The 72,089-nt window shown below is 31.4% G+C and overlaps 4 protein-coding genes across 4 annotated transcripts; all 4 read left to right on the top strand.

Moving 5' to 3' along the window:
- The first annotated feature begins 973 nt into the window (after positions 1-973).
- Positions 974-10,491, top strand: LOC106753887 (transcription elongation factor SPT6 homolog). The gene is made up of 17 exons (XM_014635751.2): positions 974-1,143; positions 1,239-1,337; positions 2,283-2,409; positions 2,821-2,893; positions 3,010-3,163; positions 3,557-3,692; positions 3,769-4,015; positions 4,103-4,312; positions 4,402-4,515; positions 4,613-4,999; positions 5,074-5,178; positions 5,253-6,032; positions 6,571-6,712; positions 6,823-7,997; positions 8,626-8,835; positions 8,911-9,409; positions 9,655-10,491. The coding sequence occupies exons 1-17, from the start codon at positions 1,113-1,115 to the stop codon at positions 10,110-10,112; spliced, it is 4,947 nt and encodes a 1,648-aa protein (XP_014491237.1). The 5' UTR covers positions 974-1,112; the 3' UTR covers positions 10,113-10,491.
- Positions 10,492-11,478: 987 nt separating this feature from the next.
- LOC106753888 (nascent polypeptide-associated complex subunit alpha-like protein 1) lies at positions 11,479-13,747 on the top strand. The gene is made up of 4 exons (XM_014635752.2): positions 11,479-11,677; positions 12,262-12,340; positions 12,863-12,993; positions 13,094-13,747. The coding sequence occupies exons 1-4, from the start codon at positions 11,618-11,620 to the stop codon at positions 13,424-13,426; spliced, it is 603 nt and encodes a 200-aa protein (XP_014491238.1). The 5' UTR covers positions 11,479-11,617; the 3' UTR covers positions 13,427-13,747.
- A 2,816-nt stretch (positions 13,748-16,563) lies between these two features.
- On the top strand, positions 16,564-19,617 carry LOC106753676 (nascent polypeptide-associated complex subunit alpha-like protein 1). Its single transcript, XM_014635522.2, has 4 exons — positions 16,564-16,724; positions 17,339-17,420; positions 18,837-18,967; positions 19,068-19,617. Exons 1-4 carry the CDS (start codon positions 16,665-16,667, stop codon positions 19,398-19,400), a joined length of 606 nt encoding a protein of 201 aa, XP_014491008.1. The 5' UTR covers positions 16,564-16,664; the 3' UTR covers positions 19,401-19,617.
- Positions 19,618-43,405: 23,788 nt separating this feature from the next.
- On the top strand, positions 43,406-44,632 carry LOC106753685 (calmodulin-binding protein 25-like). Its single transcript, XM_014635540.2, has one exon. The coding sequence runs from the start codon at positions 43,544-43,546 to the stop codon at positions 44,261-44,263; it is 720 nt and encodes a 239-aa protein (XP_014491026.1). The 5' UTR covers positions 43,406-43,543; the 3' UTR covers positions 44,264-44,632.
- Positions 44,633-72,089: the final 27,457 nt, after the last annotated feature.

Raw genomic sequence — 72,089 nt, forward strand, 5'->3', positions numbered from 1 at the left:
TTTTTATTTTTTGTTACTCAGATTTTTCATGTTCATTTTTATATAATTGAGAAAAATCTTTATATTCTTTCCACGTCTCTCTTTAACCTTCCAAACTCATGATAATTACAAGTGACAAAACAAGTAGACTTGTTTTTGACAAAAAAAAAAATCATTCTTTTGAGTTTTTTAATTAGATCTATTATATGTTAAGGTTATTAGGCTGTATGTGAGATTTAAGGATTCAAAATAATTATTTGTTCAATTAACAATGTTAGAATATAATAAGATTATTTATTTAAATTTTCTACATACAAATATTGCACCATGTATAAATAGAGGTCTTTAGAAACCTGAAACTCTTTTTGACAATGACTTTGTGAAAACCCAGTCGAGTTGAACTAACTTACTACAATAAAATGGATTGAAAAATTCTAATGCACTTACTAAAGTACAAAGTGATCCACGGATGGATTAACCCGTAAATTCTTTTTATATTATTTTATTTTAGTTTTTAATTTTATTTATTTTAGTTCTTTTAATTTTACATGTTAAATTATTATATTATAATTAATAATTAAAACTTAATTTATAGGTGTTAATAATTTAAATTATGATCTTATTATATATCAGTATTTTTTTTTCATAATATAAAACACAAAATAAATTTTTAAATTATTTTTTATTTCTATTTCTATTATAAAAATGGATTAACAAGCCATTACATTCCATCTTTTTAATACACCAATTATAACCCATTTAACCTACGAGTTTAGGTAAGAGGTTGAAAATTTTAACACAAAATTTTGCTATGGCTACTCGCGGGATCATACCCATTTTGCAATCCTAATGATAATAAACACTATAATATTATATTTGCTATCTAATGAATTAAAATGTTATATTTTCAAATTTATATTTTGCAAGATTTAATTTTTATTCTACCAACAAACACACCTGTAATATAAAGAAATATTATAAATATAAAGAACATCCTCCTCTTTCATTCTTCACTTCCAAACTCAACTCTCTCCATTCTCTTCTTTTGATTCGTATTTGATAGCAGTTGCTTTCCTTCGGTTTCGTTTTCTCTATCGTTTTTGTTTATTCGTTGCGTTCTTAGCTCTTCAATCATGGCCAAAGGCGTAATCTCAGACGAAGAAGGTGAACCCTAGAAACTCCCTAATTCCTCTTTGCATTTTCATTTCCCTTCGAAGTTTCTCACATTTTCGGTTCCTTTGGTTGTTCAATACACGCAGATGACGTCGAGCTCGACGAAGAAGAGAGGGAACCCATTGACGGGGAAGAATTGGAAGAGGGGCGGGATGTGGATAACGAAGATGAAGACGAAGAAGAGGGTATATACTTTGATTGGGTCGATATTTCTGAACTATGCGTTGTGTATGTTATTGTTTTGTTTTTCTTTTTTTTTAGTTTTTTTTTTTGTATGCAAATTTCTTCAGTGGTGGTGGCGCTTTTGGGTTTGTTAGAACGTTCCGTTTTCAAATTAGGGTTTGCTTTTTGTTGTGCTGGTCGATGGTAGTAAGAACTGGTTACATGTGGTAAATGGAGAAAGCCACTTTTTGTTAGGTACTAAGGTTGATATTGTACGTTTGGAGACAGCTGTAAAGTTTCAGCCTTATGATCTTTTCATGATAGAAGCCAAAGTAAACAAAACGAGTTTTGGATTTCTGTGAGGATTGGATTGGTCATCTGGCTGGAACACGAAACCTGAGATGTATAAATTCTCGTGCATGTTAAAAATTCGGTTTGGGAATTCGTGGGAAACGAGGGAAATAGTTTTGTTAGTTTTTTTTCGTATTTCGATGTTTGAAATCACGTAATTCTGGTTAGCCTTGTCAATCATAAATCTTTATCTTCTACTTGTGTTGTATTCTTTAGGCGTGTTCTTCCCTCACATTTTTCAAAGTTTTGTCTTGGCTTGGGAGAATGTTTGTATGAGCTAAGGTGTGGTAGACAGACTTCCGAGTGCTGTTCAGTGGTTCCCATTAGGAAGAGTGATACTTATTTTAGTGTTTGTTTGCTTGATTGTTCAAACGATATCAGAATTTTATGGTTTAGTCCCTTTTGTGGTGTCATTTAATGGTCAGTTGAGAGTTTAGCTTTGTTCTTGTTTTTGTTTTTGATGTTCTTCATTTTGTTTTTGCTTGATATATGAATGTGATCTATCCGATGCTCTCTTATTTTATGGAGCGAATCATGTGTATAGGTTTATTCTTTGATGGGCATTATGGGATGCCATCTTATTTTTCTAATACACTTTCTTTACCTCCTCTCTTCAGAAGGGCAAGATGAGTATGAAAATGATGGATTTATTGTGGATGACATTGAGGATGAAGAGGAGCAAGATGAAGAAGAGAGAGCAGACAGTGATGACGAGCGACAGAAGAAGAAAAAGAGGAAGAAAAAGTCAGTGTTCCGTCCTCATTTTTTTTAACCCTTGCTTGTGGTCGAAGTTGACGTATTTGTATGCTTAGAGAAGCAAACAGAATGTCTGATAATAGATGAGTGTTTTTATTAAATTGGATATATATAATCACTCTTGCACGAACAGCTGATTGATTTTCCCCTTACAAAACTTTTTCCGAGTTTTTTAAACTACACAAGTCTTGCATTTTTTAAAAGTTCCATGCACATGGGCTGGTTTCTGCCCTTTTCCCCTGCTACCGCATATTTCATTGTGTATCCCTTTGGTGGGAGATAAGCATAGGATTGAAAAAAATTGATTGTCTGTATTTATTGTTTAAAATTTAAAACATCAATGATGCTAGTAATTTTATTTCATTATAGATATGTAACGAATTAATGTCACTATTTTAGGGAAGAGTATGTGCTTGATGAAGATGATTATGAGTTGCTGGAGGACAACAATATAAATATTCATCGTCGGAAGGTTTTGAATTTTTTGTACATACGTATTTCGATCTTTTAATTAATGTTTGAATTTAGTGGATTATTACTCTATTTTATGTACAAATTGAATTAACAATTTTTTTTATAATTCCTAAGGAGAGCAAAAAGTTTAAGCGACTGAAAAAAGGCCGGAGGGACACTGAAGAGGAGCCTTCTGGGCTGTCTGATGAGGAGGAGTTTGTTGGAAGTGGTAAAGTTGGGCGAACTGCTGAGGAGAAGCTTAAACGCAGTTTATTTGGTGATGATGAAGGTATGCTCTGGTGATAGTACTTTATTGTTGTTGGAATATTACTTTTCACACAGATCATGAAGATTTTAACTTTGAAGAACAATTTTGATAGGAAGAGTTTACTTCGAATGTTTAAAATGTTTTTTGAAACTAAAATTACTCGAATAGTATCAGAGTTATTTGAAAATTTCCTCAGATGTTAGTGGTGACAAAATAGTAAATTGTACATTTTACGAAAAATATTTGTCCTGATGTTTTCTGGTTTCTCAATATATGTTTTTGGCATTGTAGTTGGTATGATACATTCTAACACCTCTTATGGAATTACATTTTGTATGCCAAAGGTAATTCGTGCTCATTCATACATGTTCCAATAACCAAGCACTTGCTTACTATGCCTTCCATGAATTACAGGAGCTCCACTTGAAGACATTGCCGAAGAGGAGGAACAAGGAGAGGAAGAAGAGGATGCTGACATAGGAGAAGATGATGAAATGGCTGACTTCATTGTGGATGAAGAAGAAGTTGATGAGAACGGAGCTCCTATGAGGTATTTTAATTTTATAGCTTTTTAAAATTAATAATCAATTATCTGATCTAAGGATCTGTTACGGCTCTCTATACAGGCAGAGGAAGCTGAAGAAGAAGAAAACTAGGCAGGCTCCAGGAGTTTCTTCCTCAGCTCTACAAGAAGCTCAAGAATTATTTGGTGATCCAGATGAGTTGATTCTGAATCGCCAGAAAAATCTTGAAATGAGTGAATACAGAGAGACTAGACTTGAAGATGAATTTGAGCCTATTGTTCTGTCTGAGAAATATATGACAGAGCAGGATGACCAAATTAGGGAGCTTGATATTCCAGAGAGAATGCAGGTCATCTTGGACCTCTGGACATAGATCAAAATTTCCTGATTAATGAAAAGTACTTATTATGAACCCTTTTTTTATTTTATTTTTTAGATATCAGATGAAAGTACTGGTGCCCCACCATCGGATAGAAGTAGTATAGAAGAAGAGAGTCAATGGATAGTTAATCAACTTGGTAATGGAGCTGTCCCTTGGATTTACAAGAAGGTGCCAAACTCCCAAAATAATGAAAAGGATGACCTACCGATAAACAAGGATGATATTAACAGATTTTTGGAATTGCATCACGTACAAAAGTTAGATGTCAGTAATATATCATCCATCAGTTTTTTGCATCTATTGTTAGTTTTATGATATCCTCATTTTCGTAAGGTGAACATTTCTGTCTTTAGATCCCTTTTATTGCTATGTATCGGAAGGAGGAATGCTTAAGCTTATTAAAAGACCTGGAGCAACCTGAAGCTGTTGACGAGAATGACAAGACACCTACTCTGAAATGGCACAAGGTCTGTAAACTTTGATTTTGGTAGTCTTTTGTTGCTATTATGCGTCCTTGATAATTTTGTTCAAATTTTTCTAATGGATTTATTGTGCGTTGTGTAGGTTCTTTGGGCTCTTCAGGACTTGGACAAGAAGTGGTTGCTTCTTCAGAAGAGGAAGAGTGCCCTCAAGTTATATTATAATAAACGGTTTGAAGAAGAGTCACGTCGTGTGTATGATGAAACAAGACTAAACTTGAATAGTCAATTGTTTGAATCAGTCATGAGTTCACTGAAGGAAGCAGAGTCCGAGAGGGAGGTTGATGATGTTGACTCCAAGTTCAACTTGCATTTCCCACCAGGTGAAGCTGGTGTTGATGAAGGGCAATACAAGAGGCCAAAAAGGAAATCAATGTATAGCACTTTCAGTAAGGCAGGTTTATGGGAGGTTGCGAGCAGGTTTGGGTGTAGTCCCGAGCAACTTGGATTTTGTCTAACTGATGTTAAACCGGTCAGTATGCTTTGATTTGGAACTGCAATTTGTTTTGACCCTGTACTTAAGATTTTGTTCTCCATGCCTTGTAGCAAGAGTTGGAAGATCCAAAGGAAACACCTGAGGAGATGGCTTCTAACTTCACGTGTGCTATGTATGATACTCCTGAAGAAGTACTTAAATGTGCCAGGCACATGGTATGTATCTGTAACTTTGTTCTTAAGCATTATAAGGGAACTTTTGTTTGATCTTTTTGGTTATTTTGTTCCAGGCAGCTGTTGAGATAAGTTGTGAGCCTAGCATTAGGAAACATGTTCGTACCCACTTTCTTGATCATGCGGTTGTGTCAACTTGTCCTACTGCTGATGGAAATACAACAATAGATTCTTTCCATCAATTTGCTGGGGTGAAGTGGCTACGGGAGAAGCCATTGTCTAAGTTTGAAGATGTGCAATGGCTCCTTATTCAGAAGGCAGAAGAGGAGAAACTCATTCAAGTTACTATTAAGTTGCCTGAGGAGTATCTTAATAAGTTGATAGACCAATTCAATGAGTATTATATTAGTGACAGTGTTAGCAGATCTGCTCAACTGTGGAACGAACAGAGGAAGTTGATACTGCATGATGCCATTTTTCGATTCCTTTTACCATCAATGGAAAAAGAGGCAAGAGGTGTATTGGCAAGTAAAGCAAAGAATTGGTTACTTATGGAGTATGGGAAGGCGTTGTGGAATAAGGTTTCTGTTGGACCTTATCAACAGAAGGAAAATGATCTTGGCTCAGATGAGGAGGCTGCTCCAAGGGTTATGGCATGCTGTTGGGGCCCTGGAAAGCCACAAACAACTTTTGTGATGTTAGATTCATCGGGAGAAGTGTTAGATGTGCTTTACACTGGGTCCCTTACTTTTAGGTCACAGAATGTTAGTGACCAACAACGGAAGAAGAATGACCAGGAGCGAGTGTTGAAGTTTATGACAGATCACCAACCGCATGTTGTTGTTTTAGGAGCTGTTAACTTGTCTTGCACCCGTTTGAAGGAAGATATATATGAGGTTAGCATCTTGGTTTCTATGTCTATGCGTCTGTTGATGAAATTGTTTGTAGGATTAATACCTTTCCCTGCATTGTTTAAATTCTTGTACCATTTCATATTAATTGCCTAACCCTTCATGGGAATGGGAAGTTCTCAATCCTATTTTAATTGCCATACTACTCCCTCTTACAAATTATGCACTGTGATTTCAATTATTAATAATATGAATTATTCTTTTTCTTATTAAATACACTGTTAGAATATCATCCTCTTCATCCTGTGGCCCTATAAAACATCTACCTTGTCGAATGGACATTTATTTTGTAAGAGTTAATCATAAAACACTTTGTTCAATTAAACTGGACATCAACTCCTGTGTAGGTTGATTTTATATGATAGTTTCATTTTATATGTTAGTGTCATTAGTTCATATTGTTCTAAGTTAATCAATATGATTGATCATATAGGTTGTTTGATTCATGTATTCTTCTCCCCCAGTGGAAAAAAGCTCTTGTCATATGGTGGGTGTTACCATTGGTTTGCTCTACTTTTATCAGGTTATTTTTAAGATGGTTGAGGAAAACCCTAGAGATGTCGGGCATGAAATGGATGGGCTCAGCATTGTCTATGGAGATGAATCTCTTCCCCGTCTTTATGAAAATTCTCGAATTTCCTCTGAACAACTTCCTTCGCAGCAAGGTAAATATTGTTTTGATTGTTTGCTTTGTTTTTTATTTTAGGAATCCCATATTTCATACTATTTTTCTTGCATTGATAGGCATAATATTATGTTTTTCTTACTTTGATAGGTATAGTTAGGCGGGCTGTTGCACTTGGTCGTTATCTCCAGAACCCATTGGCAATGGTTGCAACATTATGCGGACCTAGGAAGGAAATCTTGTCATGGAAATTGAGCCCATTAGAGAGTTTTCTCAACCAAGATGATAAATTTGCTATGGTTGAGCAGGTTATGGTAGATGTGACCAATCAGGTTGGCTTAGACATTAATTTAGCAATAAGTCATGAGTGGTTATTTGCACCATTACAATTTATTTCCGGGCTTGGTCCAAGGAAGGCTGCATCCTTACAGAGATCTTTGGTAAGGGCTGGTGCCATTTTTACACGGAAGGACTTTGTCACAGAACACAAACTTGGTAAAAAGGTCTTTGTCAATGCGGTTGGTTTCTTGCGTGTCCGGCGAAGTGGCTTGGCAGCTAGCAGCAGCCAATTTATTGATTTACTAGATGATACAAGAATTCATCCTGAATCTTATATTCTTGCACAAGAGTTGGCCAAAGATGTATATGAAGAAGATGGTACAGGTGATGCAAATGATGATGATGATGCACTGGAGATGGCCATAGAGCATGTGAGAGACCGACCTAGTTATTTGAAAAACCTTGATGTTGAGGAATATGCTTCTGGAAAAAATCGTCAGAACAAAATACAAACTTTCTATGACATAAAAAGAGAATTAATTCAAGGGTTTCAGGATTGGCGCAATCAATATGAAGAACCAAGTCAGGATGAAGAATTCTATATGATTTCAGGTGAGACCGAAGAGACCCTTGCTGAAGGAAAAATTGTCCAAGTCACGGTTAGAAGAGTACAGGCTCAGAAAGCAATATGTGGGCTTGAATCTGGAATGACTGGAATTCTCATGAAGGAAGACTACACAGATGACTGGAGAGATGTAATTGAATTATCTGATAGGCTACATGAAGGTGACATGCTCACTTGTAAAATCAAGTCAATTCAAAAGAATAGATATCAAGTCTTCCTTGTTTGTAAGGACAGTGAAATGAGAAGTAATCGGTTACAGAATAACCGTGATATTGACCCCTATTACCATGAAGATCGGAACTGCTTTCAGAGTGATCAAGACAAAGCTCGGAAAGAAAAGGAACTTGCTAAGAAGCATTTCAAGCCAAGGATGATTGTTCATCCACGCTTTCAGAACATAACTGCAGATGAAGCAATGGAGGTTTGTTGCTGAGTTTATTTGTTAAATTTTGTATTTTATTGACCTTATTAGAATCATATTAGGATCTTTCGTAGTTGTGAAATTGTTTTAGCTGTGTATGCACGTCCTGACTTGTCTTGGTAGTGGAAGTTTTCAGTCATTGGTGACAATTTTTATTCCTGAATGGCTCCTACGTTCAATTGGTTGAGTTGGTGTTGGTTTGTATCGTAAAATTGGTTTGGGATGATAACTTTGGACTAATTTATGTAATTGAGGTCGATTCTTACATATGCTGCCCAGGACTCTTGGCATTCTATGCCCAATTGCAATATCAAGTGGTGTCTTTGATAACTTCACAGTAATATTTCCATACTTTATTTTATAAGCTCACTGGCTGCTTCTTGTTTTGAAGAATGAATGAATTTTGCTTGTTTGACTGTTGGTTTTTAGAGATCGTAGATTGAAATAAATCCATTAGTTTCTAGTTAAAATTTGTGTGGGTTCATAGTGTGACGAACTTGGAATTTGGTAGGTTTTTATCTGTAATGAAACTCATTTTATTGCAAGTAGTCTTTAAAAGATATATTTTTTTTATAAAAAAATAATTTTTTAATGTTTCTAGCTTAGCTATGCCTTTGTCCTTATGCAGTTCTTGTCTGACAAAGATCCTGGAGAAAGTATCATCCGTCCTAGTTCGCGAGGACCTTCATATCTTACTTTAACTCTTAAAATTAATGATGGGGTATATGCCCATAAGGATATAGTCGAAGGTGGGAAGGAACACAAGGACATTACAAGCTTATTGCGAATTGGGAAGACACTAAAAATTGGAGACGACACTTTTGAGGACTTAGATGAGGTAAAGTTCCCAACATTTTCTGGATGCTTTGCTTATGATTATATGGCTAACTTTTTCCCGCTGGTTGTTGTTTAGGTAATGGACCGATATGTAGATCCATTGGTGGCTTACTTAAAGACAATGCTAAACTATCGCAAATTTCGAAAGGGTACAAAATCAGAAGTTGATGAACTTTTGAGGATCGAGAAAGCTGAGTATCCTACGCGCATTGTCTATAGTTTTGGCATCTCCCACGAGCATCCTGGCACATTTATATTAACTTATATAAGAAGTACAAATCCACACCACGAGTACATTGGGCTTTACCCAAAAGGATTCAGGTTCAGGAAAAAGATGTTTGAAGACATTGATCGGCTTGTGGCATACTTTCAAAGGCATATTGATGACCCCCAGCACGATTCAGCCCCCTCCATTAGATCGGTTGCTGCTATGGTACCAATGCGTAGCCCTGCAACTGGTGGCTCGTCTGGGCCATCTGTGGGCAGTGGCTGGGGTGGTGGTTCAAACAGTGAGGGTGGTAGGAGAGGTCACTCTTATGATAGGGATCGATCTTCTACTCCTGGTTCCAGGACAGGTATATTGATTTAACTTTTCAATTTAGCCGTAGTATTTTTATTTTTTTTCATATATTCTAGTTGGATGTTAAACTAATTAGACTATTTATGTCCAGTAATCAGTCTGTATGATCTTGCAGCTTTGCTGGGTTAATTGCATATAGTTTCTCGTGTTATCCAACTAGTTTTCACTTGTCATTTTTCCAATAAGACCTAGTAATTTTTAAATATAGATTTATGTCCTTACTTTTTTTTTGTTCTATAGGACGTGGTGAGTATAGAAACAATGGGAATCAGGACGAACATCCAAGTGGGGTGCCTCGTCCATATGGTGGTGGGCGAGGACGTGGTCGTGGTCGAGGTTCTTATAACAACAGAGGACACAATTCCAACAATGAAAGGCAGGACTCTAGTTATGGGGGCAGCAGGTGGGGTTCTAATAACACAAAGGATTCAGATGATGGTTTAAACAGTTTTCCAGGGGCCAAAGTTCAAAATTCTCCTGGAAGGGAAGCTTTTCCTGGTGGTTGGGGTGGTGTAAGTGGTGGTTGGGGAGGTGGAAGCGGTGGCTCTAATAACAATGACAATAGTGTCTGGGGACAAGAGATTGGTGGTGGTGGTGGTCCAAGTGACGGTGATCAAGGAAGCTCTGGCTGGGGAACTGCCCCCAAGAAAGCAGCAGCTGGGAACGGATGGGGGTCTGGAAATTCTGGTGGTTGGTGAACTCACCTCGGAAACCTTAGTTTAGCTTTACTTGCAGCTGTAGGTTGATCCTGAAGTCATTTTGTAATCAATCCTCTTTTTCCCCCTGTGAAATGGATGGATGATGACATTTTGGGTAGGTTTCTTTTTGCAATGTAATTTATTCGAATTGTTTCCCTGCTTGTGTGGGTGGTTGGGATTTGTCATGCAAAGCAGCGCACTTGTTCATAAAGATTATATCAGTTGCAACACCAGGAGAAGTTAATCCTTTGGATTTCAGGGGAGTAATATTCATTCCTGATGAGTTATGAAGGATGCAGTTGAATGCTGTGCTGCACCTCTTATTCGAATACGAAATAGTGAAATGAAGTCTTCAAAGACCCTGTCATTTGTTTCTAAATATATTCTCGCAGAAGCACCGACTGAATTTAAGCTCTTCCCCCACATGGTGCTTGTCCCTGGTTATTATACTCACTCTAAAGGATCATTCACGACTGAGGGAGAAAACGAGATGCTAATAAAAATGACTATTTGTGAGAAACAATGGGAAAACGAGGTAATGCGACAATCACTTATATAAAAACGGAACTCAAGATATATGACTGAAGCAAGCTATGAAAATAGCTCCATGGTCTCTCGCCGCATTACAATATTTGCACAAATAAACATTTTCCTTAAATGCTTGACACAAATATTAGATACGAAGTGTAGCCTATTTCTTTTATATCTCAGAAAATAACATCAAATATAAGTTCGGGTTTAGAATGAGAAAGATAATAATGAAGAGAAGTTATGGTAAAAAGTGTCAATGGTGAGCGCTTCTTTCTTGTGCTTCCTTTCATTTCATGATAGTACTCCAAGTGATATTTTTTTAAGTAATACGAGATTATTATTTATGATCTCTTATCTGTGCTCTATCTCTGGGTGAACTAGAGAGTCTTCCATTTTGCAGATATTACATTTTTTTTTTTGAAGAATTGATATTTTCCAACATATTTTTTCTCATATACAGACTTTTAAGTTGAACTTCTATATTATTGACTAAAAGTTGAAGAACTTTTTGGATTATATTAAGTTAATTAAATGAGTGTTAATAACATACCTTTTTATTATTGATCAATTACTTTTTTAAATTTTAATATTATGTAATAACATATAAAGTCTGAAATTATATTTTTAATAGTTTTAACGGAAAACAAAACATATTTAAAATAATTAGTATATTCTGTTAACACATTTCATGTCAATTTAAAATTACTCTGAACGGCGCCTGTCCTGTGCTGTCTGAAGAAGCTTTTTGATTTGACGTGGCATGTTTTAAGAGACGTAAGAGTCTAACCTTCCGTACGAACTGCACCTAAATAAAGGGATGGATGGAACGGGTAAAATTGGGTCAACCCGAGTTAGAAATATAAAAACCATGGTTCTAGGGTTTTAGGATGTTGGTTAAGTCTATCTCATATGCATAGAAGAATAAGTCTGTGACACTAGAGCTTAGAACACCTAAAAACCTGAAAAAAATCGCAATGACAGCTCAGACTCAAGAAGATCTTCTTGTGGCTCACCTCCAACAGGAAAAGATCCATGTAATAATCTACACCTTCAATATTACATCTTTTCTTTTACTCTTTAATTTAATTTTTAAGTGATAAAAAATTAGGTTCAAAATATTTGGAATAAAGGAGTGTTACTGTCAAGGACTTGTATCTGATGAGAACATTGAGGTTTTAGACGACATTGTAACTTCTAAACCCGCGCTTCTTGTGTTTGATCCCATGAATTACTTGCATTTTAGTTCTTCAATAGAGTTTCTATTAGTTTTACGGAAGTTCAGATTGGGAAAGTGAACATGCAAGCATTCAATTTGGTTTAAGATTAATGGTTTCTATGCAATTAATTGAAAGGTTTCTGGGGTTTTAAATGATACAGCTTTTTGTCTGAAAACAAGTTTATCGATCTGGTGAAATGAATGGACACTTTGGCTTGATTTGGAAATTTGACTTTCATTAACTTGTGCTGATTTATTGTTAAACCATAGTTTTTCTAGCTACTACCTACCGAGTCTTCGTTAAACTGTAGTCACTAAAGAACTTTTTTACTCGACATATTTAATGGCCTAATATTTGCTTTGTTTTCTAATATCCCGAACTTCCGAATAATACATTTGTAGGATGATGAGCCTTTAGTCGAAGACGAAGATGAGGATGAGGAAGATGATGACGAAGTCGAGGATGAGGACAATGCTGAAGGTAAGTTGGCAAATAAAATTAAATGGAGTGGTGTGGATTACATACCCGCTTTCATTCTTGAATTTAGCAAATGTTCACTTGATTTCGTCTTCGTTTGGAATTAGCACACAGTACATAGAATGTAAAAGGTCGATAAGATAATTTGTGTTGCTTTTTACTCTCGAAAGTGATCCATCTTATTTTTTTTAAAGTAATAAATTGACTACTGAGAATTGTGGTCAATATTTTTTCAGTTTCCTTTTTTTTTTCAGGGTCTTGTTTAACAAGGATTTAATCAATCATGGTTTACAAAGTTGTTCAATATTGTTATGAGTGTTTTAACAAGTCATTTCAGTGTTTAAATCTTGTGTAATTTACAGGCCAGTTTAATCTGTTGTTGAATAAAAATGAAAAAGCTAGTAGATCGGGATGAGCCTTTTTTTTGTACAACTAAGTTAATGCTGCACGTAATTTTTTATTACATGAATCGAAGTTGCATTGATGGATGTATCTCAGTCTCGTAGCAATATGGATTTATTACAGGTCTAGAGGGTGATGCATCTGGTAGATCCAAACAGACCAGAAGTGAAAAGAAGAGTCGCAAGGCGATGCTCAAACTTGGAATGAAACCTGTCACAGGTGTCAGTCGTGTGACTGTCAAGAAGAGCAAGAATGTTAGCAGTTTGACATATCTATTTACTGACACTAACTTTTCATTGTCTCGTCTACTTTTGAATTGGTCAAAACTGACTTGTTTTTCTTTTGTTTTTTTAGATCCTTTTTGTTATCTCAAAACCGGATGTTTTCAAAAGTCCAACTTCTGACACATACATTATATTCGGCGAAGCAAAGATTGAAGACTTAAGTTCACAGCTACAGACTCAGGCAGCAGAACAATTCAAGGCTCCTAATGTGAGCAATGTAGGACTGAAGCCAGAAACCTCTGCTACTGCTCAAGATGATGAAGCTGTGGACGAGTCTGGTGTAGATTCCAAAGATATTGAGTTAGTGATGACTCAAGCCGGTGTGGTAAGATCAAGAGCTGTTAAGGCCCTCAAAGCTGCCAATGGCGATATTGTTGCTGCCATTATGGAGCTAACTAATTGATGGTCAGATTTGGGAGAATTATAGAATTTGCAATGTGGAGGATTTTTCTTTTGTCAGTCAAAGTTTTGCTCTGTTTGGAAAGTGGTTTCTAATAACCTTTGCTTTGTTCTATTTTTCTTTGTAATTATCGGCACAGGAGGAAAAGACTATAGACTCATCTCTACTATTGTATGTTTCTTGTCAAGAATGGCAGTCATGATCACTAGCTATCTATTTTCTATATTGGTATGGCTTCTAAACAAGTGTGTGGTGCTCTTTGTGCACTATAAGCAGGGGCAAATAAGATTCTTATTTGAGCAAATACCGACATTTTCTAAAGATCTTATTTGTACATTCCTTCAATTTTATTATGTAAAATATATTGAAATTATAATTTTGTAGATCTCAACTCTTCTATCACAAGCGTTAACATTTTATATTTCCCAATGAACTTTTCATTAACAGAAGAAAATGTATTAAAGTGAGTCTGATAAAAAAGTATATTAGTATTTCATGAATCTTGATACATGTATTATTATGTTATTTTGCTCGCCTTTCTTGCCCTCAAAGTAGGGGTGACAATCAACCCTAAGGTGGACGGATTTGGATTAAATAAGGTAAAAAATCAGTTTGAGATGATGGGTGTGGGTATGGGTTGAAAAAAATTATATGTTCACTGCAAAATTACGTTTATGCAAGTATTTAGATTTCGAAAAGCTAGTGTCAACAACTACATTGTCTTCATAGTACTGCAATTTGTTTATACTTAAATTAATTTAAGTTGATTCACAATTTTCAAACTCGTTAGATATACCAAAATTTGATATTATTTGTTATCATCAAAACTTAGGGCGATTTATTGGCAATTATGTAGACATGATGTATCTAAGAAACTATACCTTAATAACCTTTTGATAAGAGGCTGATTATCCTTACTATCACCAAATTGCTCAATTCTTGGTGAGGAAAAATTGCTTTGTTCATTGAGTTTATAGTAGTAGTTGTTGTCTTTGTTACATAATAATCTTTTGAGCTGTCCTTCTTAAGAGACAATTTGAGTCTTTGGAATCTTGGGATCAAGTCCAAATTCATGTTTGACAATAATTCACCCAAACTTAAAAAAACTGGGTTCTAACTAAGGTGTTTACCCACTCGTACCCTTCCCTCTTAGATAACCATAACTCAACATGTTCTCCAACAAGGTCCTCCCTTATCTCTATAATCACTTCCATCTCCACTCCTATGCCACAAGATCAGGAAGCTTTTGGTGATATTGATACTCGATTACTAGCACTATTATTACTATCTGACTTCTCTCTAAAACTCATGTTTGATCCACTATAAGACATACCTTTGAACTTGGAAGTAATCAGCTTACAGGTAATCAACCTGAAAGGATGATCTCTGCCCCTTCCAATAATGCATCGTTTTATGGGCAAGACATCAATGATACCTTTGCACTTTCCTCACCACGTCATTTTTGGCACCTAATATTTACAGCATCTTTGTTGTCATGCTTCTTGAGGTTGGAGGGCTATTATACCTATATGGATATCATACTCGACAATACCTAAAAATACTCTATAGGATGACTATCGACTATCAATACTATAATTGACAATCCAAAAGCTAAAGACCGACTACTAATGTATGATTCATGGAAGCTCTTTACAAGCCTTTAACATATCACATATAAAGCCTAAAGAATGTACTGTACATGACAGAATACCCCTCGACCATACTAGTATGAGTCTGTCCTTAGATAGTGCAATGCAGATTACATGGTCAAATATATCTTAAGTAAATGCACCTAAACATTCCGGTCTAGATATTATGTGACTACTATTAAGTGGCCTGACCAATACTCATCATAAACAATATTTTAATCAAACAATCTTGCTCTATAAAGGTAAATGGGCCACTGGGTCCAAGCCTAGGCTCATCTAGGTAAGAGTCCATACTCATCATAAACAATATTATAAATAACACTTATTATGAGGCATATGATTTACATTTTATTAATTATGCATCTAACATTTGTTGAAACAAGAAACTGACTTAAATATTAAGAGTATCTTCTGTAGACACAACCTCATTCTTATTAGCAAAGAGTACTTTATTTGAGAAGTGTTTAAAATCTTTGCAGGATATGTTATCACTTTGTAAGTTCATATAAATACAACATAAAAAACATTAGTGAAATTAGAAATTCACATCTAAACACACACATACATACATACATATATATATATATATATATATATATATATATATATATATATATATATATATATATATATATATATATATATATATATATAAACTTTATTGAAACTACAATATTCCAAAATTTTTTAGAATAACATTTTTAACACATAAAAAATTAATAATATATAACTATTTATAAATAGTTTTTTACATATTAGAGTAAAATTATACACTAATATTAGAATGTATGATATTCATTATTCATTAATAGTAATAATAAAATAATAATATATTCACATTAGAGTTACAATTTCTTTTTAAAAGAAATAGATTGCAAAAGATATCAATATATTTAGTTTTTGAAATATATTTTCGATATAGAAAAGGTGTATGATTTTTTAATTTATCAAATTATATATATATATATATATATATATATATATATATATATATATATATATGAAATTTTTATATATATATATATATATATATATATATATATATATATATATTTATTAGTGAAAACGGTAAAAGTATTTATTGACAACTATTATTTACAATTTTTTTTTCACTAGAAAATACTTTTTAAAATATTTTAGAAAGTACTTGAATTGAAAATTTAAGATTCTAAAAAGTATTTTCTGTAAGTAATTAAAAAATATAACATTTCAGAAGACATTTTTTAAAATGTATTAAAAATTAAAAGCAATGGGACAAATGGTTTTAGCAATGTTTCAAAATTTTGACGTTGTAAAGTTTGAAGGTTTTAAAAAATTATTCTTTTAAAATATTTTATATAAAGTTAAACTATATTAATAAAATTGAGAAATATTAATGATTATTTATTTATTTATTCAACCTACCACCCAAAAGGAACTCTAATTTTATCTAGTTTTATGCAAATAATAGAATTGGAAGTAATGGGTTTTTTAATTTTAATAGGGTTACCCTAATTGGAGGTATATAAAGTGCAGGTGTTAGGGTTTTAGGTTATTGTTGGTGTTTGGTTGGATCACAGTTGCAGAAATTCTCTTTCTGACGGCAAATCACCATGACGGCTCAAACTCAAGAGGAGCTTCTAGCCCAACACCTCGAACAGCAAAAGATCCATGTAATCTGTGTTATTATTTTTTTATTTTTCTTTTTGTGTTTTTATATTTTAATTTTGAATTGGATTAGGAGTAGTCAGTTGAGTTCAATTGTGTGCAATGTTTTCATCATTAATTGTTTTAGGGTTCTGTGACTTGTGGACTCTAAATAACTAGTGGTAGTGGGTTACTGTTAATGTTTTGCCTTTGATTTGTGGAAATTGGGAGAGTAGAAAGCTTTTGTATTTTAATGCAGTTTGTGTTCTGTGTTTGTTCATATTTGATCTGATTAAAAGTTTGATACAAGAAGAGAGTGGAAATGAAATTACTAGGTTTTCGAGCTTCAGGGCCGAACTTTTTCTGCACAATTAATTGCAATGTTTTTTTTTTGGGAGTACTAGTATATATGGGAAATAGTTTCCAACTAAACTCAGGAGAAAAATTCATCTTTCATGAAAAATAAACACCTAACCAGGATAGAAGAACTATTAAAACTAATATGGAAACAGTAACTGAATATTTGACTCTTTTTCTTGATGATTGTAATAGTTAAATATTTTCTTTTGTTACTAAGAAATTACTTACCTTTTGCCTCCTTTTTACAGTATTTTTTACTTTTAAATAATATCTTTTGTAGCATGATGAGCCTGTAGTTGAGGATGATGATGACGAGGAAGATGAAGACGACGATGACGAAGAGGATGATGATCATGGTGAAGGTAAGTTGATCAATGAGATTAAATGAAGACTGCTTATGACTTTCACACCATCATTCTTGCATCTGGAAAGGTTTAGTAGAATTTCTCCTACAATTTGGTTTGAATTGTTTTTGAGTGAAAAAGAGTGTAAATGGTCAATTAGTTTATTGGGCTTTTTTTCTTGATATACTAGGTACCTATTATTTTTAATTAAGTAACGAGCTCTTGCAAATTTTGGTTCATGTGTCAGCTCCATTGATATTATTTGGAGTCTCTGCATACAAAGGTGTTATCATCATGGTTTGCAAAAAAGTTAAATATTGTTTTTTTAGAGTTTCACAGTAAAGGTTTAGTTTCTTATATAGATTATAAAGTTATACCATCATTTTCTAGATTCAGACATCACCAGTAGCATTAGCATGATCCTTTGCTTTAGTTAACTATTCTAATTGAATATTTGGGCACTTTAATTGCAATTAGATTTTTTCTTTTTAATTATACTTGTTAAACTTATATATTGTATAAAAAATTTTGAATTCATATCACAATAATTGGGTTTTTCTGGGTTTTTTTTTTTCTTGATATACCAGGGACCTGTTATTTTTAATTAAGTACCAAGCTCTTGCAAATTTTGGTTCATGTGTCAACTCCATTGATATTATTTGGAGTCTCTGCATAAAAGGTGTTATCATCATGGTTTGCAAAAAAGTTAAATATTGTTTTTTTTAGACTTTCACCCTAAAGGTTTAGTTTCTTATATGGATTATAAAGTTATACCATCATTTTCTAGATTCAGACATCACCAGTAGCATTAGCATGATCCTTTAGTTAACTATTCTAATTGAATATTTGGGCACTTTAATTACAATTAGATTTTTTTTAATTATACTTGTTAAACTTATATATTGTATAACAAATTTTGAATTCATATTACAATAATTTGATAGAATGTAGTGACATTTTAGTGTATCTACAATGACTCATGCTCATTCTTAAAGCATCAATTCTCTCTCATTGGATTTAAGATTTGTATTTTATATTCATTTTAGACATTTACAGTCTTTCTTGTGTCTTGTCTTTTTGAAATTGGTTGTATCTGTATTTTGAGGTAGTCTTTCTTGTGCCCTTTTTTATTTAAAAATTGGTTGTATCTGTGTTTTGAGGTGCATTACATGTCTCATCTTGTGTCTATGCTTACCATCAGGATTGTTTTGTACTTGGACATGACGTGAAATGTGTAGTATAAGCATCATACTAATGTCACACATAGGATGGATGGATTTTTTTGGCATGTTCAGTCTGGTATTAGAACCCAAATGAACGTGCATGGAGATCATAACAAGTCTATGTTCAGTCTGACTTATGTTTTCTATTTATAAGAACTGAAGTTACTTGGACAGATCCAATTCACGACTCATGAATTTGTTTTGTTTGCAGGACTAGAAGGTGATGCATCTGGTAGGTCCAAGCAAACCAGAAGTGAAAAGAAGAGTCGCAAGGCAATGCTCAAACTTGGAATGAAACCTGTCGCTGGTGTCAGCCGAGTGACAGTAAAGAAGAGCAAAAATGTTAGCATTTGACACATTTTTTTACTTTTCACTCCTTTGTTCTTCCAATTTTCAGATCTATCTTGTTTAGATAATTGAATTTTACTTTTTGTTTTGTTAGATCTTGTTTGTTATTTCAAAGCCAGACGTTTTCAAGAGTCCAACTTCTGATACATACATTATATTTGGGGAAGCTAAGATTGAAGACTTGAGCTCACAGCTACAGACTCAGGCAGCAGAGCAATTCAAGGCTCCTAATGTAAGCAATGTAGGATTGAAGCCTGAATCCTCTGCTATAGCTCAAGATGATGAGGAAGTGGATGAGGCTGGTGTAGATCCCAAGGATATAGAGCTGGTGATGACTCAAGCTGGTGTGTCAAGACCTAAAGCTGTTAAAGCACTCAAGGCAGCCGGTGGTGACATTGTTGCTGCCATTATGGAGCTAACTAATTAATGGTCTGGTTTGTTTTGAATTTGGAATGTGTAGCTATTTTTCTTTGTTCATCGAAATTTTTGCTCTCCTTGAATTTGAAATACTGGTTTGTCAATTATCTTTGTAATTGTCGGCATGTAAGGAAAAGACTCTAGACTCATTTGCAACTAGTGCATGTTCACTGCCAAGAATGACACTCATAATTATCAGTTATATAGATACTTCCCGTTACACAGCATTTGCGTTGCTGTTATTAAGATAATTAATCACTTTAATCACAAAGCCTTCCTCATCTGTGTCATATAAGGATAATTGTAGGCATTTATCTAGGACTAGTAAATTTTAGAGTTGAGTAGTTTAAACAAAGCAAAAGGGAAAATTGATACCTTGTTCGTATCTTCTACACTAGCAGTTATTCACTGGGAGCTCATAACGAGGGATTAAGATACTAATGTTGTACTACTGGGACGTTTTTCTCCTTAACTTTTTGTAAATTTTTTATAGTTGTCTTTTATTTGCTGAGTGTCTATCACATCATCCTTATATGTTTAATTTTCCCAATAGATGTCTTGTGATTCTTATTTCCTGGATGATCACATCTATGTATGGAAATTGAAAAGTGTGGAACACCAAAACTTACTTCTATCATAGAAATATCATTGATATTGTTGGCTTTCATAACCATTGGAGTAGTTTCTCGTAATTTTCCACTTATAAAATTATTATGTCCCTTATGTCCCTAATGTTTTACTTTTGTCTATATATAATAGTAAAAGATTTGACTGGAGAGGCGAGGGAAATTAAGTTGACTTGAATTCAAGTAGAGTTGAAAAAAAAAGAACAATTTATTGTAGTTTTGAAGTCAGCTGGAGCTTGAAATGATAACTAAATTTAGAAAGAAGTGTCATACATATTGACTAAAATATTCAGCAGAAACTGAAAGTTGGTTTATGTGAAATCTTGAACACATTTTAACCACACAATGGGCCTCTGTCTATGAATGACTATTTTGAAAAATTTTTACAACTCAGTTTCCCAGAAGGTTAGAAAACAATAAAATGAGGAAAATGAGTTTTTTCTTGTTGCAACCAAAGAGTATCTTTCATTACAGAAATACTAATTTAAAATGTTAAATCTTCATTCTATTTCGTCTAAATTTTTCAAGATGTTTGAAAACGTTACTCCAGAATGAATTTTTTGTATTCCGATAGCCTAACCCAAAATATATATTATACAAGAGAATTCATATTTAAGTTTATCCAAACACACCGCAATCAACGTTCCTCAAAGAAGTCAGTCTCAAGTCAATAGCCCATCTCAAATAGATTGAATTCAATAGCCCATCCCAATAAAGTTCATATTTTAGATTTTTGCATTTGTTTTGGAGACTTTTTTATGGAAGCTGTATAAGAGAGGTTTTACAAATTAGTTTATTCATAAACTAATTTTTATTTGTAGGTAAATATATTTATTTTTCTTTATTATAAGTGGTGGTTATTGAGAAGCTTGACTAATTTTTGGTAGTTCTTTTATTCCATAACATGTTCAGAAACAAAGTTTTCCCAGATCTGTTTTTAGCAAGTTTTCATGTACTTAAGATATTTGTGCTTTGAAAAAAAAAAGTTATTTTTGTAAAGGTATAAAGAAAAAAAAATCATGAGTGAAAATGTTTTTAATAATAAGAATACATTTTAGAGTTTTCTTACAATGTTTTTTTAATAAAAAAAAACCTTAACCTCTTCCAATGAATCTATTTTCTTTTTCATAATATATTTCAAATTAATTTTCACTATTTTAAAAAATAATTAACAATAACTTTATATGGCAACATAAATTACTAATTATGATACAAAATTATAAATATATTAAAAACAGTATTTATAATATCTCTTGCATTGCCCTGGTTAAAATTTAATAAAGTCTTCAAGCAACCATTTTGTAGTTGTGTAGACATGGGTTGAAAATCAAAGTTTTGTATACCAATATCTCATTTCTGTGGTATGTGAATTATGTTTCTTTTGGATACGTGTCTGCCTTCATTTCACAAGTTTTACGACACAATCTTAGAAATAAGTTTCTTAGAAAAACATATTATCTTTGAAATAGCAACACAAGTGTTTCTTCACTTATGTTTTATCTTAACTTGTGAAGCTAATTTTGTTCCAAAAAGGTGAAAACCTGTCTGTTGTTGATTATTATTTTGTCCAATTATGTACCCAAAAAGTTAGAACAATTAAAAAAATAAATGTTGATGATGGAAAAAAGCAACCATGATGACTCTCATTGTGTTTTGCTTTTTGTGTTTGATTTGTTTTTAACTAAAAATATAGAAAGATCTTCTAATAACTTCTCACTTTTCCTTTTCTTTTTCTTCTCTTTCCTTCTTCATCCAAACCAATAACAAACAACACCACACACAAAGATCAGTTTCTACACAGATTGCTCCATCCTTTAACTATGCATGTTTTTCTATATTTGTGATATCACACACTTCTTTTATATCACCCTTTTCAGGGAAGGAACAAACTCCTCTAATAATGGCCAAATCTTCTTTTCATAATTCATATACAATAAACTATCTCTAACCAAAAATTATTACCATATATATAGTATTTTCATTTTTTTAATTTTCATGTGTACTCATTTTAAATAAATTAATGGAAGATAAATAAAAGTAATATATAATTTTAGAGATTAAAAATATATCTAAGTCTAATATATTATTGTTTTTTATTTTTCTTATAATATTACTTTGAATATGTGTTGGAACAATTCAATTATTTTTATTTAGTATATTTGTTTTTTATTAATGAAGAACATAAATGTATTTACATATTGTGGTCCAAAACTTTGTATGAAGGAAAAAAAAAAAAAAAAGAAAAGAAAAATTGTTAGAAAGAAGAGTTTCTGCGACATTGCGAGGTAGCTGTGTCATTGTCAAGGCATTATGCTGAGATACCTTTGACTCTTTAAGGAGTTTGACATTTTCCAAATTTCTATTTATTCAACAAAATCTCCTTCAAACAGACAAATTAAATATATCAATAAATATTCATACAACTCAGTTTTTTTTTTTTTTTTACATTAGCATTTAAATTTTAAAGACATGAATGCTAATACAATTGTTCTTTTCCAATTTTGGTAGTTAATTAGTTGTTAAAATAAACAGCAACATAATCATCAATTTCATATAATTTCAAACCCTATTTGATGGTTTAATAGTTAATCATTTCATTCAATTATAAGATTGGTTGTATCAAGCGATTTTCTTAAAAAATAATTAATTTTAGAACAAAATATAATTGATTATTATATGTATTAAAGTATAAACTAAAAATTACCCGTATTTAAAATAGTTTTTATTATGAATAAGAATTATAATTAATATATAAATTAAATTGCAAATTGAAAATATTAGTTATCAAGATTTTATCTACTATAACATTAGTGTTTGAATCGATTTTTAATTAATTAATGACCAATTTAAATATTAATTTCTTTATTAACCAGAATTTTAATAGTTAATATTCATAATCAATTTAAAATAAAATTTATAATTTAATTACAACTTTTATTTATTATAAAAACTATTCTAAATATCTTAGATGAATATGTCAATAAACCATTACTATTATGAATTTTCACACTATAAATTAATGTTTTTTTTTTCTCTTTTTGCGGACCTTTTGTTTTAATGATTTTTGTAAAAATTCACAAAAATATTTATAAGAAAAATTTCCAAAAACATAAAAATTCTAATTATAATTTTTTTAAAAAAAATAGGAATTATAAAAGGGAAATTTTAAAATTTATTTCAGAAAAAAAAAATAAAGGGCAAAATATTACATAAGTGGGACTTAAGTTACATTTAGCCTAATTATGTTATACAAGAAAGTCAAAAGTAATACTTAAAATTTTGAATGACTAATATAATATTATATTTTGGTCTACATATATTTTGTTATTTTTATATAAGTATTCGGTCAACTTTTGTACAAATTCTTTAGGCTCTACCCTCAAGAGTTTTGTTTGAACTGTCTAGTGAACAAAGCATTTAATTGAGAAAATGAAACAAAACATTAATATACAGAAAAAGAAACCTGGTGATTTCAAGATTAGTAAACAAGGACATAAACTCATAAATTATAGCAAATTGCTTACATAATACCTAAATTAAAAAAAAAAAGTTGTTTTATTATTGTATGAGTACTTTTGACTGATCTAATCTCTTTAATTAGCAAGATTCCTATGCCAAAGTTTATGTGTACTTTTAATATTCATCTAATTTTTGTGATAAGATGTACATGTACAAGTCTTTTATATATTTTTTTATAACCAACAAATTTAATGTGTATAAACACAAGGGAGAAAAAAAATCTGGATAAAAAGACTTGAAAATAAAACCTAGTACCATTAATTTTTAAGTTTGAAAAACAGAAAATAAATTATAAAAACAAGTTTTTGAGTAAAAAATTTCATTTATAGTGTTAATTAATAGTTTGACTTAAAGTACGTACATTATTAAAAAAATTAATTAGAAATTAATATTTGAACTTAAGCATGATGAGGCAGATGGAGATTTTTGTTTGAATCCATAATCCAGAAGTGTGGTTAGGGAAAATTATTTGATAGTAATATTGATTGAAGCCAATTAAGATATTAACCAACCCCTTCTTTGTCTGGTTCCATATTTCCAAATGAGAATTATAAATAATTTAATTAATGTTGTGCAATTTATGCTAAGAATAAGACATTATTATCTCTAGCAGCAGGTAAAGCCAAACACGTTAAAACAGCTAGCTAGAATGATATTGACGTGAAAATCGATTAAGAACGCAAAAGCACGTCCTTGTCTATCTCTCTCACACAACTTAATTAAGTTGACATGGTTGGTGACATCCAAACAGAGACTAAGATTGATAGATGGCAAACGTGGCTCCATTGGATAGGGGTGTGAAGGGGGCATGGCCACATGGGGGACTCATTAAGCTACGTTTCTATAAGTGCTTCCCAAAAGTGAAATATTTTAATGCCGTGTTTGTTTCGCTTTCTATTATTTTTTATTTTATTTTTGTTTTCTGGTTCTTATCAAGTCAATGCATGGCCCACTGAAATCTTAAATTGGATCTCTGTGAGGTTTAATTTTATAAAGCTTTTTAATAATTTTTGTAGTTTGAATATAAAGTCGTCAAAATGGGTTAAAACTCGTGAGTCAACCCAGCTCACCACGGGTTCGGACTGAATTGAGTTTGAAAAAATTGAATTTCTTTTATGTGGGTCAGATTTCAACCTGGTTCATTTAAACCCGATTCATGCGGGTTGAACCTGTGGTGGGTTAGGTTGACCCACCAACCAACTTACCTAATTTTATTTTTTTAATTTATTATTTTATTTATGAAACCCTCAAAAATTAAATAATATCTTCACTCACTGTATATACAAAAGAATATTTTTTTGTCACAAATCACTCTCACGGAACTTGCTCTCATTTACGGTGTTGTCACTCTCACTTCTGCATTGAAATTATTCGAGGAACAGGTTTTTTTGTATGTTTTTTTGTGTTTGTTTTTGGATGACATATGAATTATATGTACTTTTTATTATTATTTTGAATTGTCTTCAGTTTAACATTATTTTTTACGAGTGAAATTTGTTTAAATTTGAATACAGAAAGTTTGTAATTTTTTGTAGGATGTTGCTCCCTCCACCTTCCCAAGTGGGTCCTGTACCTCCCCACCATTTTAATTTATTTCAAAAATATTCTACACCTCCCCACTATTTTCTTTTATTCCAAAAATACCCTACACCCCCACTATCCTTAACAATCTTTTTCTTCCTCTCTCTACATTAATGGAACATTTACATGGCTCATTAATGAAGTATTTACATGATTTTCGCTGTTGAATATATTTTTTTCTTTTCAAATTACTTAATAAATGGTAAAATTTTGTTCTAAATTTTTAGAAATATGTTTATATATGTGTGTGTTTTTTTTTTACATATAATATCTATAATTTTTAACATTATATTATGTTTTATCTCACCGACATGTTTGACTCAAATAACTTGAATAAAATATTTAATTTATTAGATAAATAATATAAAAATATTATTAAATACTTAAAATATAAAAAAAAGTTATTTGTTAAAGATTTAGAATTTATTTAGTTCTTTCGTCATTATAAAGTTAGTATATAATAATAATAATATATCATTATTTACTATTAATATTATTATGTTTATTATTTTGTATTTGCATCTAACTTTTAATTTTATAAAATGGAAATGGTAGAAGTACTAATATTGAAGTTTCCTCTGAATTTTATGTTTTGTAGTATATTACAAATTCAAATTTGAACCATGTAAATGCTCTATTAATGAAGAGAGAAAAAGAGAAAGATGGTTAAGGATAATGGGGAAGTGTATGGTATTTTTGGAATAAAAGAAAATAGTGGGGAGGTGTAGAATATTTTTGAAATAAATTAAAATAATGGGGAGTTACAGGACCACTTAAGGAGGTGGAGGGAGCAATATCCTTTTTTTTTTATTTACAAAAATTCTAATTAAATGGCCTAATAAGCCAACCCGTGATAGATCAAGCCGGGTCCAGATTTTTCTGACTCGCTAATAAATGAGTCGGGTTGGATTGATTTACTAGGTGACCAATCCATGATGAATCAGACCGTATCGAACTGAATTACCTAGTTAACTAATAATGTTCATCAATTTTGTATGTATATCAAGTTTTAAACTTTTTAACAGTGAACGGAATTTAAGATACTGATTTGATTGATTAGAGAGGAATACAAGAGCTTATTTATCTTCACTACGGAATCAGACAACCCTTGTAATTTTTCGTCACCTTAGGTTAATTATTACTGGTTTTTATGCATTGCATATGTTAATATAGACTCATTTCACCAAATGGCCAAATCTTCAATATTTTAATTTAATCGTATAAAATATTAAATGAATACAAAATATGTTATATGTAATTATTGAGAATAAATATTTAGATTTATGAATATCTCTGAATAATAATATTAAATATTGCATAGAATAAATTGACACTTTCCATAATGTTTTATATAAGTCTCGGTTTGACTGAAATTAAGTAGAGAAAATAAATAAAAAATAAACATATTAATAAAGGAGTAAGTTAAATTCATTTTAAAATAGACGTAAATTAGTCAAAATAATAACTTTAAATATTGTGTGGGTCAATGTTAAAACATTGATGATAAAAGAGGTTAAAACATTGATGTTAAAACATTGTATGGTCAGGAAAACACTAAATAAAAGAAATAAATAAAAAATAAAACATTAATGATAGAAGAGGTCAAATCCACTCTAAAATAAATGTAAATTGAAAATTAATAATAATAATAGTAATAATTTTAATATTGTGTGGACAAAGCCAACACTAAAAAATATCTTTTTTTATTAATACTACAATTAGTCCAGTTAATACTAAATAAAATAAATAAATAAAAACATTAATAATAGCGTGAGTGAGACCTATTAAAAAATGATAGCAAATTAGCACATTTCATAACAATGAAAACTATGACAACTTTCATCACTAGCAAAATATGATTAAGGCACAACAAATAATTTGTTTCATGATTAATGACATAGATCAAAATCTTCTTTTTAAAAAAATCAAGGACAGTTATGTGACTATAAAGATTGACATTACCAAGGTTTTTATACCATAAATTGGCAATTTTCAATTCGTGTTGCATTGATTTGATTGTGATTATTGTTTTTTGAATTGAATTTTCATATCTTATAATGTGGTCATCTGAATACTTCACTTATGGTAAAGAGGTTAGAAAAGGATCCCCTGTCTACTTTGTTTTTTTTTTTTTTTTTTTTATTTGAAGAATGTTGAATAAGGATATTTTTAATCTCATTTCTAAAAAGTTTATGTTTCCCATAGTGTAATTTTCTTCCCACAGTCTATATGTTGATGTTATTTTTGTTTTTTGTAAAGGAGATACCATAACATTCCAACATTTGAAAGACTTTTTGCATAAGTATGACATTCTTTGGTCAGTATAGGTTAGTTATTTTAAAAGTAAATTTTTTCTTAATAGTTAAAACTCTAGTATTTTGGAAGCTTTTATATGGTTGATTACTTTTTTTGTTGTTGTATGTGTTCTTTATGTGTATGTTATGTTGAATCTCACTCTTAATTTAATTTTTAATTGTTCTGCTATGCATTTATGGGATTGCCTATAAGGGTCTCTTTAGGACTTATGATTTTCATCATTGGTTTTGATTTTTTAGTTTATGGAAACTCTTTTAGTTATTGTGATTAAGGTGGTTGCAATTACTACAAATATTTGGATGATTTGGAAGTGCATAATTATAATAGATTAGGTTCTTATTGTTTTTACTTATGTTGTTTTTTAGATTAAAGAGTTGGTGTATTTGACTGAAAGTAAATTTAAAAAGTATATGAGTAATTTTTTCTATGGTCTTTTAGTACTGAATTTTTTTAATATTCACACTAGAAATAAAAAAAGTTGTTTTGTTTAAGGAAATCATCCAGCAGATTCTAATTATTAATTGGGTTACGCTGAATATTAGTGGTATAACTCTAAGTTTTCCTTATTTGGATATTGGAATTTTTAGAGGATACTAAGAATAATATGTTGGTAGTTTTTTCACGGGTGAAAACTTCTTTTTATGTTAATTCACGGGGTGTAAACTTCTTTGGAGCATGCCTAGAGGAACGACTTTCAATGACTTTAGTTGGAGAGTGACTCTACTTTGATTTGTCAAGGTTTTGTAGATCAACGAGTGGCAGCTTAGGCACATAGAAGGAGATGATGCAGGTTCTTGTCTTTCATTCAACACATGCAATTTAAGCGCTCTCATGTTTTTCACGAGGGTAATCATTGGCTAGTGCAAAAATAGCCTTTTATGATGACTTATTATGTCGTCATAATCCATTCGACATAATAAGTGACATAGTGCCATAATTGTAAATATGATAAGACTTTCTATGGGTAGAGAAAGTTGGTACAATGACAATTTCATAATAAAGTAAAAGACTTTCTATGTCGATTATATATAGGATCGACATAAAAAACGAGACTCGTGAAAGCTTCTTAATAAAGTAAATGACTTTCTATGTTTGTTTATACCTAGAATTGGCATTGAAAGTTTGGACAATTTTAATTTTAAAAAACATATACTAAGTCTTTATAAAATGTATCTTTTATAAGGGGTGATATTAATTTATGAAAAAAAAACACTTTTTATGTGGATTACATATAGTCTTTATTTTATTTTTTAAACAGTGTATAGCCACTTTTTCCCCCTTTTTGTGTGTGTATGATTTTGCATATGAATAACTATGATGTTCTAATATATCCTAACATGAATTAAATAGATCTTCCAATGAATTGGTGAGTAAAGTTGAAATCCAACATATTCTTTAGGTGGATAAAAACCGCAAAATTATTCGTATAATAATTTCATTATTATTTTTGGCAAAAGAGTATCATAAATTAGTGTTGTTAAACTGGGTCAATTGGTTTGACCCGGTTCGACTCATCATAGATTGTCACTTAGTGAGTCAATCCAATCTAGTTCATTTATTAGTGAGTTAGAAAAATTCAAACTCGATCCGACCCATCACGGATTGGTGGATTAAATTGGTTGGCCTACTTAATTATAATTTTTTTAAATAAAAAATTACAATTTTTTTGTAATTCAAATCTAAATAATTTTCACTCTCAAAATAATATTAAACTCAAGACAATTCAAAATAATTTTTCTTAGTATACAATCATGTCATAATGAGTGAGGAGAATATTTTTGATGTTTCATAAGATAATAAATTAATAGAATAAAATTAAGTGGATAAATGAGTCAACTCGATTCACCACATGTTCAATCTGAATTTCTGAATTTAAATGAACCAAGTTTATATAAAAAAATCATATTTTTTTTTAAATCCAATCTAACTTAAATTCATAATAATCTAGATTAACCGGCTAATTGTAACTATTTTCAGAACTCTGTGGTAAAAGTAGCAGAGTTGGAAAAGGCAGATGAAATATGAGTAGCTACCCTCTTTAATGTGTTGTATTGAACGTTGACTTGCAGCATTAACTGAAGAAAGAAAAATAAAAATTATAAAGGTTAATGTGATTATGGAAAAGCAAAAAGGAGTCGAAAATAAGTAGGTTTTGATAAGTGAAATGTGAACAGAAGTAGTAGGGACCATTAAACGGATACCAAAGCGACATGTAGAATCCCGTTTTGTTGCCATTAACGAAGCATTCTCCGTGTGGACCCATCGCGCTTTTTCATAAGCTGCTCCCTCTCTCTGCTTCCACCGTGGAATCCCTTTCCCTCTCTTCACATCTCATCATTTTTTTTTTCAGATTATTTTTCAAAATATATCCCTCATTTATCTATTCACACCAATTGATTAAAATCAGTTACATATTAAATTAATTTAAACGAATCAATAACTAGATTTTTAAAAAATAATTAAACTGACCTTAATAAAAAATATACCAAAAAAACTATAAAAACAAATAAAATATAGTTATTAAAATTTTATAACACATTTATTATAACATTAATAAGATTATCCAAACACGAAAAAAAGATTACATTCGAACATAAAAAAAAAGTTCATCCTATGCTTAGAACACTCATCAACATCATGTTAATTTTATTTTTCTTTCCTCTGATTCCATTTTTTTCCCCAATTAGAATCAGCTCGATAAAAGTAATGTTTGCAAAAACCACTTTTAATAAGATTATACTTTTTGCAATCTTTTAACTACGGATTGTTCTGAATTGTTTTCATTTATTTTCAATAAATAATATTTTATCTATTAAATAATACTTTCTTATATATATATTTTGTTTTTCTTTTTGTCAGAACTTAGATTTAAGAATATCACACTTACTTGCTATGCATGCAGACAGTGGAGTCCAAGTTTCAAATTTCCAATTCAACACAGATTCTGAATGCTTGTCCCACAACCATAACTTACAACAATAATAATATTGTATTGGTAGGTTTATTTAATTTAATTTCTCAATGTGAATAAATGTTTAATATTTAAAATAGATCTTTTAATAAAAGTTATATGTTTAAATTCATTTTTTAAAATAAATAAATATTTTCTTCTTTATTTTATATTGACTGGTTATGACGAACCAAGTGATAGGATATACCATTTTTATAATCATAATATTTTCTTTTCATCACGTGGCACTGTCTACAATTCATCATTTGAATATTTCTTTTCTCCCCCCCTTTTTTTTTATACATATTGGAAAAGAACTTCATCCTGATTATGCAGTTTCAAGTTAATGGTGTTAAATTTTGGGATTTTAATTTAGTTTGTAAACTTAATTTTTATGATTGGGTTCATGCAGCTGAAGTTTCAAATGCGGACATTTAATAGATAATGATGTTACAAGGAGATTTTTTTTTTGAACCTGAAAAAATTACGACTCTATAACTTTTCAGTACGAAAATTTAAATATTAGAAAACATGTTTTTTAAATATGATTATAATTATATCTACAAGTAAATTAAGAATATTTCTCTTAATTAATAATAAAAAAAATAGTTATAATTATAATATCTCAATTCTTAAATTAGAGTAAGAAAATCTTGAATGTCTAATTTATACAAAAAAGATTTAAAACATACTTTTTTAAGGCCTTGTAAAAATGTTTGCTAGTTGTAATAGGGTAGGAACATGTAAGAGATAAATAATGTTAATTGTTATTTCATTATAACAAAATCCAAAATCAACTTCAATATATTTTTCTCTTTTGTAAAAAAATCAAATTTTAAGTTCTATGTAATATTGATTGACCATTACAATACAATATCATTGATTTAATATTATTAATTCCAAATCACCAAGTAGTTATATGAATTATTGTAACTTATATATAGTTGTACTAATATATTGATATTCAATCCTAGTAAAAGAGCAAAAGACGATGGTCTGTTTCTTAATTTTTCAAGAACTAGAGAAGAACCAAGAAGCACCTAACCATTCAAAAAACGTATTGTAAGTGGACAATCCATCCAATCCGAACCACATTTCTTAAGGCTATGTCTTCATGCTCTTTACAAGGTTTCTATATAAATTAAATAAAATGTGAACAAAATAAAAAAGAACATGACTAGTAGAAAATAAATAGATTAATTACCCAATCAGCCTTCGGTAGGGTTTTAGACCTTCAAAAGGTGTATCAGAAGTCAACGCTAACTTATGTAGTTGTTCCATTGGAAAATCCACAAGCTTGCCACCTAATAAACCTATGTCTTCAATAATTTCCAATGCATATTTTCGATGAAAAATATAAATTTCTTGGAATTACTGCCTATCTCCAACCCAAAAAAAAATATTTAAAACTCTGAAGTCCTTCGCATGAAAGTAAGAACCTAAGTAAGCTTTGAAAATTGTCATGACTAAAGTATTGTTGCCTACAATAAGTAAATCATGCACATATGTTAGCACATAAAAATATATTTCTCCATTGTGCAATGTAAATAGTGAGTTACCTAAACAGGATTAGATAAAGCTATAACACATTAAGGCAATATCCAACTTAGCAAACTAACAACAAAGAACTTGTTTTAAGTTGTACAATGACTTTTTCAACCTGCAAACTAAAATTTGGGGCAATATTTCTAAAACCTGGAGGGACTTTCGTGTACAACTCCTCTACTAAATTACCATGGAGAAATACATTATGTACATCCATTTGGTGAACATGTTATTTTTAATTACCATCATTGCCAAGAAGGTACACGTAATGACCATTTTTTCCAATGGAACAAATGTTTCATCATACTCTATTTCCTATCCTTGATGATGTCTAAATATAACAAGTTTCCCTTTTAAATGCTCTATGCTCCCATTTGAGTGATATTTTATTTTGTATACCCATTTACTTCTCAGAGTTTTCTTTCCGAGCAAAAGTTTTTGCAGAACCCATGTCTCATTCTCTTCTAAGGCTCGAATCTTATCAACCATTGTAGCATGAAAGCTAAAATCCTTTACAACTTCCTTAAAATCCTTTGAAGTTGGAGTTAGTCTTCTCCTTGCAAGGCCACAAATACACCCCATGGTTCCATCATAATTCTCTCATCCAATATCATTGATAGAAAACTAAAAAATAATAATTCATTTGAGGAGTATAAAGAATGTTGTCCTATGACCTAACAAAAAAAAAATTAATGTTTGTTTCAATTTTGAGGGTTCAAGGATCAATCTCCTTGGTTCCCTTGTGTCTTAAGTCTTGATCATCCAACCTACAAGCTATTGTTTCAGAACTGATCAGTGTGCTTGTGGTTGACATGTAAAAGACATTTGATGTTCAAGTCAGATATGTTTCTCAAGAGTTTTAGAAAAGCTAGGTCATGAAAAGTGCCCATTACCTCGATATCAAACCTCTATTTATAAATCTTATGGTGATAATTAAATCAAATTAATCATTAATAGTTGTTATTATTCTTGTTAACCGCCCATTAATGACTGTTATCCTTTATTAATTACCTCAACGGTTGTCTCTACCGATCGACTTTTGATTTGTTAGCTGTTGGCCCACTCGGTCCCTTGGTCGGACGGTCTGCCATATAATACAATGTTCATAAAATTTCACATCTCTAGAGACAAAGTATTTATAGGACTCAAAATCATACAATTTTTGTCATTTTTTCCATATGGATACCTCAAAAGTATGAACTTTCGACTTCTACTTACTTTCGACTTCTACTTGCAAATTTATGTCCATAATGATGCTGGTAAGACATATAACACAAGCAGTAAAAGACTTTTATTATGTTATCAAAATTAGGTGGCTTATCAAATAATTTTTCATAAGGTGTCAACTAATTAAGCACACTATATGACATGTGATTAATAACATGTCATTGACACACATTCACCCAAAAACTACATTGATAAATGATCCTGAAATCTGATAGTACCTGCTACATTAATAATATGTTGATATTTTCTTTCCACTCTCCTATTTTATTGTGGATTATCCACACAAGATGTCTTAAACACAATCATGTTCAGTAAAGAAAAGTATCACATACAATTAAACTTAATTTCGTTTTCACTTCGTACTTTATTTTTGTATCATATTATCTCTTAACAAGGGCAACAAAGTTATAAACATAAAAATAATTTCATTTTTATTGCATAACAAATAAAGCCAAACTGTACATGAATAATCATCAACAATTGTTAATTAATATCGTGTCCCACAAGATGAAAGAGTGTAAAATAAAGTCCCCATAAATCACAATGAACAATTTCAAATAAACTACTTGTTGTATGCTCACTTAGTGAAATATGATTAGTTTGTTGTTTAATACTAGGACAAACATAAAAAATTCTTTTATTATTGCTTATACTTGTCTCACATGACAAAAGTATTTAACACCTTGTCTAATGGATGACCCAAAAGTCTATGCCATAAATTAATTAACGAATCCTTATCAAACGTTAATGCATTCATCTTTGAAATACCAAAAAATGAAAATATCAAGTTGCAAACCATCATCCAAAATCACATTGCCCTCCATTATAATTATGACATCTATCCTAGTTGACAATCCTACCAGCATATTTATAATCTTTTTCAAATTTATAATATAATATAAATTTCATGTCACATGATGTGAGACTCCTGTGTCAATAATACAAGGAATGTCATTCTTATCATCAAGGCGAACCTTGATTTTGGAACATTCAAAATATCAAGCCATTGCCATTGTGCTGAAGTGATGTTGAATATTCCTATTGGCTCACTTAGATTTCATGGAATCTGAGACTAGCCACCATTATTCTCACCATAATCTCTTACAATTTTGAAAAAAAAATATCTCTAAGATCTTTCTAGACTCTTGATATCATGTTAAAAAATAGACTTTTAAGCTTAACTCAACTTTATAAAATCGACTTGTAAAATAATATTTGCATTCACGTATATATTGTAAATTGGTGTATTCTCTAGTTGATGTGAGACTTTCAACATATTCCCTCACATGATATATAGATCAGTGTAAGACTATATATTAATGGGTGGTCCGATAGTGGATAAAACAATAGACCTTAGAAACAATAAACTTCGTTAGGATAAACTCTAACACATGAGTTTCATATCATGATAAGTTTTGCAAAAATCATAATTTTTATTTATCAAACTATCAATATAAATACATATTACAAGTCTCTCCTATCCAAAATAAGGTAAATTTACTACATTAAAAATGTCTATCAAATAATGTCTATAAATATAACCATAATTATATCATAAATAAGTTAAAAAAAAAAATCTCCTAAGTAATAATAAAATAACTGAATCTTTGTTCAAATTATTAAAAAATTACTTTACTGCATAAATCTATCAAATATCATTTTTATTTTCAAATATATACGCGTGAAAAATTAGAATAATAAAGAATCATATTAAAAAAATGGTATGCTATTTTACACGAGCAACAAATCCATTATATCATGGTAAAGTTATTTAAAGTTAAATAGCCTGTATTTTCTTTTTCTTCTTATTGCACGACTTCTTCAAAATCAATTTTGAATTACTGATATAAACTAATTTAGCAAAATTGTTTCATAATTAAGGTGGTTAAAATTATATTCAAATTAAAGTAGCCTATACAAATGTGATTTTAGGTATAAATCTGCTTTGCAATTTTGAGTTATGATTACGTTAAATATTTGAAATAAGTTATTTTTTCTATAAAAAAAAATTAAATAACAACGATAAAAATAATTAATCCCTATAATTACTAATTTATATATTAATTTATAAACTAAAAATTATTTACAGTTGTACGGTAGGGACCGGACAGTACCGAGAGATACACATACGGACCACTCACATACCTTCCGGCAATTAGGGCTCATAGCCCGGTCAATACCGGTGTGGTCACAGAAACCAACGGACGACCTATAAGAGCTAGGACATCAGGAGCTAGGGTTCACAGAGGGTTGCTGACTAAAGGTAGCAGACGCATACGGACGTCCCACGCTGTATGATTGATAGTCGGGACCGGGCACAAACCGGCTATCGGGAGCCTCGCGCTGTTGTCGCGAAACCTGCATAACCCAGGACGACCATTGAACGTCCGGTCATCAGCAATCACTAAGAATGTCTTAAGTAGTTCTGGATTAAGGTAAATTGGGATTAGCCTCCAAGGGCCTTGATTAAGTGTGTACTAATCATTGGCCCATAAGAAAAACTATAAATAAGAGTCAAAGGTAAGAGGTAGTTGGTTACATTGAATGCACATTTATTTCACTCTCTTTCTATCTCTAACTTTGAGAATTGAAACTGACTTGAGCGTCGGAGTGTAATTGGCAGGTACCCGACCGAACACAACTGAGAACGAGATAACTAAGAACGGACAGGAGGAAGACGGACGGTTTGTGAGAAAAGTGTGGAGGACTAGGAGATATTTCCGACCGGAACAACAGTTAAAATAGTATCTATTACGAATAAAGATTATAATAAGATTATAATTATTTTATATGAATTAGAGACTAAATTGGTTTTAAAATTTGCTATTAAGATTTTAAGTGTCAAAAAAATTAGTATCTAATAATTGATTTTTAAATTAAATTGGAGATTAATTTAGATATTAATTCTTTAGTGACTAAAACTTGACAGTTAATTTTGAATTCAATTTACAAAATAGTTATAATTTTGTATTTATAATAAAACTATTTTAGATATTAATAATTTGGTTTATAAATTAGTATTTAAATTATTTATTACGGTCATTGTTGTAAAAAAATCTTTTGAAAATGTTTAATTCCTTTGATTTTATGAAAATTGAAAATTTTTAAAACGTTTCAAAATTTTTGCACATAGACTCTAATTTCAAAATAACCAAAGTCTATATTAATATATATTTTGGTTTTTTAAAGAATTGAAACTTATAGTTTTTCAAATGATTTTAAAAATGTCACTAGTAATATTTTTGTAAATATTTGTACAATTATAGGTCTCAGTTCTTTAAAGAATCAAGATCTATAGTTTTTGTAAATAATTTCAAAAGTGTTACTGGTGACATTTTTGAAAATATATGTACAACAATATGTTTCAATTCTTTAAAGAACCAACATTTGTTTGTTAGGGTTAAAATTAGATTTCCACCAAAATTTTTTCATTTACGTTGTTACATCGGTTCTATAATACAAGAGCCACTTTGCTCCCTTCCTTATCGCCAAATGCGAACCACGCTGCTATTTTTATTGTCACTCCTCCATTCTCCTTCCTTCCCTTTCACGTAACCATCATGAAATATGTCGCTGCATTATTATTATAAACATCCCTTTTCTTTTTATTTTGAAAGTGGATAAAGGTTCGTTTTTTTTTTCTAATTCTTTTTGTTTCATAATTTTTTTAATATATATTTTTTTAATCTCTTTTATTCAATATTGAAGTAGAAAAGTTAGGGATAATTCTATTTATTAACGAGGAACACAATAATTTTACAATAAAAAATACATGAGGATGAAAAAAAATTGATTTTTTTTAAAAAAATAAGAATATATTTCAATTAAAAAAAAACTAAACATAAAACAAAAATAAACTTTAATTATAAACTAAAATATAAAATTATATATTTTTTACCTCGTCTAAATAGACTAAAAAATCGAAATATAATCTCCAAAATAAATATAAAGGGCTTTACCTACATTAGTAAAAATAATAATTAACTTTTATCTTTAAATTAGTTATTATTTAATAATTTTTTATATAAAAGTATTAAAATTTGTTAAAGTTTATTCTGTTTTGTTTGATGATTTTGATGGAAATGATTTTGGTCCTCATTTTTAAACCATATTAATCAGTATCATGACATAATTGTAGTTTTGTGTTTCCATTTACACTGCTAATCTACTAAATCATTTTTTATTTGGTTTTATACTTTTGTGTGCTGCTTTTAGAAGGATAAGTAGTGATTTGTGTGTGGCTTTATGGAGAGCCCTCAAGTTTTCAACGTCACTTGACAAACACACACAGAGAAACATGGGCACCGCACGTGACACAATATTCTTCAATATTTCTCTTTAATCAATGCCTTAATAATATAATATTTTTAATATAAAGCCTTATCGATGATAGAGAAACTATCCTTTTTCATTTAGTCATGCCTCATCATGACACTACTATACTTCCTTCCTCATAATATATATATATATATATATATATATATATATATATATATATATATATATATATATATATATATATATATATATATATATCACTCTCCATGGGTGTGTTCATTAAATTATAATCAAAGATTTTGAATTTCCTCAAAACCTCTTTTTCACATCTTTCATGAGAAATAAAGAGACACATTCCTCCAATTGTTTAGCCCCCAAATAGTATGACATGAGCCCTAGGTCAGTCACCTCAAAATATTTTCTATTAAATCAATTAATTATTTCTTATTAGGCATTATTAGTTATAAAACTCTAACTTCACAAATACAAACCCTCTTTTTTATTATCTTAATCACTTTTATACATTAATATTTACTTATTCATGTTACTATGTTTATTAATATAATTAATTACTGATTCATGGATAATTAACTTTAAGTTGGCATTGAATATGAATTTGTTGAGTACATAAAATAACTCATTAAATTAGTAATATTTAAATATGGAAATTGTATTCTTCATTGAATCAATATGCACATATTTATACCATATATTTATACTATGAAAAACTTTATGACTTCATATATTTATCCTCATATCATTATATAACTATATATTATAGAAACAAACATATTAATAATATATATTTACACATTTACAACGTATCTTCATATTATATCTTTCAAGTAAGTTAGTGTGTGTTAGTTTTGGATATCTAACTTTCTTAACAAAAACAATAATTATTTTATCATAAGACTTGGATAAATATATAAAGAAACTAAGTGTGAGTAGAGACATAAGAGGGATACATATAATATTTAAGATCTTCATCACAAACAAAGTGACAATCAAGTTTAGTATATTTTATTCATTTACTTAACAAGTTGAACATAGATATAAAATGACTTAATATTATCCTTAAGTACCTCATCACGAACAAAGTAACAACAACAATAATATGTTGAATTTGTTCATGAAAATATAAATACACTGTCTTTTAGAAATAATAATTCAATTACATCTTAATAATTATTGATATAATTGGATATTACATAAACAAATATAGCAACAATATATACATTATATCTTCTCATTTACAACATATCTTTACATTATCCCTTCAAGTTGGTGCATGCTATTTTGGATGTCAAACTTACTTAATAAGAACAATAACATCATTGTCCCAATAACTTTGGTACATATGTCAACTAAAAAGGCTAAATATTATTATTGAAAACATCTTCATGAATAAAGTGATAATGAATAGCAATATGATTTCTTCATTCATAAAAAAATAGATTTTTAGCTTATTAATAGTTGTAAGGTATCACAATAGATTCGTATTAGTTAACCGTGAAACACTAAAAATTGGATAAAATATCATTTAGCTACTTTAATTTACATATAATATTCTACTTTAGTAGATGACTAAAACATTTTTTCTTTTTAATCTTCCATGAAATATGTGTGTTAATAATAAATATGAACAAACTTGTAAGAGATCTTTAAGTAAGTTATAATCTTTGTTAATTTGAGCCACATCAACCATATATGTGTAAATGACACTCGTTATCGTTACCTTTCAACTAAAATCAACACATAATGCAACATCCTTATGTTGTTCCTGATGTTGTTTCATAGACTAAGATAAGGTATGACCACTATAAGAAATATTAAGTCCAATAAAACCTAAGTAGACCAACTTAACAAGGCATCGATAACATGTTGGATTAGAAGACCATATCGGTCAATTCTAAAAGATGATTTTCTTCAAGATGAATAAACATTGGTATGGATCCAACTAACCCAACTCAAAAATATATTCAAGACATAATTTCTTTGATGCAATTAAATTACAATGGGCAATTGAACAACCTCCACACTAGAAAACTTGTTAATCTTCCAAATTTCTTCATGTGACAACATGTATGAAGAAGATAAAACATAAATCATTCAATAGTGTCAATATACTAGACTTAAAAAAAATGCCAAGTGTTCCGACCTAAAAAGACTCATTCAGTATTATTGACTTAAAATGATTATATAATATTCTAAGATATATTTGTTAGTATAAATATTCATATATTAACATAATATATGACCAAATATTGTTAGTTTGATTATATTAAGATATTCTTTAATATAATATATCTACATTAATCAGGTAAGGTATCACATTATTATGATTATTTTGCTGATTATATATATATATATATATATATATATATATACACACACACACACCATAAGCTATTATATTTATTGATATTATTCAATATCATATTGATATTATTTGTTTTTATGCCATAAATCACAAGGTCTAGAAACTCTATAAAGACACATGATATTTCACCAATAAATACATATTCTCTCATACTCACTCTCTTTTTTTACTTAAAAGATCTAAACTATCTTAGTGACTTGAGAGTCAGAAAGTCTTTTGTAAGTGAATCTCTTCATGCATTTCAACTCTTAGGAGTACACATCTATTTAATAAATAAGATTATCTACCTGCTGTAGTTTCCAAAAATACATGTTTCCAATCTCCAAAATAAATAAGGAATAGTCAAAATAAGATTGACAAAATCCAACCATCTTTGGATCAATAAATAACTCGACACACACATATACACACACATATTTGTTGTAAATTATTATGAGATTTAAAAAGTTTGCATACCACTAATTAATATTGTACACTTCTTTTTAAATGTCATCATTTAAGACATTGTAAAACATATGATAATCACCTGTCACAAAAACAAGTGTATTTGTGTATTTTAGTTACACAAAGTTATTGATAAAATTCATATGTACCATGTTTTTGAATCTACTAGAAATAAGAAATAAGAATAAAAATTTAAAAGTGGAAGAACTTCAAATGTAAGTCATACTTTTTCAATAAGTGTCTTGTTTATATTAGGTTTAATCATTTCGAAGGTTTCTAATTATGCAGATTCGTGTCAATTAGGTTCTCGTATTTTCAAAGAGCTCAATTAGGTCATTTTTTATGTAAAATTGAGTGAATTATGACCTTACCGTTAATTGTTGTGGACGAAGTTAGATTTGTTGACTGGTGGCATGCTGAACTAGCATTTAGTAAGCATGTGGCATAGTAAGAAGTCATTATGTGACAGTCTCTTTTCTACCAAATTAGGGTTTTGCAAATGAGGCAAAGGAGAGCGTTGGATGCTGATGCTTCTTACAGGTTCGACACGAAATTTTATGCAAACAAAAAGAAGCATTGGCTAATGGAAGATGAAAGCAGTGCAGTTTCTGTGATTTTGGAAATGATTTGCAGGTTTTGGATTATTGGTGGTGGTAAAGACGCATAGTAACTATCAATGTTGTGCAATGATGATTGAGATCCTGATTTATATGTTTCTAATAGATTGAAACAAATAGCAATGTCTCTTGCTTTTTGTGTTCTACACACGCCATTGTACTCCATTATTCATTGATGGCTAAATTTTGTTTTCTCTCTTGGCAGATCTAGAGATAACTTCGTTTTAGGTGTGTTTGATTTTTATTTTTTGAGAACTGATTTTAGTTCCTACACAAAATTGGTGCAATATGAAATTGTTTTAGAAAATAATTTTTAAAATCAGAAAGCGAAAAGGAAATCTTACATAATTTTCTTATTCTTGTAAAAAGTGATTTACTAAAAGAAAAAGCGCTTTTCAACGCCCGACCCACCACAAAGAAGAGAACACCCTTTCCCTTCAGATCTCAATTCGGCCTTCTTCTCTTTCATTTTCTCTCTTTCTCCAACCACTTTGAAATCGCTTCTACTTCACCCCACAAAATCTTATCATTTTAAATTTCATCCCAATTCCTTCCTGGATCGCCTTTTTCTACTCTCCTCTTCTTCTCCATGGTTGTTATTCCTGCAAGAGCTCGAGCCAATCGTGATTATCTCATTGTGCTTCTCTTAATCGACGATAATGCTAATTTATTCATATTTTTTAATACATTTTTAAGTGTTATGCTATAGTTCTTTGATTCCCTTGCTATGACTCAATTCGATCCGGTTTTTTATAGTAGATTATTTTATTCTATTGAATGTTTGTTTGTGGTTAAAATTAACCTTACTCGGGTGCTTACTGCTCTATGATTTTAAGCCGTAAATGGATGGAGCTAGTGGTTAATTGTCCATGAAGTTGCATATGAAAGCACGAGGGATTGTGATTCCTTCTTTGCATAAGCACGAGGGAGATGGTGGTTTTGTCCTGGCTCCTAGAGGCACGGTTTTCTGTTGGGTTTCTCTACGTTTGATTTGCAGGTGGTGATGGACGAAGCTTTGTGATGGTGCGTCAATGGAGGAAGCTTCCACGTAACTCTGCCACATCATTAAAAATTGCATAGTTAGCAAGCCAACATACACAAATTTTAATGTCGTCTACTTAATTTAACGACAAGTTCATAATTGACTTAATTTTATATAAAAAGAACCTGATTGAGCTCTTTGAAAATACGAGGATCTAATTAACATGAATCTGCACAAATAGGGACTTCCAAAATGATTAAACTTGTAAAAGAAATTGTTATGAATTGATTTTTATATTAATTTATAAGAATAGAAAAAAAGGCAAAGTATTTTCTTTTCTTATATTATTATGATCTCATTATTATAGTATTTATAACTTATTATATATTGTTGATTAAAGTGACAGAGTGATTTACATACTCTCTAACCAAAGATCAATAAAATCAAGTAACGAAAACTTACTTGAATTAATTGATTAACAACATTGCAACAATGAAAAAGAGAAATACAAACTAAAATAAAAGAAACTGTGTTAGACAATTATGATTTCAACTTATAAGAATAATATATATATACTAAAAATAAGTTATTTTTCAAATAACTTAAAAATTATATTTTGAAAACGTATAATATAATTTATAGAATATAAATTCAAAACTCCAATTTTAAATAGATAATGATATTATATACGTGAGTTAAGTTTTGTGGGCTTTAAAAAAGAAAGTAAATGATGAGATGGCTTTTTTTTTTTTACATTAGAAAGAGGGATTGGAATGCGGGTTTACGCGTCTAAGGAATGACGCGGCTTGACCGTCAACCGTTACGTTTCAACACTCTCCTCTCCCAAACAATACATGCCAACCACCACATGCAATCTCTAACACCCTTTTCCGTTTTCCGTTATCTTCTTTTCTTTAAACTATGCGTTACTCTACCTCAAATTTCTCACTCTTCTCTTACACTACTAATTTAGAACAAAAAAAAAAAAAACCAACAATTTCTGTCACTGCACTTCATGCATTCAATCTCATTGGTCTTTCTCGTCAATGCATGCTATCAAGGTAAAACTATTTAATATATGCTTCATTAAATACGTTATTTTTCAATTCAAAATAGTAAATAAAATCTTTAAACGCAAAATTTATATGTAATAAGTTCATTAATGAAGGAAGACGGTTATTGGCAGGAGTAGTGTGAAAAAACATTAATAAAAGAATAAAAGAATTGATTAAAAACATTAATAATTATTAATGGATGAATTTAAATGTAATTATGAATTATTGTAGTAGAAGTGATAAAGTAAGGAAAGGGAAGAAAAGAAGAGGGTTAAGTTAAGTTATGTGGGGAGTGGAGTGAAGTAAAGTGAAGTAAACCATGGTTGGGTTAGAGTGAAGTTGGAGTGAGTAGCTAAGTTTAGGAAATGAGCATAAGCTTCGGTCACAGTGGCGTACGGAGAAGGTGACGCGTGTGATATCGTCCCCCGAACAACGCGCTTTCCCACAGCACTTCTCCAAAATACCCTCCACCGCCCTATTTATCATTCAATTCCCTTCCTCCATTTCACTTCCTCCTTCTCTTCACTCACTTTCTTCTCTTCTTCTTCTTCTTCTTCTTCTTCTTCTTTATCCTCTGCAAGCCAAACAAAACCACTCTTCACTCTTACTCTTCCCTTTTTATCCTTTTTCATGGCATCATCTGAGAACGTCGCTAGCATTGAGCCCTGGATGATGTTTCGTCCATCCGTCTCCGATTCCTTGCTGGCCGAGTTCTTCACCCGCGACACCGATTCCATCACCAGGGCCCTTCAGAACTCTCTCTCCGCCGCCGCCGTCTTTCCCGAAGACAACGACTTTACTCCCTTTACCACAAATCCCGACACCAACACCACCGCCACCGCCACTCCCACCGTCTCCAGCCTCTCCGGCTCTGACCACGACTCTGCTCCGCGACGACGAGGCCCGCAGCCCACCGGCAAGATCTCCAAGAGGAAGTCGCGCGCCTCCAAGCGCTCCCAGACCACCTTCATCACGGCGGACCCGGCCAACTTCCGCCAGATGGTGCAGCAGGTCACCGGCGTCAGATTCGGCGCTGCCGCGCCGATTGCGCCCTCGGTTCTGAAACCCGAGCCGCAGCGTCCGGCGGGGAACCTGGCGAGGTTTTCCGGCGGCGCTGGCTGTCTGCCGACACTGGACACCTCGGCGTTCCTGTTGGACCATCATCAACAGGTTGTGGGCCCCACCTCGGCAGGATCCGGGCCTGCCACAGGGCTTTCTGGGCCCGGACAACTCCCTTTCGCCCCGCCCCTCGCAGCCTTAGATTCTCATGCTGCCTCCTTCGGTTCCGCAGGCTTAGATTTTGACACCTTCTCCTCCTTTCCCACTCTGGAGTCGTGGAAAGTGATGTGAGCCAAAAAAATTCAGATTCTCTGAAAAATTTTCACTTTCCCCTTTTTTGCCCCTCTCGCGGGTTAATCAATCGGGCCGGGTAGCCAGCTAGCTAGCTAGGATGACGATGATGATGTTGACGATGATCTTGTGTAAATTTGGGAAGGGAATGAATGGATATGAGGATATGCATGTAGTATTTTTTCTCTTTCTCTCTCTCTGTAATTTGTCACATAGTTCCTTTATTATTGCTATTATTAAGGAGGTGTAATGAAGATATGGTGGCCATGTTTAGTTTAATTAACTTAATCAATGAAATTCCAAGTTTATGTATAAAAACTGTGGTGGCCCTGGACCACATTATGATATTAGTATACATATATTTTGGTTGGATTTGTTCTCGGAAACCACCATAACTAATGTCGGAAACTACTTGGTGTTTATTGTTTTGGAAAAAGAGAGACGAACTATGAAAGAATATAGATAAATAAGATAGATAGGTATGATAGGAGACAACATGGATGGGCATGTGCAGCGTGTCAACCTTGTTATGCTGCTTGTCTAAGTATTTAGTGGTTGGGTCTAAGAACTCTGACTTGGTCTTGGAAAGTTAGGGTACGTTTCTTTGTTTTTGTTGTGTGGGTTTGGCTGAATTTGGGTGCTGAAGTAACTCTTGCAATGTAGGTTTTCATGTGCATTCAAGAGTACGTGAGTGGGTGGTCCTGGTTATAAAGCACATAACCGCGCTTTTATGGTTTGAGTTTAGATAATTATACGCATATCTTTCACTTTCGTTGAAAGAGAAGCAAGATTCGTTTCTGTTCATTTAGAGAGTTTATATATTTTCATTTTGCATTTTTGACACCCATGTCCGTTTCTTCTTAATCATTTCCGTAGCTTTCATATCACCGAATCCTTTAGTCAAAATCACATCTATATTTTACCACTGTTAATAATCACTTGTTTATTTTTTGACTCTTTCTTTTCAGAAGAAGGAAGCGAGCAACTTGGGCAGCAAGCCACCAAAGTCACGAACATGAAGTTGTGGACTCACTGTACGGTGTTTGACTATTTCGATTTGTTTGAGCGAACATATCCATGTGACCATGTGATCACTTCATTAGTTCATTAACGCTTTGGCTTATTACCCGGTTCTAAAACATTTACCTAGTAACGTGTTCATATTTAATAATAATATTCTAGAAAGTAGAACGACCAAGTCCGAGAATGCAAGGGGTGTTTTTTATTTATTTAATTTATCATGTAATGAACCAGTTGGTATTAAGTTAATAGAAAGCATGTTGGGTTTACTCGAGTCAAGGGGTTTAATATAGATTCAAACATCCGTTAGGTAGGAGAATAGTGCTCTGACTTAGGGTCTTGAGGTGTCTCTACAACCATTTTTCTATCAGGCATTCCATTGCACAGAACTTGGATCCTTTCTTCTTTCAAGAATGTCAAGTCTGTCAATCCACTATGCATATATAAAAATGCAAAAAATATACATTTGACTCTCATGGCATATGTTTATCTATGTATGTGTGACAAACTTCAAAGAGTGATTAGGTTTTTGGAAGGCTAGGTTTTTCTTCTACAAAACACATATCCTAAAATTATATACTTAAATTATTGAATCAATGCAAATTTCATCTCCAATTCTGTTGTTAAAAGATTTTTTTTTTCTCTGAATCTTAGTCATTGATCAAAATGACAAATTTCTCCACGGCATTCCAATCACAAAGAAAACTTTGGTCATCAAACTACAATCATATGCTCCTACTTTTTAACAAGTCAAATTAATAGAGGTTAATTGTTTTTTCTTTCTCGTTTTTATTTTTTTTATTACAAAATTGACATGAGTTTGGACTTGTTTCAAAATATTTGCAAAAAAAATACAGAGCTTTTCTTTTCACTGTTTTTTTGTCAAATATTTCAAAACTGAGAATCAATCGAAAATTTAACTTGACAAATTTTGTAGTAAAAAAAGTGAAAATGAAAATAAAAACATAAGTAAACTCACCGAGATATAAATTTATGCGGATATAAAATCACCTTATATATTACATTTAATATATATATATATATATATATATATATATATATATATATATATATATATATATATATATATATATATATATATTTGTGTGTTTTACAAGCCTTTGGTGGTGACTTTTTATGCGAGTTCTTGGATTTAGGTACATGAAGATGCTTTGGTGTTACATAATCAGGGACAAGGGATTTTATCCAATTAAGTATCTAGGAGTTTAAGGAAAAGTGATTAAAGAAGGATCTCAAATGCATTAATTTGTTTCACGGAGAGCCACCTAATATTTATGTTGATCTCGGAATCCTGAGTATGGATCTTTAGTGATAAAATATGAGTAAATTGGAAAGTTGTTATGTATACTTCTTAAAGTTGGAATACAGGAAAAGATCTATTTGCAAAAGATTATTTGACTCCCAAATTAATAAAAGAGTTTGAATCTTTATAAATAAAAGAGTAAATATGAGAGAATGTGTATTTTTTTTATATAAGTTTCCAGATCTTATGTCTTATGTGATAAAAACATATAATATCAACATGATATAAAATAATATCAATAAAAATGTGTTAGTCCGTATCGCTATATGATGTTTTCTCAAGAAAACTTTTGAAATTTGTTGGGCTGAGATGGTGACTAGTGATTATGCATTTATCCACTTAGGAAATTTATCTATGACCATAATGAGAAACTTAACTCTTTGCTAGTGGAAAGAGACTCAGTATGTCTATTCCCCATTAGCGAATGACCAAAGAGTGGTAATAATGTGTAGTTTCTGAAATGGCACCCAATGTAAGAGGTTGAACTATTGACATTCTTGACACTTTATGATGTACTCATGAGCACATTTTCTTACTCTAAGCTAATAATATTCTGCCCTAAGTATTTGTGTAACCATGCACCAGGCTCTTGAATGCATGCCACATATGCGTTGATGCATCTCGACAAATGCGAATAAGCCTATTCTTCATTCAGGCATTTATGGAGTAGGGCAACGAACCCTCTTATGAAGAGTTCCTCATTTTGTGGTGTAGAATGTCGTCTGCCTATATATTGACCTTGTTTTTATTATGTAGGTGGGCAACGCGTCAGAAGTTAGATAATTTAAGATGGGGGTCATCTACCTCGGAGAGGCCTAGGAGATCTCACGTCTTTTCGATCCTAATTTGGTGTTTGAAACATAAGAAACACTCTAGAAAAGGGGGGGGAGGGGGAGGGGAGGGGGTTGAATAAAGTTTTTAAAAACTGTTTGAAAATATGTATTAAATACTTTAAGTTTCTGAATAACGTTTAGGAAATAAAATAAAAGAAAGCGAATAAGACATGTTTATTTTTATACTAGTTCACTCAACCTAAGTTACGTTTAATTCTCTTTTAAGTACTCTTAAGGGATTCGTCTAATCTTTCAAAGATTACAACAAGTTTCACCACTCATGGTTAACAACGATTGAATTTGGATATACGAGTTTAACCACTACTGGTTACACACTAGTCTTCCTAACTAGAGTTTTTAAAAACTGTTCACAAATATGTATTAAATACTTTAAGTTTCTGAACAATGTTTAGGAAAATGTAAATAAAAGAAAACGAATAAGACATGCTTATTTTTATACTAGTTCACTCAACCTAAGTTACGTTCAATTCTCTTTTAAGTACTCTTAAGGGATTCCTTTAATCTTTCAAAGATTACAACAAGTTTCACCGCTCATGGTTTACAACGATTGAATTTAGAGATACGAGTTTAACCACTGTTAGTTACACACAATCTTCCTAACTAGACCATTTAGCTTAAATGAATTATACAAACAAGTGTTTTGATTCACTTCAGAATTTATAATCACAATAAAAGCCTTTTAGAAAACAAGTATAGATTAAAGCTCTAAAAGAGAGTATGTTTTCAATACAATGAAATACGAGACTTGTAAAAATTTTCTTTTCACAAAAAAGGTGTTAGACGACGTATGCTTAAAGAGAGAGAATAACAACGTAAGATTCAAATATTGTTCTTCTGTTCTTCTTTTCATCCAGTCCTCTTTATATAGCCTTCTTCAAGAATGATCTGTTACTCAGAGAGAGTTGACTTTGAGGAAAACAAGTATCTTCAGGTATAAAGTCAGGTGTTAGGTAGCTTCAGAGCAACAACGCTTTATGTATAGGTGGCATGTACGACTTCCTGAAAGAAAAAAGCATTATGGAAACACTCCAAGAATGGCTTCCTATCTTTCAATGTCTTCCTGATCTTGTACAAAATTTTGAATAAAACTTAGTATTGTTATGATCTCCATAGATAAAGAGACATAGAACACCACAGATAAAGGAATATAAATCATACATGCATTTAATGTTATAAACGTTATAAAATGTTTAAACATGTTACGTGTACTAAGCATCTAATGCAGAAGTATATTCTATTAAGTAACATATCGGTTTCAAAATACAACCTTTAGTAAAAATATTATCTTAAACAATTGAAATATTGTTCTCTTCAAATACAAATACTCTTTATCAGTTGTGTAATATTTTATATAGGTATAGATGAATTGCTTACTTATCCAATACAGTTTTTATCAAAACATATCTTTTAGAATATTTGAACTATAAATATTATTTCATTAATTATTTGTTTGTTAAACTTCAACACAAAAATTATTAAATTATCGTCTACATCACCTTGACTTAAAGAAAAAAAAAATAACTAAAAATTTCACGGTTGAGTGTAATTCTAAAAAAATGTATAATCATGTAAAAATATTGAATAACGTCTTTATTAAGAGTTATATCAACCGTTATCTATAGTTAACAACATAGGTTTTAGTGCAATATGATTATTTGGTTTTTTTATGTATGCTATTATTTTAGTATTACATACGTAAACTATTATATTTTATTCACAATATCTTTAATCTTTAAACCAAAAAGAATAACAAGTCATAAATGTACTTTTATATAAAAAATATATTAATAAGCATACATATATCAATTTGGATTTTACATCTGTAAACAAAATGTTTTAATTAAAAGTTTAGTTTATTAAGTTTACACATTTTAACAAAAGCTGGTTTTTCATCTTTCAAAAAATTTTGCTGAAAATATTTCACTATATTATTTGTATATATGCTATATAAATTAATAATATGGAGAGTATCATCCATTTATTTTGTTCTTTAGTCCACAGTCTTACGTGTATAATTGTGAGACTGTTATCTGTGAATCAAAAGCATTGACTCGGTGACTTCTCCAAAATCAGAACACCAGAATCCAATCGTAAAGCAAGAAAAAAAAATCATTTACGGTTCAGATTAAACCCATGGATCTTGATACTATTAATTAATAGTGGTCCATTGTATTTTGACATGTCCTACCATTGAAGTTTAAAAACAGAGACCAAGTGCTCTTAAGAGAACGAGTTAAAAATTTTAACATGTTTTTTTTCAAAAAATTTATCATTTTCTTATTTTTGTTTTTTAGAACTTATTTTAAACATACATACATATATATATATATATATATATATATATATATATATATATATATATATATATATATATATATATATATTAAAACTACATTATAAATTTTTAATAAATTATTTAATATCTTTAATAGAACAAATTAAAATAAATATTATTTTTATTAGTTAATTTTTTATTTTATAATTAATAATAAAAATATAATTTATTAATAACTTAAATTTAATTTTTATTATATATATATATATATGTATGTATGTATGTATGTATGTATGTATGTTTAAAATTTTATAATATAATATAAAAATCAGAGATATCAAAATGGGTTATAACATGGGCCAGCTCAGTCCACTACGAGTTTGAACCAGGTTGAGTTTGAAAAAAATGATTTTTTTTTATGCAGGTCAAGTTTCAACCTGGTTCTTTAAACTCGGCTCATCCGGATTAAATCCGTGGTGAGTGGTGAGTCGGGTTGGCTCACCAACCCACCTTATTTTATTTAATCAATTTATTATCTTATGAAATCCTAAAATATATTCTTCTCACTCTATATACCAAGAAAGATTATTTTGTACTTTTTTTTATTATTTTGAATTGTCTTGAGTTTAACATAATTTTGATAGTAAAATTTATTTGATTTGAATAACAAAATGCTTGTAATTTTTTTATTTTAAAAAAATTGTAATTAAGTAAGTCAACCCGTTTAACCCTCCAACCTGTGGTGGGTCAGGGTGGGTTCAAAGTTTTTTGACTCACTAATAAATGATTCGGATTGAATTGGTTTACTAAGTAACCAACCCGTGGTGGATCGCGCCGAATTGAACCGAGTGACCCATTTTGACAATTATTTTTATTTTAAATTTTATTTAATTATCACTCTCTTCGACTTCATGTCTCATCAAATTAGTTTATCAAGTGAAACATGTCAAAATGAACTAGAAGTTAAAAACTTCTTAAAGTATCAAAATTTAGATGTTGAGTTAAAAATAGATTAATTTTGTCATTTCTGATAAAAATCATTGGAATAGTAATTCTATTATTAATAGTAAAATTAGTGTTTGAAGTTAAAGTTACATGATTAGAATTGAAAGTAAGTTTGATTAGTTAGAGGTAGAAAATGATGCCTCTACATAAATAGATAAGATTTTGGGAAAGGATATTACTACATGCATAACCAGATTGAAACCCTTGAAAGACGCATAATAATAATAATTGGGAAAGAGAGAGGAAAGAAGCAATGAAAGATAAAAGAGATGACGAATGCAATAACGCAAGAGTTTGAAAGGTAAGTTGTGATGAAAAGGAGATGAAGATGGCAATGTGCCCCACAGCTTGGCAACTTTATCACAAAAAAAATGTTTTTCGTCCAATGCGAGAGAAGAAAAGATTGGAAAAGGAAAGAAGTAAGTTGTGTATAGGTAGGATACACCCACTCATACGCCATTCTTTTCTTTTCTTTTCGATCTTCACCAAAATTCTTTGCACTAATCATGCAAATTTTTTGAGTTTAAGATCAATTCAAGAAGATTATAAGCTACTGAGTATCTAGGGTTAGGGTAGATGGTAAGATAAGGCAAAGTTCTACTCCTATGTTATATCACAATGATTTGGCCTAAGCTACTTTGTGCTTATGTGGTTATGTCTCATCACAACTCAATCCTACTTCAATATTAGTTATTATTTTATGTTGTCTAACATCATGGAACTTTACCATCAACAACCAGTTATAGACCAAACCAAAAGTTTCAGGTGGCCACGCAAATGGAGCCTAATAATCGATTTTTTTTTAAAAAAAATCAATTTTTAGTTATTACACTGGTAAAATAATAGGGTATAAGTTAAGAGTAAAAAGTTATAAAATAGTATATTTTTGTTACTTTACGAAAATAACTATTACCATGAAAAATTAGTTAGAACAATGAAGATAAACTTATGAGAAAAATATGTATTATAAAAACTAAATATTACATTAGTATACATAATTTTAAATATTATTTAAATTCGAGTCTATTATGAGAAGTTGGTGGAATTATATTAATTTATAAACGAATTAAATTTAAGATGGAAATTTGGCTCGATAGTTCGAAATTAGTTTATTAGGGTTATGTGGATTTATTTATTTGTTATTTAGATATACTAGACAAAGTAAGAAAAAAATGTATTCACTCCTTTTGATTTATTATCATTGTGTTTTGGAATTAGGTTTGATCACCTTCTCCGAAAACTATTCTAATAAAATATATTGTTAAGAAAATAATAATTTTTAATGACCAAAGTTCAAAATTAAAAAAGTTTTAAATTAGTAGAACTTAAAGATTAAATCAAACAGCACCTCAAAAAGATTTTTATCATTAGTAATTTATATTTATTCTAAGCAATAAAATTTTGTATATGTTAAGTGAACTTTTTGTATTATTGATGTTGTGTTAGCTTACTAATTTAGAAAATACTTTGTAGATTAATTTGTAAGGCAACTAATGTAAGGACAGAGAAATTTAGAGAAAGTGAAAAAGTTAGGTGTATGCAGTTGATTGGACCATTCGGTTTTAGCAGTGATATATAATAAAATTTTCAAATTTCTCGTGCCATTCTCTGCATGTACTATCTCACTCCAACATTATGAGTTGTTCTTTTCTCCTCATTCTCTCTAGAATTTATTCATATCACTCCATCTATTCAACAATCAAGCAACATTTAAGCAATCAGAGTGTCAAAAACTTCTTCTTTCACTGGTCAAAATCAAGTTTAGAGTCGGTAAGTTAATCATCTTTTTAGAAATTCTGTTTTCTGACACATGCAAGCTAAGTTTCTGGTTACATGTGTTCATCATCTTTTTCTTCTCACTTCTAATCGAATTCTTAGTCTTTTGGGGTGATCCTTCCTTCTCAATCGGTGAACTATAGGTGTTCTAGGATTTTTGGTGTGTGGTAAGTGAATTCTGTTGTTGATTGAGCTTGCAATTCAATCAAGAGGTAAGGGAAGCTAGCTAATTTAGTTAATTGGTTATGATGTATGAAAATGGTGTTTGATGATGTTTCATGTGTGTAAAATTGAATGATTTGGTGTTCAGTGTTTTTGATATGGACTGTTATGTACTGTGTTCATGATGAATGTGTTTCTGTAGAATTTTAGTTTAGTGACCAAGTGAATAGTGAGGAAGTGTGAGGGTGAAATTGAGGGAATTGTGTTCGGTGGGAGTTTGGTCTATATAGAAAATCTGGACAAGTTGCTTAGGACTTGTTAGGATCCTTAAGTCACTCAAAATTGTACTAAAAATAAGAAATCTGACTTTCGGTCCTTGAGTTCATGATTCTGCAGAATTGACTCTCAAGTCTTAGATGAAACTCTATAAATGATATTAGAAAGGTTTAGGTAATCTTAGATAAGTGTAAAAATGTGTATGGTATAAGTTTGAAGGATTAGAGGTTGGAAAGAATACAATGAAATGGTAAGGATAAGTGTTGATCATAATTATGTAGTTATTCTGCAGAATTATGCAGATCGCCAAGTGTCACCTATGGACCGTCCGGCCTTACTCTAATGCTCGGTCTTAACTGAGTTCTGCTTAGGTGGAGCTTCAGTTGATGACTGATCGGTCTTGTACTAGTGCCCGGTCTTGTACTAGTGCTCGGTCTTGTACCAGTGCTCGGTCTTGTATTAGTGCTCGGTCTCACACTAGATCTCAGTCTCTTAATAGTTCTCGGCCTTATACTAGTATTCGACATCCTTTGAGCTGTTATGTTTGAGTTGCTTGGGACCTCGGTTACAGGATTCTAGAACACATTTTTGTATGGCTTTAAGACTGGCCTAGGGTTTTAAGGTCGACCTGGGGTTTTGCCAAGCTGTTAGTCATGGTTGCCGGGCTCTTTGAGAAGTTGGACGAGTTGTGTTTTGTAATTTTCTGAGTTCTACGAATTTTGGTTAAGTTGTTTTGAGTGGTTGTCGAGTTTTATTCCTTATGTGGGTATATGTGTCAAGATGATTGGGTGTTTGTGATGATGTGTGGATCATATTTCTTCTTGTCGTATTTCCTAAAGTTGGAGTTCTACCTTTCATTTATGAGAGATGGTAGAAAGGTAGATTTCTTCGTCTATGAGAGGCGATAAAAGAGTTGAGGTTTGAGTGTTGTCCCTTTCATCTTTCGAGGTGATAGAAAGGGAAGATGACTCGCCCATAGGTTTTCAACTCGTGTTGAGTATAGTACCCGTTGTGAGTAGCAACTTATTTTTTACTCATAAGCCCTTGAGGAACAGTGGAAATAAGTCCAAAGCTACAGTGAAGGACGACTTGAATCATTCTATTTTGGTAAACAGGTTTGTATAGTAGGGTACGAGAGAACTATATATGTATTGGAATTGTGTGGTTGTGACACGTCCTGAACGTGGCTTATGATTAATATGACCTTGTTTTGGTGTGTTTTTGTTGATATTACTAATATGATGATTAATGTTTATTATTTTGTGTTATGATATTAGATGGTATTTTTGTTAACTCACTTATGTTGTGCAATGATTATATAATTTGTATTATTATATCATAGAGTTTTAAATATTTGGTTAAGTTTTCATTTATTTAGTGTTAAATAAATTAAATTTTTTATTACTTCAGTTTTTCGTAATAATATCAAATTTTAAATCTTCTTTAATAAAACATATTTTATACTTTATTCTGATATCTAAAAATAAATGTTATACTCTAGTCATCTCTTGAACGTGTGTCATAATCTTTTAACAATAATTACATTAATTTAAGATTTTAATCATTCAGGAGGTCCCTATTTTCGGACAAAATATTAATTTAGTCCTTTTTTTTTTTGGTATCTCAATTGGGTCTTAATTTTGTGAAAATTGCAACAATTTGGCCCCTGCCGTTAAATTGAGCCCAACGGCGTCAGTCTCTGGTTGACGTGGCATGCTTGACTTTTATCACCCCTCTCACGTCAGCTTTTTGAAAGGGCAAAGTGGGAATAATAAAAAGTTTAACAGGCCTGACAAATGTAATTGAGAATGGGGAAAAATCTGGAGGTAGGGTTGGTGTGAGGAACAAACTAGCATTGGAAGTTGGAAGAAGGCCTTCTTGCCTGCGCCACGAATTGGATTTTGTGTGTTTTTTATTCACATGTTGATGGAGACGAAGGAGAAAGTGGTGGTGCGATGGTGGTCGAGGTGATTTAGGCTTCGACAGCAGCGGTGATGATGCTTGGTGATGGTGGAGAAGATTCTGGGTTGGTTTCTGGTGGTGCGCCTCTCGTAGTTTTCTGCTTCCAGGTCGACGATGAAGACGTGAGTGAGATGGTTGCTCCATGACAGAGGTTCGGCGGGAGACTGACATTTCTTTTCTTCTTTGGATATTGCTTTGCAGGTCCAGTGATGTAGATGACGAACTTGTTGGGTCAAATATTCATCACCGAGTCAAGGAGCTGGTCTTGCTATTACAAGCCTCTGGGTCAAATATTCGGATTTTCCATAACGAGAAAACCATCACCGTCTTCCTCCGGCTCCAATGGCAAAACCAACTTGCTCTACTCTTTCCCCGATCGTTCTTCCTTGAAGATTTACTCCGCTTAAGAGGCATCACTATGATTGTGCCATCGATTCAGCATCTGTGGCGATGGAGGAGTCGTGCCAGATAAAGTCGCTGCGATAGGTGAAGATGGAGCAGTGGCCGCTAGGGATGATGGAGATCAAGTGACGGGCGCTGGGGTTGCATCGTCCGTGGCGTTCTTGGCCGGCTCGTCTGGAGGTGGAAAGGGATCGCTTGCCCGGAGGTGACAGTGGCGGAAAAGGAGACAGTGCGGCCCTTGATTTAGGTGTGGAATGGAGCGTTGTGGCTGCGGTCCTCTGTCACTCTCTATGCTCGGTGTTTTCGTTAGAACAAGTGGCGGCATCATCGAGTTTTGGGTTTAGGGTTCCCTTTTCATCCTTCCGCTAAAGAGGGAGGGGACAACGGTGAGCGCGAAAGTGTTGTTAGCCCACTTCAAGGGCTGTTCGGATTACCAATTGAATTGTGAGGTGTAGCAATTGAATTGTCAATGACCATGGATGAAGAAGATTTCGCTCCCTGGTGGCTGCCATGGAGGCGTTGCGGATCTGCGTTTCTGATGGAGATGAAGAAGATGCGAACTTGGCTTGCGACATGCCGAGGACGAGGGAGGCTTCGCGTGGCAGTCATGGAGGTTACAGTGATGACTGCACTTAAAGATTTTTATTATTCCCATTTCAAAAAGCAGACATGAAGTCCAACGTGCCACGTTAACCAGAGACTGATGCCGTTGGATTCAATTTAACAGCAGATGCTGAATTGTTATAATTTTTACAAAATTAAGATCCAATTGAAATGTCAAGAAAGAAAAAAATCAAATTGAGATTCTGCCAAAAATAAGAACATCCTGAAATATTAAACCTTAATTTAATAATGTCTTAAATATTCAAAAACAATTACAAACTAAAAACATTCATACATAACATAACACACATACATAACTAGTTGTTTAGTTGGATAATATATATAAAGATTGCTGAAAGGGCGACGAAGTTTTTTCAAACACGAAAACATTGACTATTAATCAATCAATGCAACATTGGTTGTTGAAAGTAATATAAGGTGGGCTGTACTTGATGGTACAGTGCTGTTGTCTTTTCTCCTTGACTCCCCAACGGTGACTCAGCCTCACGCTCACCATTCACACTATGCCACGATCATACACAGATCCATGCCATGCGTCATGCATCTGACACCGTCCAACTTCCCTCTCATCAATCGACGGGTCAATGGACGGTGCTGCTTCATTCATTACAAACACTGACCCACAATGTGACGTCGTTTGTTTCCTCCCTAAATTCGTACACACCATGGGCCACACAAAACAAAACAGCCCACGGTTTCATCAAACACTGCCTTACGTTTAATCAAACTCCCATTTCTCACATTAAATACCTCTCTTTTAATCAAACACCCCTTTTATGATTTTTAAATTAAATTAAATTTAAATTTAACAAACCATAAAAATAATCCTTAATACAAATAACTAACGGGAGAGAATTGTTTATGTATAAAACAAGACTTAGGAGTAAAGGGAATTTTCCTAAATCATATTCTCAATTTTTTATACGAATTAAAATCTCCGTCGATGGACACAGCTTCTGGAAGGTTTTATCTTTTATCTTTTTTTATTACACTTCTAGATTCTTTAAAGTTGAATTTGACAATTCCAAAAGCAAAAAAAATAAAATAAAATAAAGGTTGTGTGTGTGAGAGAGAACTAACCTAACTACATGATTAATTTGTATTCATTTCAACATCAATGGCATACTTGAATTAAATATGTAAAAGGAGGTTAAAGAAATTTAATGAAAAGCTAATTAGATTAAGATAAAGAAAAAGTAGAATAGTTAATGACAAAATGTGTTTCAAAAAGTATGAAAACTTGCAAAAGAAGAATGGGTAGAGAGAGAGAAAGAGGAAGAGAGTGTTCCTTGTTGACGAAAGTAGTTGTAGAAATGTAAGGTTGATGTGTTATGACTTTTAAGGGTCATTGTCAAATGTATGTGTCTGAGTAAGTTGAACACATCTTTTGTTTTGTCTCTTCATAAATGGTGTGTGACAGGTGTGCCTTCTTCCTCTTACCTCATTCTTCCATCACCATTACGTATCAATCAACTTTAGGAAACTTCTCCCACTCTCTTCATTAACGTCTTTTTCTTTTATTTTCTCCCTACTTTTTTTTCTTTTACAACATTTTTTTCATATTTTATTGCTATTAAATACATAAAGTATTTTATTGTTACTAAAGATTTATTTATTACGTACATAAGTCAATGTTATGTCCTTAAATTTTCATAGTACAATTCTGGTTTAATTATAATTTTAATTCCTAATATTCATAACGATAAAATTTTATTTTCGTTTCAATGGAGAATATATTCTGACTATTCGGTACCTTCTTTTTTTTCATCATTAATATTTCATTATTTACTGAATTGATTCAGTAGCATTAGATAATAATAAATTAATTAGGTGCGTGGTTGTTATTGTAATAATAGATACCTGATAACATCAATTAATGATTATTTTTCCATGTCTAAAGGTTTGTTTCGTTACTAGAAAATAATGGAATAGAATTAGTTAATTATTTTAATCTGCTTTAATAAATTATTTGTTTTATTGATGTGATATTACTTTTTTTATTTTATTTTATTAGTATGATATATTTGAGGGTTAAATATGTTTTTAGTCCCTATATTTTGGGGTGATTTTGGTTTTTGTTCTGTTTCAAACTAAGATACAATTTAGTTCTTCAACTTTAGAAAACTCTAGTTTTAGTCCTTTTTACCAATTTTTTTTAACTTTATTTGCTGTTTCAAACACGTTTCATTATAGCATTTGGATTATTTACCCTGTTTGACACATTTTTGCTTCAATGTTAACTGAGAAACGCCTTTGAAACAACAAATAAAGTTAAAAAAAATTTGATAAAAAGGACTAAAACTAGAGTTTTCTAAAATTGAAGGACTAAATTGTATCTTATTTGAAAGAGGGACTAAAATTAAAATCGTGAATTAAAAACATATTTAACCCTATATTTAAAAGAAGCAAGATAAGATATTTGTCTTCCCTTATCTCAAATCACTTTATCTTCCTCATTATAATCATAATATATCTATTACTTTTATTATTACTTACTATTATATTACTTTTATTATCATTGTTATATCTTTGTTGGTACCACGTATATTATTTTATTATTTTTATTTATTATTTTATTATTATGAACATTTTTTTGTTGTCACACCTATAGTTTTTGTTCAATTTTTTTTACTGTTATCATAATTATTATTGTTATTACTAATATTATGATAAATATTATTATCAAATTCTTGTTATAGTTCAGAAAATATTAGATAAAGCTCATGTTCTTCTTACTTTTTTCTAATTACATATTTGTCCTATTTCTACTTCATATCTTACTTTATCATAGTTTAATCAAATATATTAAATATTAAGTTCCCCACATAATTGTATTTCGTTTTAGTAAATACAGTTCAGCATAGTTTTTATATGTTTGATTCTATTCATGGTTAAGAATGTTATTTTGTCAAGAAAATAATGCTTTTAATAATTATCTTTGGATAAAATAATTTACATTTATAAATCAATGTACTTAGAACTTTCGTCGTATAATATAAATGTCACGCGTGTTCCTTTAAAACATATTTATTTGTGCTATATTATTACAAATATAGGTAAGAGATATACTATGAGAATATCAGTTGGTATTCCATTTTGAAATATGTATAATGTGAAGTATGCATAAATAAAATAATTAAGTTTTAGCAATTAACACACGCTATTGACAATTTGATCTATTATTCAAACTGTTACCAAAGCGGTTATGTGTAATTATTGATATTATATGTTTTTAAACATTATGATAGACAAAGTTCTATAAATATCATAAACATTATGAGTTTTGAATCATAAACTCTTTTCTATAGTATATAACATCATCGTTTTGAGAGTAAAAATTCGAAACTCTAGAATCACATTTTGGAAGAAGTGTTTATGAAAACAACAATGAGGGAGACTTTTCGTGTTTCTTTACTTATACTGTTTTGTCTTCAACGTATTAATGTTAAGTTATTCAAGTGGACACTGAAGAGGGTGAAAAATAATTTAAAAGATTTGGATACGATGAAACATGAGCCAATATATAAAGGAAGTTGACTTATAAAGAAAAACTTTAAAATAATATATTTATGGATTTGTTTTCTTCCGTGATTTTTATGTATGGTGAGATTTATAATTTAAACGTATGTTATTTTGGACTTTTAAAGTTATATTTAGAACCGATGTTTATATGAGTGATGTTAATCGGACATCGGATTCTGAAGGTTTGACATTGTTATAGATGTCGGTTAAGTTCCATGTCGGACATCTATACAGACGTCGGTCCATGCAATTAACCGATGTCTGAGGACACTATAAAGATGCTAGACTTGGCACTAACCGACGTCTAAGGACACAATAGACATCGGATATGGCATTAACTGATGTTTACTGGATATTTGTTGTATTTCAATGCAATTTTGCTCATGTCTTTGGGTAGCGTTGTAGTACCTTCTTCCTTTGCTAGCTTCTTCATAAGAAAAAATTGTGTTTTTTGCATCTCTCATGGCATTTTAACCCAAAACAAAACCTGGGTCGTTGCCTAATTCCATTCCAACGCCAAAGAAAAATAATATGGAGACATGGAAACTAGGCAAGGACCCAGGTTCGGCTTTAGGTTGAAATACCATAAGAGATCCAAAAGACGCAAGCTTTTCTTATGAGGAAACTAGCAAAGGGAGAAGCTACGCTACCCAAAGGCACGAGAAAAACCACACCAAAACACAACGAAAGCTCATTTTAATTGGTTCAAACGAAAGATAATACATCATAAATTACTTTAATCGGAGTAAACGCAAGATTAAACGGTTCAAAATAGATCAAACGCACCTAGAAATGCAATGCCGCAAAGAGAAAAGGCAAAGGAAGACAATGAAGTGTGCGTAACTGCTGGTTCGTAATGTCTTATTTAAAAGAATATCAGACGTCGGTTTCCCCAGCGACTGACGTCTATTGTCGAATATACGTCGGGGCTCTCACTAATGAGACGTCCATTTGATTTAAAAACTAATATTCGTGGTACATATAGACCTCGGATGTAGGGGGCCCCGACGTCTATAATCGTATATAGATGTCGTTATGGCGTGATTTGGCGTATAGATGGTGGAAAGAAATGACTTTTCACCTACTAGACAGACATATTGACGTCGGTTAGGGGGGCACCGACGTCTGTAACATTATAGACGTCGGTGTCCCCCTAACCGACGTCTATATGGCGGAAAAAAATGACTTTTCACCTACCTGTCAGGCATATAGGCGTGAGTTAGGAGGGGTCCCGACGTTTAGTATGTTATAGACGTCGGGGCCCCACCGAACTGACATTTATATGCCCACTTATTTACGAAAATGTCATCGGTCAATAATTTACGTTGGGTGTTTTCTGGTCTGACGTGTATGGGATGACGTTAAAGCCCAATTTTGCACTAGTGATTACATGAATTTTTCATAGTTAATTTTATAAAAAAGTTTAAAAAATAATTTTGATATATATATATATATATATATATATATATATATATATATATATATATATATATATATATATATATATATATATATATATATATATATAAGAGTCTTATGATTCCTTGTCTATTGAAGGAATGACAACAACACAAATTTGCACAAATTATAATATTGTCTAAATTATAGTTAACATAATATTTGATTGCTTAATATTTGCTAATAGAATATTTGACATATCTTAACACCCCACTCAAGTTGATATATGGATATCACACATTCTCAACTTGAATAAAAACTCATTAAAACACTCTGCTTGACACTCCAGCTTCAAGCTTCTCTTTGATGAAATTTCTATCAATCTCCACATGTTTTGTTCTATCATATTGCACAAGATTGTAAGCAATTATTATAGCTGATGTATTGTCAAAATACAAAGACATAGTTTCATTTGGTTTAAAGCCCAAATCTGATAGCATATTTTTAATCCATAAAAGTTCAGATACACCTATTGTCATGCCTCTGAACTCTGCTTCAGCACTAGATCTTGCTACTACAGGCTTTGTTTTACTCCTCCAAGTTATAAAATTCCCTCCTACAAAAGTAAAGTATCTAGAGGTAGATCTTCTATCATCTTTTGGACCTGCCTAATTTACATCCGTATGTCCTTATACCTTTAAGTTTCCATTATTTCAGAACAAAACTTATTTTCCAATAGTGGATTTCAAATATCTCAAAATCCTCTCAACAACATTCACATGAAGCTTTTGTGAGACATGCATAAATTGGCTAACAACATTCATTACATAGGTAATATTTGGATGTGTATGGGAGAAATAAATTAATTTTCCTATCAGCCTTTGGTATTTCCCTCTGTCTATGCTTGCCGAATTTGAGCACCGAAAGAATTTATGATTTTGTTCAATTGATGTATCAATTGATTTACTCCCAAGCAGCCTAGGTTCCGATAGTAAGTCAATAATATATTTTCTTTAGCATAGAAAAATACCAGGTTTTAATCTAACTACTTCAATACCCAAAAAATATTTGAGGTTTCCAAGTTGTTTCATGTCAAATTCAGATGCAAGGTATTATTATAAACTTGAAATCTCATCTTGGTCATTTCCTGTAACAATTATATCATCTACATATATATAAAAAGCTATAATTTTTCTTTTTCCTCTCTTCAAAAGTAAGGTGTGATCAGAGTTACTTGCTCTATAGCCAAAAGCCTTCATAGACTTGGTAAACCTCCCAAACCATGCTTTTGGGGATTGTTTTAGTCTATATAGAGTCTTCTTTAATTTGCAAACCTTCATTCCAATTTAATTTGTCATTCCTGGTGGAGAATCCATATAATTTTCTTCTAAAATTTCTCCATGTAGGAAAACATTTTTCACATCAAATTGTATACGAGGTCAATCTTGGTTTGTTGCTAGCGACAAAAATATTCTTACAATATTGAGCTTGGCTACTGTAATAATCTAGAAATAAGGGCTTAAAGATTTTAAAAGTATTAGATTAATAAAACCATGTTTTAAAAAGCTCAAAAATATAATAGGAACTTAGTTTGAAATTTTAGAAACGTGCCTGCTTCATTCCTTACAAACAACTCTCTCTCTAACCTTCTGTTCTCCAAATTTATCTCCACCATCTCTCTATATTACTCTTTCACTGAGCCATCCATTTCACAATCAGAGGAAGTTTAGCTAATCTTGGTGTTGTAATCTCCAATTCCACTGATCCATTTGGTGTTCTTCATCTAGTAAGCATTCTTTCTTTTTCCGTTCATCCTTGAGCTGTGATCATACAGCAAAATGTTGCTGCATGTAGCTCATTGTGCTTTTTCCCCAAAATTCTAGCCCACCTAGGTTCTGAAATTTGTTTATTGTTCCCAATTTGTGATCTATAGGTTAATCTAGTTCTTCTCTGAGTACAAGTGAACAATTAGGGCCTCCTGTGAGTTGGATTGCTTCATCCAGAGGTAAGGGGAGCTAGATGTTTTTAATTTCTGATTGTTGAATGTTAATTTATATGAAAAGTTATTTGATTTGAATGCATGTGGAATTGAGTTGGGTATGTTGTATTGTGTGACTAAATCAATGAACGTATGTACTGGTTTGTGTGCTGCTGAATTGGGGATTTTGTGGTCTGATATGTGATCAATTGGGGGTTTGTATGATTAGGTATATGATGGGCAAGTGAGTACTTAGGAATAGCAATATCAATTCTAGTAACTAGTTAAGTCAATAACAGATGCCATTATAATGTTCAAGACCAAAAATGAGGAAATAGAGTAGTGAATTGGGGAATTAGGATTCAGGGGTTGTATTAGACTCTTAGAACATATTAGTTAAGTAATATGTGAACTATTAGAAGCCCAAGAAGTATTAGAAACTGCCTACAAATAGTAAATCTGAAAGTGAGTCTGTAAGTGAATTAATCTAGAGTTTTAGATCACAAATCCATGCACAACTACTAGAGATCAATGTTAGAATTAGAACTAGACCCTCAGACAAGTTTAAAATCAACCATACTGCGAATTAGGGAGGTTACAAGTTCAAGAAATGGTCTAAATCAAATTTTGAGGGTGTAAGTTCCTCAAATCTGCAGAATTCGATTCTATAGATTATGCAGAGTCGCACAGCGCACTCTGTGCGCTCTGCGAATGATTTTTGGCAGACAAAATTCGCTCAGCGCATCACAGGGTGTGCGCTCAGCGAATTTTCTACGACAGAATGAGTATTTTTGATGATTTTGATGTTTTAGGAGTTCCGGACGTCCGTTTTGGATCTTTTTTAGGTCGTTCTGGGGGTTTTTGACCCTTCTGGATCCATTGGTGAGGGTCTCCAAGCTTTTTAAATTAAGTAAGTGTTGGTAATAAAATGCTATAAAGAAATTAGTATTAATAAATGATGTTTCTGCAAAAGTATGTAATGTTTGAGTATGTATGTATTATATATATATATATATATATGATCTGTATATATTCAAATGACAATGTATGATCATGTACAAGTGTGTGAACGTCAAAAATCATTAGTTGTGTGTCAAATTTAAAAGTATGGTTATTGGACGTAATTCCATGATCCTCAAGGGAGGTTACATGGTGGTGCCACTATAGTTTGTCGTGATTGACCGTATGAATGGCCGGAGTTCAGGATGGGGTTTACCTGGACATTCTAATGACCATCCATGCTCAATTAGAGAGTGATGAGTCATGTGGTGAGAATAGCAGGAGGTCCTAGTCTTGGGTGTCTCCATTTATGGGCCAAGATGAGTTTGATTGGACTTACACTTGTGTGTGGTCGGGTGAAACCCCTCGGCAATGGCTTTGCAAAGCAGTAGGGCCACCACAAGTGCACAAACCCCTGGAACTCGACATTTCGTACTAGTCCGGAGGGTCAAATCACGTGGTCTGTCATTGGTATCAATCAAATGCATTCATTTACAGTTTGTGTTGTATTATTGTCATTACATACTTGAAATACTTGATTAATAACTTGTTTTATTTTTATTATACCTAGTTTACCCTTGCATTGTGTGTGTTGTATGTGCTTGCCTTCCCCCTTGCGATGATCATCCAATCCTTTGGATGTGAGCAGTAGCTGATGATGTACTACTGGAGCGCGCATTGGAGAACGAAGAAGAACCGGTCGTGGTGCTTAGGACTTCAACTAGATCTTAGGACCCTCTTAGACTTATAGCATGTTTTTAAAGACTTTATACTTGTAAAGTTTAAATTTCCACCTCATTTTGGATGACTGTAAATTATGTATTCTCATCTATCACTCTTACTGCTTTCTTTTATTATAATTGTTGCATTCTATATCTATATACATTGTTATATATTTTGGGATGTTACAGCTACCAGTGTGAACGTCTCTTGGGAATATACCATAATTTATACCTCTCAATAGTTTCATTAGCATTATGCTTAATTGTAAATACTCATTTGCAGCCCGCATTTTTCTTCTCTCTTGGTAAGGACACAAGATCCCAAGTGTTGGTTTTTTCTAAAGTTGTCATCTTATCAACCATTGTTTTGGTCCATCTAGGATATGCCAAAGCTTCGTGTATATTATTAGGAATAGAAATTGAAGATAATTGAGATGCAAATGATGTATATGACTGGGATAACCTGTGATATGACACATATTTACTAATGGGATATTTAACTTTGGCTTGGAGGTCTGGTTCAAATTTAGCTGAAGGTTTACCACGGTTAGAACGAGGTGAAGGAATATATTGAACAGTAATAGACTCAGTGTTTTGTGTGTTGGTGGTTTCACATAGACTAGAATCAATTTCATGATCGGTTTCATCTAAATTAGTATTATCAAAAGTACGATCAAGACAAACAATTTCATGATTTCATCTACATTAGTATTATCAGAGATAGGATCATAAGGTACCTCTGAAGAGTCAAGCCGAACCTGTGGAAAAGATTGAGCAAATTAATTATGATATGAGGACATTGTATTATCCAAAAAAGAAGTGTCCATATTTAGGATTGACTCACTTCCTGCAGAATGGTCCTCACACGATAATTTATCTTTACAATATAATTTTATATTTGAGATATCAAACATACTAACATCATGATTATGCACTTCACTTTCATTATCTCCCTAAAGTGTAGAATCAACATAAAAAAAATTATTGCTCATTAAATGTCACATCCATAGAGATATAAAATTTATTTGATGGTGGATGATAAACACGTTAACCTTTTTAAGTTGATCCATACCCAACAAAAACATATTTAATAGCTCATTCTTCAAGCTTTGTACGTTGGTGTGAGTGTAAGTAAACATATATAACACATAAAAAAACATGAGGGGGTAAATAAACTATGAAAGGAATGATACAATGATCAAACAACACATCTAAAGGCCTTTGAAAGTTAAACCACTAGAAGGGGTTTGATTAATTAAATAAAATGTAGAGCTCACAACCTCACCCCATAAATAAGATGAGACATTACCATATATCAAAAGTGATCTTGTCACCTCTAATATATGTTTATTTTTCCTCTCAATCACTCCATTTTGTTGTAGTGAATAAGGACATGTAATTTGATGCAAAATACCTTTAGCGTTCATGAGCTCTATTTATTCAGTCTTAAAATATTCCCTTCCATTGTCTGATCGAAGGACCTCATTAGATGTGCTAAATTGAGTGATGATCATATGATGGAAGGAATGAACCACATCACACACATCACTTTTATGTTTAAGCAAAAACACCAATGTTACCCTAGTACAATCATCAACAAAAATGATAAACCATTTTTCCATTATGTGTAGATTATGGGACAGGGTCCCAAACATCTGTGTGAATTAATGAAATAGAAAAATCGATTTTTTTATTGTTTAAAGGAAACACAACACAATGAATGTTTGCCATAACACAAGTTTCACAAAGAAAATCAGAAATATTACATTAATTATGAAATAATGATGGAAATATTTTTTTAAATAACCAAAAGAGGGATGTACTAACCTTCTATGCCATAACCAAATTTTCCTTTTATTTTTATCTTGTATGTGACCATTTGCAAGACAAGCCAATGCTCCTTTATGGGTTTGTTGTGAGACATTTTCAAGATAGTATAATCCTTCACTCTCTGTACCACGAGCAATCTTCTTCTTGGAATGGATGTTCGAAAAAGATAATGAGTTGGGTAAAACAAGGCAACAGAAGAATGTGATTTAGTTAACTTGTTGACGGAGATAATATTACAATTCAATGTAGGAACAAATAAAGCATCAAGAATCGATAAGGAGGGTGAGAAGGATATAGTAAATTTATGAAGGGAAAGATTAGTAAATTTATGAGGATCACATGTCATATGATTAATAGTACCTGAATCAATTATCCTATCACTACATTAGTAACAACAAAAATATCAAGGGCAAAGTTAAATATATCTGACTTGGTCACAAATTTGGCAACAATAGAAATATAGCTCTTGGAAGCCACGAAAGTCCCTGAATCATTTTTCTCCAATTGATTTTTATCGAAAGGAGTTATCAGAAATATTCAATGAAAAAAAGAAGCATTGATTCCTATATTGTAAAGGATTGCTCTTGATACCATATAAAAAGGTTTAAAGAATAATTCTAATGTATTATTTCAAAGACTAATGTACCATATATATACATGCAAGGATCCTATGATTTCTCGTCCATTAACAGAATGACGTTTGCATAAATCTGTACAAATTATAATAATACATAAATTATAGTTAACATAATATTTATTGCCTAATATTCACTAATGAAATATTTGACATATCTTAACAATTTTGACAAAAATCAAGTGATACTAATTTAACTAAGAAAATTAATTAAAATATCATGAATTTATTTATTTTTCCTAATTTCCAATTACCACAAAAAATAATAATAATGAGAAAGAAAAAAAAATCAACAATAAAAGAAAAATAAAGTATAATATCATATTAAAACGCATTTATTTATCTAAATTATAACTTTTTTTTTCTTTTAGTAATGTGATAAGTCATATAAAAGCATTGGAAATCCTAATGGATATATATATATATATATATATATATATATATATATATATATATATATATATATATATATGATTTCGTCACTAAAGTCCTTTAAGACCTTGTTAGCACCACTCTTTAGTTATAACCACAAAAACATTGAGTATATAAGTACTCTATCTCAAATTAAGAACACGTTTAGTTTGTTTTCCTCTCTGATCTAGTGTTTTTTGTATTGCACATTATCTTTTTCTTATTTTTATTTAATTCCCTTCAAATACCATTATTCAACTCTAGTTAATTTAAATCTATGTTTGAACTTTGAATTTGAATCTATATGCACCAAATCTAATCGCAGATATTACTCCTTTTACGTTTAATTATATTTTAAGATTTTTATAGTTCTAATAAATCTCAATTTAAATTTTACTATTAATTATAAAATGTTGACCCGTCATAAATTAAAATGAAATTAATGATATATAAATAACGTGTCGTATAACTTATTTCATGATATCCCTACTTTTTAGTAATGTGTGTCTTTAACTAATCCCAAACAATATGAATTTTGATGAACACATTCTAAAGTTAAAAGTATTCAATAAAATAAGGTGAATGATTAATATGAGGAAAATTTTTGTACGTAACTATCGTGATGGATTACTTTTCAATTGCTTAAAGCCCCTATGAAAATTGTTGTACTTGTTACAATAATTGATACTTATTTAAATAACACATAAAATGATACCCACTTGAAGCGAAATTAAAACATAAACCTTTTTACAATATTTAATTCTTCTCGTTTACTTGTGAAGGTGGGAAAAGTTTATTATCTTTATTCTTCAGCAGTTACTTACATGAGTTGCATTACGTCAACTTCTCAAATTTTATTTTGAACTTATGTATGGTATATATAGCAACAAGATATAACCTCCAATTATGAAAAATTTCGAGACAAAAAAGGAAAATATTAACCAGCTTCAAAAGCAAGAGTGACATGGGATGTTTTTGTTTTTTCAATATAGATATAAAATCTTCTTCGATTTGTTAAATTCAAAATATCATTCAAATATAGATTTTTTTTTTTATCTTGAGTATTATCTTGCTTATTAAATGAGAAATTAAGCTTATTTATTGACTTAATTTTCTTGATTTCTCAAGCTTTTACACTAAAATAATAAAAAAATATTTTGTATCACTAGTGAAAAAATCATTTTTTATGATAGGTAAAAATGATCTGTAGTGGAGAGGGATCGGTCGGGCCGGTCGGACCAAGTGCAGTGGAGGGAGTGCGGTCGGGCCGACTGGCAAAGTTTTGGGGAATAAGGGCAACTGAGGGCCGAACGGTGTGGGGCAGGTAGAAGTGAGGTTGTAAGAGCATTGATGGGCCTTGATGGAGATGTAACGGAAGGTGTAGCAAATCAATGAAATTAATGGTCAGGTACGAATGTGCAGCCTATAAATAAGAATAGCAGGACAGGTAAAGTAATCTTGAATCTAATCTAAATTGGACTAGCTAATTGATCTGTTATCTGACTTGGGCGTCAGAGTGTTCTCTTTGCAGGACCTCCCGGTTGATTCCCAGAGGACATCGACAAGACGAACGGGTCGGACGGTCGGAAGCTGGTCCAAGGGGTCGGTTCGGTCTCGGGCTCTAACACCGAAACATGATCTATTATGATAGATGGTCTGACATCATAGTTTTAGACATCATATTAAGGTTCAACGTATTATGACATTCTTCTATCACCTGTCATAATATGTCTATGACAACTAACTTTTTACCTATATAAAAACTTGATCTTTTTAAAAAAAAGAATTACATGTTTACATTTAATATCCAATTAATTTATAATTAATTTTCTTGTATTATGATCTCATCTAATCAAATTATAATATATATATCTTGAAATGAACAAATTCAATTGAATAAATAAAATGGAATTCATTTCATACATTAAATTTTTCTTATGAAAATGTATGTGTACATACGTAGAAAGGGGGAAAAGAAAGGGGGGAAAAGAAGGAAATTGCCCCAAGCCTATAACAATAACTAAATCAATGTATCGGATTATACACCTTCTCATCAAGATCAACTTGAATATTTTCTTCAGTTAAACGTTCCAATTCTTCTTCTAATCTCTTAACACCTTGCAATATGTTGGTTGCTTTCAATTTCTCCTTCATTAGATTGTGCCACCGAATATGAATATTTAATAGTCGTTCTCCATATGCCTTTGTTCTTCCCTCAACCCAAGCAATTCTTAAGCCTAACTTTGTCTTTAGGATGTTTAATTGCTGTAATAATTTTGCATTGAATTCATGACCAAAGTAAAGTGTAAAATCCCTAGGAGACAACTCACTCTAAGATTCAGATGAGAATGGTTACCAAAATAAGATTCAAGAGACCTTCATCTTTATCAACAAATGAAAAACCCTCGTTGATAAATGCATATGCAAGGCCTAAATATGCCTGTGCCATGAAAAACATGTACGAATGATAGTTTTAGTTGCTTGTCAACTTAATTTTAGAGTTGCATTGATAGAGATAAATATATTTTGTCACTTACACAGCTAGAATGACATCAATCAATAAACATACTTAACCTGAAATTTAAAAGTATATACCTTTCAATAAAACTTTGGATTATGTATTCTCAAAACACTCTTCAGAATGCCTTTTCCTCTAGTTCCCTCAAAATTGAACATTGTTCCTCTTTGAATTTAAAGACAATCAGTGTTGTCTGCTATTAAAAATCATCTTGCGACTAAAATTCTGAGAATGAAATTCTGGAATTGAACCTTGAAATAGCAGGCGGTAGTCCAAGAGTCCCCTTCGACTAGAGTGCCTTCGTGAGTAACAGTGGGTGTTGAGAATCCCCTCGGTTATTCTACTCTCAAACAGACTACAGGTTAAGCCCCAAACTCTAGATGAAAAACCCCCCAAATTGCAATCAAACCCTTGTTCTGATTGAAAGGGAGAAATAGAAAATTTCGTGGATTAGGGTAGACATTACCTTAGAACAACTTTCGTCCACAATCCTGCAAAAAATGACGACGACGACAACGACATGGAGGCGCATTGGCGACGTAGAGGCTCTGATGAGTGTGCACGGTATGGAGGCTTTGAGACGTGTAAGGATTTTGAGAACAAGAATGAAAGAGATGAAATGAGGACGAGAAAAAGAAATGTTGTGCTCAAGGACGAGAATGAAAGAAATGAAATGAAAGAGGGGGTTTTCCCTATTATGATAGTTGTTTTAATTTCTATCATAATATGTTTTCTTATAATTTCCATTTTATCTCCGTGTTTAACTTATTATTATAGGTGGCTTTTACCTATCATAATACAAGTAATTTGTATTACAAAAATGTCATCATTACACCTATTATGATAGGTTTCTTAAAATACATCATAATATATCTTAGTTTTATTACAAAATTGTCACCGATCAATATATTATGATAAGTGGATTTCAACATAGTAGACCGTCATGAAATCCTCTTTTTCTTCTAGTGTACCAAATAGAATGTAATTATTAATGTAAGCTATATTATGAACACAATAGATATGTTAAGTCATCATCGAGTTATAAAGTATAAAGCTTATATTTAATTTTAAAGAGGTAACATGTTTTGTGGTTTACTGGTATTGGTTTATTCCCCATACGAGTTGAAAGGGTGATTCTTTTATATTAAGGTCTATGCAGTTGAATACATATAGTTTGTAATTTGTATAATTTTTTTTTGTCATTTTATATACGGATTGAAACATTTCGAATGTTTATTTTAATATATCTTTCGTTTGTTGATAAAAGAAAGTCATAGAAAATATACTTTAAATATTAGCTATACTATTTTTTTTAAATTAAACTTTAATTACTATATGGTTTTGTACCTGAATGGAAAACCTTAAATCAAATAATTAATATTGAAATCAATATCATGAATTCAATGAAGCCAATTTTCTAGAAAATATTGTTATTAGATTGCATCAATTATGGAAGCATGTTTAAATATAGTTTAGAATCTTATACCTTGTTCTTGAATTAATATAAATAATTGTGTGAATCCATTATTTTAGAAGAATTCATTTTGAGCAGAATTAGGGTTGCTTTGGTTGGAAGCATTACATAGGACATTGTTCAAAGTCTTCCGACATAAGTTGCCTAACTAGTAATAAATTGAAACGTTGACTAATATATATTTTTTTGTATACATTAATAATGCTTTGCAATGTCCGACGGTTCTGGTGGACAAATATAGTTAATGTACCACAAAATCAAAAAGTTATAAGAATGAAGTTGAATTAGGAGAACTTTCTACGTCATGGTTCAATCACTTTGCTGAGTTACATTATAAATCGTTTTTGAACACTCAAAAATCATTTGAATCAGATACAACAAAACCATGATCTCACTGTATCATAACATAGCACACCATTGTTGTTATCTACAGTGGTACATTAAACAGTCAAATGGCTAACGTGTACTAAAGTATTTTTTTTTTCGTTTTTTTATTGCTTTATTTCGTTTAAAAAACTTAATACGAATTAGTATAACATGTAATAGATGATTTTCAATCGAGGGAAATTCATAAAACATGTTTTGGAACTATAAGAGGAGTAAAGTAAAGTAAACACATTTTCCCTACATGCATATCTAATGATTACTTGTCTCACTACC

This window comes from Vigna radiata, unplaced genomic scaffold (genome assembly GCF_000741045.1).
Source record: "Vigna radiata var. radiata cultivar VC1973A unplaced genomic scaffold, Vradiata_ver6 scaffold_7, whole genome shotgun sequence".
NCBI classification, from domain to species: domain Eukaryota; kingdom Viridiplantae; phylum Streptophyta; class Magnoliopsida; order Fabales; family Fabaceae; genus Vigna; species Vigna radiata.

Coding starts and splice junctions, on each gene's coding strand:
- LOC106753887 (XM_014635751.2), top strand. CDS start 1,113: ATGGCCAAAGGCGTAATCTCAGACGAAGAAG. Junction 1,338..2,282: donor AGATGAAGACGAAGAAGAGG/GTATATACTTTG, acceptor TCCTCTCTTCAG/AAGGGCAAGATGAGTATGAA. Junction 7,998..8,625: donor CTGCAGATGAAGCAATGGAG/GTTTGTTGCTGA, acceptor GTCCTTATGCAG/TTCTTGTCTGACAAAGATCC.
- LOC106753676 (XM_014635522.2), top strand. CDS start 16,665: ATGACGGCTCAAACTCAAGAGGAGCTTCTAGCCCAACACCTCGAACAG. Junction 17,421..18,836: donor GGATGATGATCATGGTGAAG/GTAAGTTGATCA, acceptor TTTTGTTTGCAG/GACTAGAAGGTGATGCATCT. Junction 18,968..19,067: donor CAGTAAAGAAGAGCAAAAAT/GTTAGCATTTGA, acceptor TTGTTTTGTTAG/ATCTTGTTTGTTATTTCAAA.
- LOC106753888 (XM_014635752.2), top strand. CDS start 11,618: ATGACAGCTCAGACTCAAGAAGATCTTCTTGTGGCTCACCTCCAACAG. Junction 11,678..12,261: donor TCCAACAGGAAAAGATCCAT/GTAATAATCTAC, acceptor ATACATTTGTAG/GATGATGAGCCTTTAGTCGA. Junction 12,994..13,093: donor CTGTCAAGAAGAGCAAGAAT/GTTAGCAGTTTG, acceptor TTGTTTTTTTAG/ATCCTTTTTGTTATCTCAAA.
- LOC106753685 (XM_014635540.2), top strand. CDS start 43,544: ATGGCATCATCTGAGAACGTCGCTAGCATTGAGCCCTGGATGATGTTT.